At 41.7% G+C, this 72,089-nt stretch overlaps 2 protein-coding genes across 3 annotated transcripts; both read left to right on the forward strand.

Annotated features, from left to right (window-relative positions):
• Window positions 1-12,433: 12,433 nt before the first annotated feature.
• ACTC1 (actin alpha cardiac muscle 1) lies at window positions 12,434-19,531 on the forward strand. 2 transcript variants are annotated; one of them, XM_024200996.2, is made up of 7 exons: window positions 12,434-12,532; window positions 13,436-13,584; window positions 14,897-15,221; window positions 16,355-16,516; window positions 16,639-16,830; window positions 18,623-18,804; window positions 19,199-19,531. In XM_024200996.2, the coding sequence occupies exons 2-7, from the start codon at window positions 13,456-13,458 to the stop codon at window positions 19,340-19,342; spliced, it is 1,134 nt and encodes a 377-aa protein (XP_024056764.1). In that variant the 5' UTR covers window positions 12,434-12,532; window positions 13,436-13,455; the 3' UTR covers window positions 19,343-19,531. The 2 variants fall into 2 exon arrangements, with proteins under 2 accessions (XP_024056764.1, XP_024056765.1); XM_024200997.3 differs by having other exon boundaries at window positions 12,498-12,720.
• Window positions 19,532-56,033: 36,502 nt separating this feature from the next.
• Window positions 56,034-58,604, forward strand: GJD2 (gap junction protein delta 2). Its single transcript, XM_024201000.1, has 2 exons — window positions 56,034-56,104; window positions 56,814-58,604. The coding sequence occupies exons 1-2, from the start codon at window positions 56,034-56,036 to the stop codon at window positions 57,655-57,657; spliced, it is 915 nt and encodes a 304-aa protein (XP_024056768.1). The 3' UTR covers window positions 57,658-58,604.
• The last annotated feature ends 13,485 nt before the right edge of the window (window positions 58,605-72,089 follow it).

The raw sequence follows: 72,089 nt of genomic DNA on the forward strand, positions 1-72,089 counted from the left end.
CACAGACTAGACTCCTTGCTAGTCTGGGCCCAATCCTTTCCCCTGGTACATTCCTTGTTACTTCCAGCAGGCATCTTAGGTGAAAAGCAGGGGCTTTCTCATGACTGGGACCCCCTTTGTCTCTTCCACCCCCTTTTATAGCTTTGGCACAAGGCAGGAATCTTTTGTCTCTCTGGATCCCCACATCTCCTTCTAAATGGATTCCACCATTCTTCCTGGGCTGGCTTACATGAACACAGGAAGGTTTGCAAGTAAACAGAGCCATTCACAGTTCATTGATTCTGAAGCACCCTTAATGGCTTCACTTCATATGTTTACCTCAGTAATACAAGTTTATATCTTATTCTCCTAACTCCAGACATAGAAATAATACATGCAAACGAATAGGATGAACACACTCAGTAGATTAAAAACTTTGTAATGATACCTTACAAGAGACCTTTTGCATAAAGCTGTCAGAGTTCCCTCCCCACTCTGAATTCTGGGGTACAGATGTGGGGACCCTCATGAAAGACCCCCCTAAGCTTATTTCTACCAGCTTAGGTTAAAAACTTCCCCAAGGCACAGATCCTTTCCTTATCCTTGGACGGTATTGCTGACATGACCAAGTGATTTAGACAAAGATTCAGGAAAAGGACCACTTGGACTTCCTATTCCCCCAAAATATCCCCCCAAGCCCCTTTACCCCCTTTCCTGGGGAGGCTTGAGAATAATATACCAACCAATTGCCTTTAATAAAAGTACAGACCAGACCCTTTATCTTTAGGACACTAAAATCAATCAGGTTCTTAAAAGAAGAACTTTATTATAAAGAAAAAAGTAAAAGAAGCACCTCTGTAAAATCAGGATGAAAGGTAATTTTACAGCGTGATAAAAAGATTTAAAACACAGAGGATTCCCCTCTAGGCTCAACTTCAAAGTTACAAAAACAGGAATAAACCTCTCTCTTAGTATAGGGAAAATTCACAAGCTAAACAAAAGATAATCTAATGCATTTTCTTGCCTTACTTACAATTTCTGTAATTTTAGATGCTCATTTCAGGTATGTTTTTAGGAGATGTTTTTTCCTGCCTCGTCCCTCTCTCCGTCCAGTGAAGGAACAAAGAGAGCACAAACAAAACTGCTCCCCCCCCCCGCCAGATTGAAAGTATCTTCTTTCCTTATTGGTCCTTTTGGTCAGGCACCAACCAGGTTATTTGAGCTTCTTAACCCCTCATAGGTAAAATGATTCTGTACCTGTGGCCAGGAGGGTTTTTATATTACTGCATACATAAAGGTTGTTACCCTTCCTTTATATTTATGACAAAAGCATATTCCAGTTACCTTATATTTACACTCATAAGCCTATTTCCATAAAACATTATGGAGTGCAACGTCACACAGGCCATTAGGCTGATGATACAAGAGGCATAGCAAGGAAGTGGGAAAGGAGGAAGGGAGAAAGCGATATTGCCAATCCCTGCTTGTCTCAGGATCTGAGGGCTCCCTAGGAATGTAGGGATCAGGTTATATAGTGTAAAAGGCTATGTCTACACTACATCATCTACAGCTGTAGTGTGTTTGGTGAAGACGTTTTAAGCTGACGGGAGAGAGCTCTCCTGTTGGCATAATAACTCCTGCCAACATAGCGCTGTCTACACCAGTGCTTAGGTCAGTATAAATTACGTCGCTCAGGGGTGTGGATTATTCACACCCCTGAGTGACATAAGTTATACTGAGATAATTTGTAGTATAGAGATAGTATAAGGGTGGTGGAAACTAATATTGTAAATAAACTGCACCAGATGTTTTACCAGCAAAAAAGGTCTCTGAGCTGTTTGTGGACTTGAGCAGCGGTAGGAGCAAGTGGACTCTGCCACAGGTCTCCATAGTCTTTTGTGTACATGTCACTATATCCATGTTACACATAATAAAAATGTAAATGATAAAACAAGTTTTAGTCTAGTATTGACAATTCTCTATCCTGGAGAACATTTCATGGGGAAAATTTGGTTGAAATGAAGACTAATACAGGACCTTCAGGTCAACTTGGGGAAGTGATTTTGGAAATCTCTGGATTGCTATTATAAAAACATTATATTTATTAATGTTTTCAGTATTGTTGTAGTCATGTTGGTCCCAGGTATTAAAGAGACAAGGTAGGTGAGGTAATATATTTTATTGGAACAACTTCTATTGTTGAAAGAGACAAGTTTTGAGCTTACACAGAGCTCTTCTTCAGGTCTGGGAAAGGTCAGAGCATCACAACTAAATACAGGGTGGATCAGATTGTTTAGCAGAAGGAGTTAATACATGTTGCAAGAGACCATTCAAAGGGAAGTGGGCAGTTAACACCTGCAGTTATAAGACAAAGAAGAGTTCATGGGTTACTGATCGTTATAATAAACCATAAATCCAGTGTTTCTATTCAGTCCAAAATTTTTGTGTCTAACAAAGTTATGAATTTAAGCTCCCAGGCTTGTCTTTTGAAGGTGTTATGAAGGTTTCCTTTGAGGGTGAGGACTGAGAAGTGAGTGAGTTTTGTGAAGTGTTCACCCACAGGTGATATGGTATTGTATGAGGTATATCATGTGCTATGATAAGGATGTGTAGGACCTATGGATAGTGAAAGGAATATTGTGGAGGGGTATTGATCATCACCGCAGGTTTTGCATCTGTTGTTATGGCAGGATCTGGTGCCACTTTGAGTTGGTGTGTCCTGGTCTGTGGGGAGCTTGTTTCTGATGATCAGATTGGAGAGATGGGGGCTTGTTTAAAGGCCAGAAGTGAAGGTTTGGGAAATATTTATTTCAAGATGTTGTTCCCATTGAGTATGGGTTGTAATTGTTTAATGATACCCTGTATGGGGTTCCAGTGTGGGGAGGCAGGTGACAACTAGGGGTGTGCAGTTGTAGGATTTTTGTTCTGTATTGAAGCAGGTTCTCTCAAGGTATTTGGGTGGCCTGTTCCATGATGTAGTCTATTTCTCTGGTGGAGTGTCTTTATTTGAGGAAGGTGGTTTTAAATGTGTTAAGATGTGTATCCCAGACTTTCTCCTTGGAGCATATTCTGTAGTCTCTGAGTGTCTGGCTGTAGATAACAGATTTCTTGGTGTGTTTGGGGTGGTTACTAGCTCTGTGAAGGTAGGTGGGTTTCTTGTATATAGTTGTTTGTAGGGTTCCACTGCTGAAGGTGATCATGGTGTCTAGGAAGTTGATGTTGGTGTGGGAGTGTTCTAGACAGAGTTTGATGGATGGACGGTGGTTGCTGAAGTTGTGGTGGAAATCTATGAGGGAGTTTAGTGTTGGATTGAGATTCACTTACTCAGCAGATGGGTCTAACAGATCTTAATTGAGGCAAAACACTCAGAAAGTAGTGATCAGTTGCTTATAGTGGGAAGCTCATCAGGATGATCTCATCAGAGTTGCCTCTGGCAGCTTCAACCTCTCTTTGTTACACAAACTTATTTATAACTTTTTGCTATCTTTTCTTATACATATGTATTAGTCTGTCACTTCCATGTTAGTTCAAACCGGTCTTTTCTAGCTCTTTAGTTACTTTATTTTTATTTTTTCTCACAAACATGATTACTCTGCAATTTCTTACATGTGTGCAGTTCTACTTATGCTTATGCTATTAAATGTTAACAGAACAGACCCTTAAAATTCACAGACGTTTTCTATCAGAACTAAATATGCCTTTGCTTCAAACATTTAGGTTGTCTGTCCAGATGATGAAAATATTATCGATGTATCTCAGGTATATTATTGGTTTTGTGGTACATTTGTCCAGAAAGTCTTCCTCAAGGTGACTCATGAAGAGGTTGGCATATTGGGGAGCCATCCTAGTGCCCGTGGCTGTTCCTATGGTTTGGACAAAGTGTTTGTTGTTGAGTGTAAAATTGTTATGGGTGAGGATGAAATGGGAGTTTAGCAATGTGTTTGGGGGTGGATATCTAAGTGTTGTCCATTGTCTTGTAGATATTTGAGGCAGGCAGTGATGCCGTCAGTGTGAGGGACATTGGTGTAGAGGAAGATGACCTCCAGGGTGACAATGATGGTGTTCTGAAGAAGGGTGTTAATGTTGCAGAGCTTCTGGAGGAAGTTGGTTGTGTCTCAGAAGGAACTGGCCCTTTGTGTGATGAGTGGTTTAAGGATGGCTTCTATGAGTGATGATATTCCTTCAGAAAGAGTTCCATAACCAGATATGATGGGTCTGTCTGGGTTTCCTTGTTTGCATATCTTGGGAAGCATGTAGAAGGTCCCTGATGTGGGTTCATGGGGGATGAGTTTGTAGAGTTTCTCTTGGAGTGGTTTGGGAAAGGATTTGATTATATCCCTAGATTCCTGTGAACTGTGGTGTGGGAGGGACTTCTTTGAGTTCTTCATAGTAGGTGGTGTCAGAGAGTTGTCAGTTGGCCTGTAACACAAGAACCCTCCCTTGTCCTATGACTGCAGAGTTGTTAACTGCCCACTTCACTTTGAATGGTGTCTTGCAAGATGTTTTAACTCCTTATGCTAAACAAGCTGTTCTACCTTGTATTTAGCTGTAACATTCTGAGTACATTTCCCAGACCTGAAGAAGAGCTCTTTCACCAACAGAAGTTGGTCCAATAAAATATATTACCTCACCCACCTTGTCTCTCTTATATTTATTAAGTTCATATTTTTACATAAAACCCTATGGAAAAATAATTGCACATCCATCATCATCTTCATAGAAAATCCAGAGATCTTCTGAAAAAGCTTGTTTATTTTGACTGTATTCTCAGAGTAAAATCTGTGGTCTTTATGGCCTACAAAAATTGCAAAACTGTGTTCATGATTTTCATGACCCAATTGTCTTTTCTGGGAAGTGCAGATCTTTTCATAAAATCAGAGACAAGGAGTGAGAAAATGCAGAATAAGGTTACAAGCTTGAGAAATTCTCTCTGTAGCAATTTGAATTATGGTCTCCATACACTGCAGAGTCCTTTCCAAATCTACTTGTGCCAGGAATTAGTCCTTTGACTAATTAGCTATTTTTCAAATAAAGCATTTGCTAGCAAAATTCCAGAGAACCTTTATTGGAATGGTGCATGATCTGAAGCTTTAGATTTGATTAATGAACTGCTTTGCTGCTGATCCTTCACTGCAGTGTTACTGCATTCCTTTGGGACAACATTTCAATCAATAGGATGTTAGAATTTAGGTCATTCCTGGGATGCTCAGCAGCAAGCAGTAATTTCAGGGCTCAAAACTTGGACCAGATGCCTATAAGCCAGGGAATGGTAGAAAAAAAAGTGGAGCTGCAGTAAAGTCTCAAAATGACTGGCCCTGAATTTATGGCAAATATGTCTACCCTTAAATGGCTACAGTGGCACAGCGGCAGTTCTGTAGCTATGCTGCTTTATTACTTCAGGGGAGACACTTACTGCAGTGATGGGAGGTGATTCTCCCCAGGGCCGGCTCCAGGCACCAGCTGAGCAAGCTGGTGCTTGGGGCGGCAGACTGTTCGAGGCGGCATTCTGCCCAATCCTAGGGTGGCACGGACGCTTTTTTGGTTTTTTTTTGTTCTTGTTCCACTCCGGCCGCCCTGTAGGGGGCGGCGGCGCGGAGAACCAGAGCGCCCAGCAGGGCAGTCTTCTTTCTTCCCTCCCCGCCGACCGGAGCGGAGCCCTCGCGGCAGGCGGCAGGAGGCGGCGCAGCGGGAGGGGCCGCGTGGCAGCACCCCTGCTGCAGCCCGGCCGCCCCGTTTTTTTTTTTGCTTGGGGCAGCCAAAAAGCCAGAGCCGGCCCTGATTCTCCCATTGGTGTGGGTAATCAACCTCCCCAAGAGGGAGTAGCTAGGTTGATGGAAAAATTCTTCAATTGATCTAACGCTGTCTACACTGGGTTTTAGGTGAGCATAGATACGTCTCTCAGAGGTGTGGATTTTTCATGCCCAGGAGTGATGTAGCTATGCCAATTTAAGTTCTCACTATAGGCCATCCTGGAGACTAGGACAGAGGATACTCTAAGAGGGAAATTGAAAGTAAAGTGGATATAAACGTGGAATAGGAAGTCAATTGCTTTTTGTATTTGGATCCACTCCTACCATCTCTCTCTTGCTCTAATCTTTATTTATTTATAAATCTACATAACCTATGTTCTTACAAGATACCCATCTCTATGATATCATTATTTCATTGAATATGTTGGGTGATTGTTCTGCAAGATTCACCTTTCTGGGGTAATGTACACTAAGGAAGTATTGCCTGAGTGTATTTTAAAATAACATAATCACTAAATCTAATTGTCTGGCTGGAATTTAACATTAAGCACTGGTGGTTTTGCAGAAATATTCTTAATATTAAAGACCTCACTGTTTACATGATTTCAGAAGTGGATATTTTAAAATCAGATTGCTTTATGTTGCCTTCGCAGTTGTCAGGGCCGGCTCCAGGCATCAGCCCAGCAAGCAGGTGCTTGGGGTGGCCAAGGGGAAGGGGCGGCACGTTGGGCTCTTCGGCGGCAATTCAGCGGTGGGTCCCTCAGTCCCTCTCCGAGGGAAGGACCTGCCGCCGAATTGCTGCCGAAGAAGAAAGCAGCGCGGTGGAGCAAAAACCCTGGCAGTCGTTATTGTTTATTTGTATTATAGTAGCACATGGAGGCTGCCATCAAATCAGAGTCCCACTGTACTCTTTCCCCAAACAGCCTATAGTCTAAATACAAGATTAAGACTAACAGGTAGATACCACAAACAGAGGGGAGGAACAGAAGGTAAAAGTGAGACAGTTGTGCATAGGGAAATAAGCGGCAGTCCTTTGTCTGGCTAACCATTGTACTAGAGGTTTGCAAGACTGTTCTTTTCTGTTCTTTTTGGGTCAGGATATTTTAGAGCCTTGGAGGAGCAGGAGACAAGGCAGTTTTAAGCAACATTTGCACCTGTCCCTCTATCCCGGACTGCTCTATGACCCCAATGTAATTTAGATAGCCCTGGGGCCTGTCTAAGGCCTGGTCTACACTAACACCCCAATTCGATCTAAGGTACGCAACTTCAGCTACGTGAATAACGTAGCTGAAGTCGACATACCTTAGTTCGAATTTACCGCGGTTCAGACGCGGTCCACACACGGCAGGCAGGCTCCCCCGTCGACTCCGCGGTACTCCTCTCGCTGACGTGGAGTACCGCAGTCGACGGCGAGCACTTCCTGGTTCGAATTATCGCGTCCACACCAGACGCGATAAATCGAACCCGGAAGTTCGATTGCCAGCCGTCGAACTACCGCGGTAGTGTAGACAAGCCCTAAGTTATGACAGCCTTCCTAGGATGCCTTTCAGGCCAGAGCTGCCTGAAGTCTTCACAGTGCTACGTGCTGGGCCCTACCCCTGGCAGAACCCCTGTGTTGTGAGGGAGTCCTTGGAAGGCAACCTTACAACTGTCCAGAGGCGTAGCGAGCGCCCTCCGTACCCTCCGACCGGAGGGGGCCCCGCAAGGAAGGGGGCCCCTAAAAGTGGCAAAATAAATACCGCATTCCAGTTTCTGCATTGTAAGGGGCCCCGCCCGGACATATGTTTGGAGGCGGCCACCGTTCGGAGGGGGCCACGTTCTTTGTTGCTACGGCACTGCAACTGTCTTTTGCTGTTCGGGAATGGGTGGAAACCTCCCCTGTCTGGACCCTGTGCTTTTAGAGCCTGTTTAAGCCAATGTAAAGCAATGTAGCAGGGATTGGGCTCTCACCCTTTATTTGTGAATGGCATGTTGCAAATAATTCTTAAGGGCCGGAGATTCAGTACTTCCTTACACTATTGCTCACACCCATCTATATTTTCTGCCCCTGCTGCTATCAGCTTCATAACAAAAGTGTTTTGGATGCATCTCTAGTCTCCTATTGCCCATCTCATTATTCCATCATTTCAGTGCACGCTTCAGACACTTAAGGTTAATTATAGACACACAGCACTATATGAGTGTGTGAGAGAGACATGATAACAGCCTGCAACTATGTGGAGGATATAAACACGAAGGAGACAGAATTTATTTAGTATGATACATGGGGCTATAACTAGGACAAATGGGATAAAACTAAGAAAGGGGAAAGTTAGGATGAATATCAGGTGAAACTGCTTGACAGTGTAGTTATTAAACTGTGGGATAATGTTCCACAGGAAAGGGAGGAAGCTCTGTCACTAGATACTTCCAAAATTAGATTGGACAAAACATGATAAAATGTATCATAGGGAACAATTCTGCATTGGCAGGAATGATCTAATTCTCTTTTTCAGTTCTAGCTTCTATGACTAGAGTGTGTCTGCATATATCCCACATATGTGATGATGATAGTCATATGATAAATTTGTCATGTATCTTTAATATTCTTGCCTGCACTCTGCCCACAATTCAACCTCTGCAGGGATAACTTCTTCCAAAACCATACATAGCTTCAAACAGCTGCTATGGAACAAAATAAAATCTCGCAGAGATTTTTCTTTGCAAATGTACAATTTCTCATAAAAATTACATTGGCCTGAGGCTCCAGAAAGGCAATATTCAGCTCTGATCCAGTGACATGTTTGATATCCCATGATCCCTTGGGGTTAGATGTATGTGCTTTATAGCACTGGAGTGGGATGAAGGTTCCAAACCCTAGTAGATTATGAGATATTGGACTTTAAAATCATGACACTATTACGTATGTAACAGGTAGTAAATATATTTTTAGGTTTCTATAATATATTAGTTATAATTTTTCTCCCCCACAGAAGTCTGCACAGTGGATTTCATTGTAACTAAGACAACTGATTTTACAGGGGGAAGGATGCAACAATTGTACTAACAACATTTTAAAAACTTCCAAAAACACTTCTATAACAGACCTTCTGTGAAATATGTGGCATATATATAGGACACATGATGGTTTAATGTGATGAGAAGGATTCATTCGCACGTATGTAGATATATCTATAACATCTGTAGATAATCTAAAGAATAAATGGATAGTATATAAACATACTTAGAAAGGGAGGCCTGAGCCAGCAAACTCTTTTATTGGATGCAGTGTTTACAACTGTAAATAGTTCAACTGAAATCTTTAGGGCAATAAACACTATACCTGGTAGAAAGTGCTTCTAGTATCAGGGCCTTATTTTCCTACTGATCTCCTTCCTTCACCTAAAATACTAAAGTGAATAGGAGATGCTAGGTATCTGGGCTATCACAAGATCAAAATATTGTTTTTTAGAATGCAAGAGCTAATAGTCCATTCTGATTGCAATTCTAAGTCAAAGCAGTTTCCTGTTAGTTTGAATATCACATCAAATTTTGCTTGCAAAGGAAAAGCAGACTTGCTCCAAGTAGCGCCTGAGGTGCTGTGAGTCTAGAAATGAAGTGGTTGCCTTAGCGCACATATGGCACAGCTATGCTGATGAAAAGATGTGTGCTTCTCCATTAACATTTGTTAAACACTTCAATCTTAATATTCCTGGAGGACAAACTCTTTTTAGATATGTGAAAATCATCGCTATTGCAGCTCCCTGTACTATCTAATAATCCCTTCTGCTTGCTTTTCCTTTGCCGCTAATGTACTGCTTGGGCTGTGGCTGATTCTTAAGAAATGCATCCTGCAGGTAAAGAGACTAGTCAGTTCAATTTCTGGAATTCCTTCCCCCACCTCCCCCCCCCCGGATGATGATGGGTTTTGTTGTTGTTTGTTTGTTTGCTGCTGTAACATCACTTTTTGGCAGACAGCAGGATGATTTTGACCAAATAAATGAATGAATCTGGGTATTTTTTAAATGGCTATGAGGAAACAGGTGCCATGTGCCCTGTTCCTTTGACCTTGCCACGTACAGTAAGGAGAAAAAGACATTATTTAGCTTTCAAGGGCATCTAGGTTCTAGTTTCAAGCCTTATTGTGTTTTAATTAGAAAATTACAACTTGAGCAAGTAGGAGTGAAAGAAGATATACGTTTATAAAGGAAATACAAAGGAAAGGTCAGGTATAGGACCAACTGTCCCTGGTAAGTCTTGCACACAAGTGCTGGCTTTATTTGTCTCAGTTTTGAGACACACTCTTTCTTTCTCCAGCCAAATGAACATAGTATGTGACAGGGAAGGTCTGAGATTGGAGGAATTCAAAGTGGCTATCAGTAACTGGCTTCTATGTAAATACTGTAACACCTCTGAATGGAGGGACAGCTGAGATAACACTATAGGCTAATCTTTACTGCTGGTGAAAAAGGCCAATCTCCCCCGTTATTCGGTTTCTGCAGAAAAGATGGACTTTAGGAAGAAGGAAAAAGAGGGCAAGAACAACTTGCGTGTGGGAACCTGCCACTGAATCAGAAATATAATAAAAATGGAAAATGAAGTATTAAAAACCATTACTAATTTGAAACCATACCCTCCCACACACACTCTATATCCCATGTATACACACATATATATGGATACATATATAAAAAGATATATAGAAATCTCTCTAAATATCTATAATTATGTAAATATTTCTATAAATCTGTCTCTACTCTGTCTAATCTGTTTATAAATATATACTTGATTTGTGTACCTTGCCATACCAATATTTGATTTGATTTATTTTTTACACCAAATACCAATAAACTTAATGAATGTGAAGTTTGTCTGTCTCTGATTCCCAAGGCAGAAGTATGTGAAACACAGCCCTCCACTGCAATGACCTCTTTCTGTCATTGTAATTTACAGCCTTGAACCATCCTTTCATATATATCTAGGTGAGTTTTTATGCATTTTAAAAAAAATTGTAACGGTGTCTCACCAGAAACAGCGTGGGTCTTCTCAAGGGAGTTAAAGTAGATCAGCAGCCAACTGTGGCTAAAATGCTTGTTGCAATATCTGTGAAGTTGTGTTCATAAATGGGCACAATCCCAAAATGAGCTGGGGAGCGGGCTGGGACAGGTAGGTCACCCAGAGCTAAACTTCTGATTAACTATTTATGCTATTACACAATACTTGTTGAATTTATCCTCTCTGTAGAAGAGATTTAAGGTGCAAGAGCTTCTGCCACCTCCTTTGAATGCAATATAGAAATGAATAGTATGTCTCCTCAGTGATTTCCACTCATCACACCAATTTCTCAGTGCAACGAGAGCACAGAAAAACTGTAGCTTTGATTACACTCAAAGACCTTTCCTCTCACATCTTTTAAGATGTATGTGAGTGTTTGACAGAAGTCTTTTGCAGCATCTAATATGTTTCATGCACAAGATTTGTAGCTGAGTGACTGATCTGGCTAACTGAACTGCTGCTGCTGCTGCTTCCTTCCCCCACCTCTCTCCATTCCCTTGGGCTCAATTTTTCCTTCCCCAGAGTGTATAGCATAGACAGACATTAACATGTCTGGGTAGTTTACGAGCTGAGCTCCCGAAGGACACTGTACTCTGCAGTATAATAAAGTTCCTTTAGGAAACACGTTGACAATCTGTGCCTTCACATACCAGGCCAAACCCACTCAAGGGATGCCTCTCCAGTCTTTCTATTTTTAACTGAAAAAAAAAATAATCCTTTAAGATATATGGATCTTCTAGGTTCCACTGCTGGAACAAATTATCAATGTGGATGTTTCAACAGAGCAGGAAAACAACTGCCACATTACATTAATACCATGGCTGTTTTTGTTCAAGCTGTTCCCATCTCTCCCCCTGCCCCCCTCCCATACATATCACTATGCATTACTGATTCAGTGTGCACTAAAAGTACAAAAATGGGGAGTTTATATATGTTATTGTAAGCCAACAGATCCTGCTTTGCACTGCCTATTGCCTGCCAAAAGCAAAGGAGGGCACAATTTTTTCTGCGTGTATTCACCAAAGTTTAGAGAATTCAAGTGTGCATCGCTTCTTGCTGAAGCAATACAGGAAGCATATGCTGCCTTCTGTCTTACTACAGGAGCAAAATCTGAGATTGTAGCTACCAATGACAGCTTCACTCATCAGCCTGCTCACCTGCTGTCATTAAATATGGGCTTCTTGATTATCCTTCTCAATAAAAAAAAAGCAAAGAAGCCAACCACCACCAAACAAATGTATTTTGAGATTAATGATCCAACTATTATCCTCTTGAAATCTCACTCCTGGTTTGTCCCAGTTGCTTACTTCCCACACTGCAGTGACACATGCCAGACACTATGGCAGCTAGAGCTTAATTCATTGATCTTTTTACAGCTTCCAGATTATTTAAAACAGCAAGATGGGCACCCTCCTTTCATTCATCTTTTTAAAAATATTGGCCTCCAGAACAAGTATGCATGATTTTTCACATGGGTTCCCTATTTGGCCATCCCATTTGCTGTTAGAATGCTACCCCCTTGCTTGCCTTACATGGCCTGTGAGGCCCCGACTGCTCTAGCCTGCTCTGACTTTTGCCTTCCCTTACTCCATTAATGGCTTCATTGCTACTCAATGGCGTGAAGCCGACCAAATAAGGAAAAGGTGGCTGGCTTGTCCCTCAGGAGCGTCTGACTGCCACTGCCGCGCAGGAAGTATAAATTGGTGTATCTCCCTCTGAGTCAGTACCCAGCTTTTTCTCAGGAACCCCACGCAGTAGGTGCTGATCTGGTGAGTAGTACAGCTGACCAGCCTATCAGTCACGTTCCCAGCACAGCAGCTGCTCTGCTGAAGGCATCGTTGGGGAAATTAGAAGATCAGACTGACAAAGAGGAGACAATTTCTGGATTTCTAGATACAACTGTTGAGGAGGCTGCTTTGCATCTGTAACACCAGGGCTAATTTTATTTCTTTTTTGGGTAAGGGCTGGGAGGGGGGACTGAAGCCTATAAACTTTGCATTCATTCATTCATCCATCGTTTCATTCATTGCTTTTAAAATAATATTGATTGCCACAGGTTGGCTGTCTGGGGAATTATAGACACTACAAACAAGCTGTGTCTGAAATTCCCCCACTCTCCGCCCCCAGGAGAACTCTCAAAAGTTTGCTAGTCCTTCAAAGAAAGATCTTGGAAGACATTTCTTTAAAATAATTCTAATAATGCTCTGCTAGAAGTTAACGTGCATTTGAAGAACCGAGGAAAAATATTAACTGATTATATGTATCTAAAATCTCCAGAGGGGTGGAGAAGTGTGTTTGCACTATGTGGCAACGTCCCGTGTCATGTCTATGGTTAGTGCAGGCAATCGCTACGCTGCATCAGTAAAGATAAGGAACAGGCAACAGCTGGACGCCAGGGTCTGCCACGAGTTTATCCCGTGTGTGTGTGTGAGAGAGAGAAATCTAGAGGGTGATTGATAGATATTAGACAATCACTGCGCAGTTGGGAGGGAGGGAGCAGGTCCCTTGTTGTTCAGGCAGGACCTGGGCGGGCAGAGAAAGCTGCCCCCGCCGGGCTGAGCCGGGTGTGTGCTGGGGGGAGCGCTGGGCTGGGCAGGTTGGAGGGCTCTGCAGCCTGCTGCCTCCCCCAGCGGCTGCACGGGCTCTGGACACGCGGCTGGGCTGTCTTGCAGATCCCTGCCTCCCGCCCAAGATGTGTGACGACGAGGAGACCACCGCGCTCGTGTGCGACAACGGCTCCGGGCTGGTGAAGGCCGGCTTCGCCGGAGACGATGCCCCCAGAGCCGTCTTCCCTTCCATCGTCGGCCGCCCCAGGCACCAGGTAACGGGCCCCGCCGTCTCCTCCTTCAGCGCCCCTGGCCCTCCGACTCGCCCCCCGCCGCTGAGCCCCAGCTCTAGCCCCCACCTGCCTCTTATCCCCGCCGCTCTCTGCCGAGCCCCGGCTCCCTTCTCTCCGATGTTCTTCATCCCAGTGGGATTCTCCCTACCTACCTCACTGGACTCCTTTCCCACACTCCACTCATATCTCTACAATCCCCCATCATGAACTTTCTCCTCTCCCCACATTCTTCACTTCCCCCACTATCTCCCTCTCATATCCTTTTCTCTTTCATCTCCCTCCTCTCCCCTGTGGTCCTTCACTTCATTCTTCACCCCACTTAACTGCTCTTTCTCTCATCTTTCCTAGTTCCTCCCTCCTCCCATGGAACAGATCTCCTCCAGCTGGTGTAAATCCATAGCTCCATTAATTGAATTTACATCACCCCCAGACCTTTTCATAGACCTTTGCCTCCCCACCTAGCTCATCTAACCCTTCACACCACTGCCACTCCCTTTCAATTCTTCACTTTTCCTTTTCTTTGATCCATTTCCTCTGTTCCTCTGGAACGCTCTACTGTTTGCCCCAGACCCTTTCCCCTTCCTCTTATCTCCCCATAATGCTTCTTTCTGTCTCCCATTCTCTTACCTCTCCATATTGTGAGCATTAAACCAGCAAATAGAAAACTTTTAGTAAACTGTTACCCCTGCCCCCACCCAAGAGCTACAATTTCCATGCCAAAAAATATGTAAAAGCTCAACAATGGTGTTTGATATTATGGACTCGATGAAAAGATTAATACAATTCATCTTTTTGTTTACTACACGAGATAAGCCCCTCCTTCTCTCTTTTATTTGGCATGATTTCCAGAATGCAACAGTTGTAACTGCTTACTAGTTTGTGAATGATTATGGCTATTCTAATGGATGCATTTCACTGTCATGGAGATAGCTATAAAAACTTTCTCTCATCCATCTATCCATAGCTTCATTTTTCATGATATTGTATGGTTTGCTTTCCACCATAGCCTTAGGTATGTGGGAATGAGCTAGTTGAGTTTTCCTGTTTTGTGTTTGTCACTTTAATTGATTAAATGAAGTAGGATTTTTTAAAAAGAGTCAGTTATGTGTTGACTTAATTAATATTCAAAGTAAATTAATGTTGCTTTCCATATTTAACCACATTTTGGCATAGTTCATGTATTTCTCCCTGCTTTATCCCAAATAATATACTTAGCTCTTTGGCATGATAAAATCTGTGGTTAATAATGGTGTTTCCCCCCTAGAAAATATTTCTTTATACTTTCCTCCATTAGGGTGTTATGGTTGGCATGGGTCAGAAAGATTCCTATGTAGGTGATGAGGCTCAGAGCAAGAGAGGTATCCTGACGCTGAAATATCCTATTGAACATGGCATCATCACCAACTGGGATGATATGGAAAAGATCTGGCACCACACTTTCTACAATGAACTGCGTGTGGCCCCTGAGGAACACCCTACCTTGCTCACGGAGGCCCCCCTGAACCCTAAAGCTAACCGTGAAAAGATGACCCAGATAATGTTTGAGACTTTCAATGTGCCAGCCATGTATGTGGCAATCCAGGCTGTCTTGTCCCTATATGCCTCTGGTCGTACCACAGGTAAAAAGATAAGTGATTGCTATAGAAATTTTTCCTTTCAACCCCTCAACTCCAAAGGAAAACAGAAAATTGTGAGCAGTCTCTAAGGCATCCAGATTCACAGAAAAATAGATGTATTTCAAATATGGCACTGGTAAAAAATTAAAACAGTCTACTGAAAGTGCAGAAGGATTTTCCAGTGGTTAGGGTACTAGCCTAGGACTTGGAAATCTTGGTTCAATACCTTGTTCTGCCACAGACATCTTATGTGACCTTGGGCACATCACTTAGCTTCTCTGTGCCTTATTTGAGCCTCTACCTCATAGGGGTGTTCTGAGGCTGAATATATTAAAGATTGTGAAGTGATTTGAGATCTTCTGATGAAAAGTGCCATAAGAAATTGGTATTATTAATTTATCTGTATTGCTTTAAAAATGAACCTCAGTTGCCTAATGTCTATGTCTATACTAGAGACCTTACAGTGGCACAGATGTACCAATGCAGCTATACTGCTGTAAGATCTCTCAGGTAGCTGCTCTATGCCGATGGGAGAGAGCTCTCCTGTTGACATAATTAAACCACTCCCAATGAGTGGCGGTAGTTCTCCTGCTGACATAGCACTGTGCACGCTATCACTTATGCTGGCAAAACTTATGTTGCTCGGGATATGTTTTTTCACACCGCTGAGTGACATAAGTTTTGCCGACATAAGTGGTAGTGAAGACATGTCCTGCTTCTCCTCTCACTTACAGTGATTTAAACCAGAAGTGACTACTATGAACTCACTGAAGTTACACTGGTATAACTGGTTTGAGTGGAGACTCAGGCCAAATGCTTGGACTTCAGTTGAAAACAATGATCACTGAGATAGTGCTAGTAAAGTTACTGAAAGGATCTTACTCGGAGTAAATGGAGAGTGACTGTTTGTTTTCAAGTGAATGATCACTCTGAATCTTCAGTAATAGCCATGCTAGCAAAGGCAGAATGAGCCAGATCCATTGTAACCGTTGAATACAATATAGAGCTATGCTGATTTACATTACATTATATATATACCTTCTTTTCTTACTGACTTGTGTATTGAAAGGTCATGTGATTTCTGAAAAGTTAGACGCTTCCAAGTGTATCTGATCTCAGTCATTTCTCTCTTCCAGGCATTGTTCTTGACTCTGGCGATGGTGTCACCCACAACGTACCTATCTATGAAGGTTATGCTCTGCCTCATGCCATCATGCGTCTGGATCTGGCAGGCAGGGATCTGACTGATTACCTCATGAAGATCCTCACTGAGCGTGGCTACTCCTTTGTGACAACAGGTAAGTACATCTCATCCTCATCTCCTTGCTAACATCTTCTCATCTCTCTCAAGCCACTGGGGATCTTCTGCCTCTGGCAATCCCCCTCTTCAGACCTTGACTTGCTTTCTGTGTTTCTGTAGCTGAACGTGAGATTGTCCGTGACATTAAGGAGAAGTTGTGCTATGTTGCTCTGGACTTTGAGAATGAAATGGCCACTGCTGCCTCCTCTTCTTCTCTGGAGAAGAGCTATGAATTGCCTGATGGTCAGGTGATCACAATTGGTAACGAACGTTTCCGCTGCCCAGAGACTCTCTTCCAGCCATCCTTCATTGGTAAGTGCCCCCAAGGACTCCTCCTTTGGCCGTGAGACCAAGTGAACTGTAAGGCTTGGAGAGTCCCCATTCTCTATCTACCTATTCAGCTAAATTTGGCATAAAAACAAGCAAAAAAAATGGATTAGATTCTCCAGTACTGCTAAGCTATGCTTGGCACAAGACTATTGAGAAGGTGGCTTGCTGGCTGAGCACTTGGTTAGTTTCTTGGTGCAGATTAGAGTAGCTTTCAAATTGCAACTGCACTAGCTGTGCCTGTCAGTGCCTCCCTGTGGCCATTCCAGCAACTGTGACAAAGCAGCACATGGGGACACTTCAGTCACGCTTCCTCTTTCCCAGATAAGTGCCTGCACTGGGGTGCATGAGGGGGATGGTGTAGGAGCCTCTATTGTGGCTCTGTGCTACCAGAAGATCCTATTACAAAGGGGGAGGCTTCCACTGACTCAATCTGCCTTGTTTAGGCTACTTTTATTCTGGAAGAGTGACAGCCAAGCCTTTGCCAAACTGATCTTTACCAAACCTCCTCCCCTCCCTGCAAAATTCCACTACTGTAATTACATTAGGGGAGATTCTTAGCTATTGTAAATCAGGATAGCTCAATTGAAGTCAATGGAGTTCTGCTGATTTGCACTAGTTGAGGATCTGGCCCACAAGTAAATTGTTCCTATTGTGCTGATGTGGCATAATTATAGGACTCTGTCCTTGCAGAAATGTTATTGCTCAGATATAAATGTCTTAGAATTAGTAGAATGTCACTGTCATTGGAGATTTTCCATCAGGGTGAATTTTTCAGAGACAGTATTTGAAAGGTTTATGTCTTATACTTACTCAAAGACAACAGCTGCTTCCACTGAGAAGTGAAGTTTCAAAAAGAGAGGTTTGCGTCTATGTATATGCCTCATAATTAAATACTGTCATGGCTTAGATTGTAAATTCTGCTATAGAGCCAAACAAATTTGATGGCTACAACAAGTGTTTATAGCATAAACCCTGTGTATTAAATGCAGTTGTTCATCAGCTGGCATCTCGTTGCAGATCTAGTTTCATTGCTTTCAGGAAGCACCTGTTAAATTAATACATCGGAATGTAACCTATGAACATTTGCTTCTGATGTCTTTCCTCTTTACATGTATTGCTATACCCCTTGTCCGTGCCTGGATCATCTCTAGTCTTGATAACTGAACCTTTCTGGCCTGGCCTCTCCATTTTCTCTCTTCTCCAGTCTATCCAAAATACTACTGCTAATCTCTTCTTCTTCTGCTCTGCTCCTGTCTTTTATCTGATCAAATTAAAGCTCTTTGTCTCACTTTCAAGGCCCTACATAATCTCCATCTCTTCTGTCATTTCCTCCTATCCCTCCTCTCTACATATATTTCTATTGATCCTCTATTACTGCTCTTTGCTGTGCACTTCTTTTATTCTGCTCCACACACACTGAGAAGCTTCCCCCCCACTGTCTCCAGCAAGTGACCTCTCCTTTTTAAAACGTACTTGTTTTAGGATTCTCCTTTGTGTTAGTCTCCTATAGTAATTATTATTAACCAGTACTCTTATAATAAATAATCTCTCCACACCCTCCCTTTATCAAAATCATTGTCACATGTTTTGTTTTGTCTCTATTATATTGTAACACCATCCCTGTCCTGAATGAATCTTTTGCTATGTTTTATGACACGTACTTTTATGGCACTATAATAATGCTTATTAATAATAGCTATAAATGCTCACAGATCTTTTACACAAAAATTGTCCCTCCTGTATAACTTGCTGATCTATCATCTTGCCTTTCAAGGTATGGAGTCTGCTGGTATTCATGAAACTACCTACAATAGCATCATGAAGTGTGATATTGACATCCGTAAGGATCTGTATGCCAACAATGTCCTTTCAGGTGGTACAACCATGTACCCTGGTATCGCTGACCGCATGCAGAAAGAAATCACTGCATTGGCGCCTAGCACTATGAAGATCAAGGTGAGGGGTTTGGTGTCATAAGAAACAGAAATTGGGATAAAGAATGATCGCATTGGACTAAATAATTAGTTTGGATGGTGGGAACAATTCAATAGTGAGACCAAGAGCTGCAGGATTAATTGGGAATAACTTGACTGAAGTCAGTGGAATTATACTGATAAGAGGCAAGTGTTAGGAGAGGAGAATCAGGCTGTAAATTGCTATTGAGAATATTGCATATATTGTAAACTGGCTGCTGGAGATGTTACCAGTGATAAGATAGGAAAGTTCTTTCATAATTTTATGTCGTCTGTAGCAATTTGGTATATCAAATCACTACAAAGCCCATGTAAAGTAGCTGTTGGAAACTCAAACTGTTGAACTGATGAGGATTTTGTTGCTTATCCTTCCCTAGATCATTGCCCCACCTGAGCGCAAGTACTCTGTCTGGATTGGTGGCTCCATCCTGGCATCTCTGTCCACCTTCCAGCAGATGTGGATCAGCAAACAGGAGTACGATGAGGCTGGTCCATCCATTGTCCATCGCAAGTGCTTCTAAGTGCCTTTTCCTCAATTTACCTCCCACTCAGGATGATGACATTATGCTTCTTGGAGTCTTCCAGCAATCCTTCCTGAACTCTCTTCAGTCATTGTACAGTTTGTTTACACACCCGTGCAATTTATTTGTGCTTCTTCTAATATTTATTGCTTTATAAATAAACAAGATCTGGGACTTGCAACCTACAAATGATTTTGTCTTTTCCCCCCCCCCTTTTTGCTCTAAAAATTAAGCTGTATACAAACTGGGGTTTGGAAACTAACACAACACATCAATGTCTTGGGTGGGTGGGTGTCCTTTTTTAAATGATGTGATTATGGGCACTCTATCAGCCATGATATATTATTAATTCAGACTTTTTTCTTTTGGAATCTGAAACAAAAGAAGCATCTTATAACACAGCTTATAAAGAAGTAGTTTGGGGGTAAAACCAGTAAGTGGGACAAGTGGAAGCAAATAACTCACAGTCCATTCTTTGGGTTTAAATGTTGTTTTTCAATTGCTAATTGGATTAGTTATAATCCAAGTATTTTAATACCAAAGTCCTGCATACCAAACACAGTTGGAAAAGGATAATTATGTTCATATGATCAGTGTTATTTAAAACTAATTAACGTAAATCCTTAATGCCAAAAAAGCCCCTCCCCCACCCACCAGAAGCGTCTTCTGAAGGTTATACATGTTTGTGATTAAACATTAATCCAAACTGGCAATTTGACCCCCTCCCCCATCTCGTCAAACCCATCAAAAATTCTGAAACAAGGACACAAAAGCTTTATTGTGCAAGAGCCAAACAAAAATTTGAAGTCAAAAGTAGTATAACATACAACTATTATACAATGCTTAATTTGTAATGAAAGAGGTGCCAGAGCGCAAGCAACTAGGTGCCTGGACTCAAGCAATTTTTTTACTTTCATAACTGACGTGGCAAGCGCAGAGGTGCCAGGGTATGAACTGCCAAGCCTAGAGGTGCCAGGGCTCAACCCTGGCAAGCCTGGCACAAATGAAGCACTGCTGTTATACTAATGATTATTTTTACATCACCCAGCGTGCCCTAGACACTTTTAATTCTTATTTTCCATCTGACCCAGATACTGAGATGAGACACGGCCTGGCGTTCGTAGGCTTTTTTCTGTTCCTCACACTTTCTTTTCATAACTATGCTGCTGGTTGGTTCTTTTAAAAATTAATAAATGAAATGTGTAGTACAAAATGATTTGGGAAACTTTCCCTTCAATATTATCATTAATCAATAGCCTGTTATAGAATACATACAGGTGGGACTCACCTAGGCTTGATTTAAGCAAGCACTTAAGCACATGCCTAACTTTAGGCGAGTGCTTAAAGTTAGGCATATGCTTAAGCGCTGTCCTGTATCAGGTCCCTGTAGAATGATTAGGTTTTAAAGGTGTTAAAGATCATGTTTAAAATAGGTTTCATACTAACTTTATATTCTTCAACTGCTATACAATATAAGAATACTGAATAATTAAAAATAGGTGACATGCACATAGCAAGAGAGGCTTTTCCCCTGTTTCTCCCATTTACTATTCTGAAGTTTAACTAAAACTTTGGATACTTGGATGTAATTTGTGGATAAGCAGAAAAAAAGCACTTTCTGTTATACAGAGATGTATTTGCCCCTGTGAATATATGAAGATGTTTTTAGTAAACTTTATTTGTACTGTTTATAATTTATTGTACCTTGGAACAGGGTGTAAAAAGGTGGTGTTGTAATTGTCTGTCTGTCATTGTTATAGACTTAGAATGTTTTGTTAAGAACGAAGTATGACAAGGACTTTCTCAGCTCTGATCATGAGAGTTTTTGGGGAGAAGGTTAATACTGGCTTCTAGAAATACCAGAGCATGACACTGTGCATAGCATTATCAATCTTTTTTTTTTTTTTTTTTTTTTTAAATAAGCCTTTCCAGTACAGTAGAGATTTGTTAATCAGCACATCCCATAATTTACACCCAAAACCAACAGACACCCTCCTCCTTCTCAACCAGGGTTTAAAAGCATTGCACCATTCTGAGGCTCACATGTTGAAGAGTTTGGTATGCAGGTAGAGTTTGGTAGTTTATAAAATACAGTACATAATATTTACAAGTGTACTATGAAGTATCAATATGAATAATTGAAACCAAATGACAATGACGCTTGCCAATTAAATTACAAATTGTAATGCAGAATCCTTGCTTTTTGATTGTTTGCTCTCTTACTTGCTAATTTGCAAAATTCAGTCAGCCCACATTGCTTCAAACTAAGGGAAGCTCAAAATGTTAGACAAATATGCAGAGAGAATCAAAGTTAAGAGACAATAGAGCTGTGACTGGCACTGACATTTGGGTCAGGTGTGGCAGGCATAAAGCTGACAGCATGTTCAAGAGTGTGAATAGCAGTTCATAACAATGGGCCTTTGAGCATGCGAGAGACTGAAGCATGTCACTAGTTGCTTGATGGCATTAACAGGATTCCTCTGTAGAGACATTATTGGATTAATCATTTATGGCTAATGGTACATTGTTATGGGCAGCAAAAAACATGCAAAAATATGGTGAATGGAAAACATATAGGCATCAAGGGAAGGAGATTGTGCTCTTGTCTCCTCTTTCTGCCACTAGAGCAAGTGTTTCCAAATTAGGGTGACCAGACATCCCGTTTTTAACGGAACAGTCCCCTATTTAAGCCCTCCTGCAGGTGTCCCAACTTTTTTTTAAAAACGGGCAAATTGTCCTGTATTTTCTGCCTGCTCCCCATTGGTATTGGCAGGTTCTGCTGCTGGCTGGATCCCTGCTCTCCAGCCGCCCGCACACCAGTGGTGAATGGGGATGAGGGTTCAGTGGCCAATGATGGTGTGCAGGGCTCATGGTGAGGAGAAGCTGCAGGGCCAGTCTGCTCCCCCTGCCGGTCCGTCAGTGCAGCCCCCACTGCATGCTGGTTCTCGGCCAATAGGGCCCTACCCCATTTCCAGTTGGTGCTGGCTGCACGCTGTGAGCTATGGCGACCAGTGAGTACGGGCAGGCATCAAGCGGTGACCAGTTACGTGTTGCCTCTGCTGTCCACCCATCAGCCCTTTATGTACTCCCCCTGTAGCTGCCTTCTCCCTGCTTTGCTCCTTTGCCCTCCCCAGCCTCCCCACCCCCCAGTGGGCCGCCTCCCTCTCCCAGCACTGTGCAAAGAACCAGCTCCTGGTTGGAACGCTCAGCTCACCAGCAGCCTGGCCGGAAGGCTCCTTCCTTCCCCCACTGCCTCTGGCTGGGCTAGTGCCCCAGGAAAGCCCAAGACCCTCTGGCCTGGGGCGCTGGCCAGGAGGATCCAAGCCCTGCATGTGCCAAAGCCCCACGCAGCGCTACAAGGAAGCCTCTCCACCCCTCAGCTAAGCTCTGGAATGGGAGGCGGAGGTGATTTGCAGCCTGTTCCTGCCCCGAACCTGCAGGCTCCACAGCAGCACCCGGGGCAGGAACTTAGCACCGTCTTCGACTGCCTCCCCCTCACACCGCCCTGGGTCCTGCCCCAAGGGAGCATGTGGCTGCTCCATCTCTTAGGCACCTTCCCCTGCTAAGCCACCTCTCTGGCTGGGCTCCACAGGTGCTGAAGCCCCTGCAGTCAGGTTCCCTGGGCCCTGGTGCACAATGCATCCTTAGGGCTTAACCCCTTCCTCCTCGCACTGTAGCCAGGGGACAGGAGGCGGCTGGGTTACGTTGGTGGCCAGCAGCGACCTGGAGGTGTTAGCTGCCTTTTGACACTGTGCGGGCAGGAAGAGACAAGCTGCTTCCAGCCATGGAGGGGAGGAAGAGCATGTGACCCCACATGCCGCCCCCACGCATTGCCTCAGGACGACGTGGCGCCAGGTACTGGGATAAGCTAGTCCATCCTAGGGGCCCTGTCAGGCATGGAGGGCAGAGAGTGCTGGATGGAGGGAGTCTGTCAGTCACTCCCCTTGTGTGAGTGTGTGTGTCACCTCTCCCTATGTATGTGGGAGGGGGAGGGGGGTGTGTTCACCTCTCCCCATGTGAAGCATAAAGCCTTAAAGATAAGTAGGTAAATAAAAAGAATCCAACTACTCAGTATTTCTTTTTAATGGGGCTCAGCCAACTTGATGTTAATTTCGACGTTTGTACTGTATAGTTCTGATCGATTGCCATTGACCTTGCTTGAATACAAGTAATTTTACCAGGTGTCCCATATTCAGCATAGGGAAATATGGTCACTCTACTCCAAATATAATATATATATTTTAAAATGTAATTATCTGGATGTAGCCTTGATTAATATAGACCCTTCACAGCATATAGACCCTTCACATAGGTCATCAGCAGGATTTGAACCCAGGATCTTTACAACTGCAGCACAGCTTTCTGATATTTGAGCTAAAGAAATAGCTGGTTATAATAATAGGCTATTATTTTCTATGTTGGCTAACCCCTAGGGGGTGCTATGACATCCACTTTTCTAATGGCTTACACACCTATTATTTGTTACACTGCAGGAGAATGTTGGGAATCAGGATTCCTGGTTTTGGATGGGAGAGACAGGCTATAGTGATTGCAAACAGCTCAGCTGAACACATAGATTTGGTATGTCATTTCCAAAAGGCTGAGTCTGCCATATTGGAAATCTCATTTCTATTATTTGATCTTGTTCAGCCTCTTTGTTATCCCATGTGTAAGATAGGGGGACTTACACTATCCTCCCTCTTAAATAAGGTGTATGAGGCTTTGGTCAGTTAGAAAGGACTGCAAAGTATACAGAATTATTAACACACATCAGTAAGAGCTATGATTAGAACTCATAACTGCTTTCTTGCTCTTAGCCCAGCATATTTTCCCCTGGGCTAAAGAGTACTTTGGTACAGTGGCTGTTGTAGTTATCCCATTAGCAGCTCTAGCATGCTGCACTCTCCATGTAGGGAGCTCTACTGGGCCTGAGAGCATGCTCAGTGCAGTTGGCACCCAGGGAGCTCTGTAGAGTTGGAGCATGCTCAGATGGATTATTCAGAGATTTTCACAGCCAGCCTCTAACAAGCCTTACTGAGCATGTACAAATGGTGATTTTCAAAAGCTTACAATTCAGTTAAAAAAGGATGGAATTTCGCAGGGATGGAAAAAAGGCAGCTCTCTGGCAGGACCATTTTAAGTTTGTGCTCCAAAACCTGGAGGTGCCAGAGCTCTTCAAAGAAATGGTAGGACAAGTTTTTTAACTAACCCTATTCTTGAAAATGGCAGAACTGTTTTTGCTGAAGCTTAAAACAAAACAAAATGAAAAACAAACAAACTACAAAAAAAACCCCACTAACAACCAAATTCAGCCTGAGGCAGATAGCAAGCATGGAAAAAGTGAGCTTGAGTGGTTAAAGTTTGGCAAAATTATAAGCAACTGAAAACAGGGGCTTATAATGGCTAGTATTAGGGGACCTTAAGTGATTCACTATCAGATATGCCTATAATAATATATCAATACATAAAATAGTGAATGTGGTGCTGACAGACTGGGTACTAGCTCATGCCCAGGCCCCTAGGCCTCACTGAACATTGACAAATGCATAGCTGGAAACCAGTCTGGCCCACCTGTGTGTTAGCATTGTTGAAATAGATGTTAAGTTTACAAGAATGAGTTTAGATTTGAAGAAATGCTTGTAGGCTGCTATTAATCTTACTTATACTATCTGTAGCCCATGATATAAAGTTATATTGAGTATTTGCATTGTAAACTTCTGTAATTGTGTAACTCATGAAACAGGAAAGAATTAATTAACGTAATGTGCTGGTCCTGCACACAAGAAGTCCCATTGAAACCAAATGAGCCACTATGAAACATCAAAGGACAAATACTTTGTTAATTGCCCTCTTCCTCTCCCAACCCCACATCCAGGAAGCAGGGACCTGCATGTGAATTCATCCCATCAGCTTGAACTTTGGGGGGAAGGGAATAAAAATGCCTAACAAGAAGGAATGGGGTCTCACTATCCTGAATTTGGAGAAGGTAATATTTCTAAGCATAAGCAAGGGATTCCCAAGTTGTTTAGGTTGGGTTAGCCCTAAAGGACATATAGAACTTGCATATATAGCAGCTCCTATTACCTTTTGGAACCTAAGACTGTCACTCATTTGTGTGTGCATAGTTACCCGCTTTAACCTTGTAAATAACTCATCTCTTTTGCCTAGTTAATAAACCTTTCGTTAGTTTATTACAGAATTGGCTACAAGCGCTGTATTTGGTTTGAGGTGAAATTGACCTGGGGTAAGTGGTTCTTTGGGACTGGGAGTAACCTGAATATTGTTGTGATTTTTGGTGTAAAGGACCATCCGTCACAAAGGCAAGCTTGCCTAGCTGGCAAGATAGACTGGCATACCCAAGGGGACTGTCTGTGGCTACATGTTAAGGCTGTTGTAGTGCTTGAGGAGTTCACACTTGATATTTGGCTGGTAAAATCTAAGTATAGAACCAATTTGGGGTTTGTGTCCTGCTTCTCCACAGTCTGGCCTGAGGTTGGCACTCCTGGTGGTGAGCTGCTCTAGTCAGCTTGATACGGAACGTATTCTGTGATGGGCTGGACAAACTGGACCAGGGCTGGCTGGGGTTAACAGTGACAGGGTGAAACTGGCCCTACCCTGCAACACCTGCCAGCAATACAAAGCTTAAGGTGAGGAGGAAATCAAAGGGAAGGATGTAGGCTTTAAAATGGTCAGAGCTGTAACGCCCATTAATTGCAACAGGAATTTTGCCTGAGTAAGACCTACAGTTTTAGGCCGTTAGTGTATCACCAATTATTTTTGGTGTTCTCCTATAAAGGAAAATGTTAATAATAAATGTTATTCTCAGCAATACAGAATTGTTATTATTGGACATATCTGAACAAAGAGATTATGCTAACAGATAATTAACGGATGGCTTAATTGTGTGATTAAACTATATATGATGCTGTGTTATAGCAACATTGCATGAAATGTATTTAGCAGACATCACAGCAAATTGATGTAATTATTTGTAATCTTATTTTTCTTCACAAAGAAACCATTGGAAAAATCCATCATCGGGCTGAAATACACCAAACACAATGTGAGGAATGGCTCAGGGGAGGGCAATTATACTTTAAACACACTTTTCTTTGATAATTTTCTGACAAGTAACATTAATATAGAGGGAAAAACAGAGACAGGAAGAATATGTAATGGCATGGCATAAAGGTTTCATTAGCATGATGCTGGGAGGAATGCATTTGAGATGTAAATAATATATTACGGTTGTGAAGCTAACCAATACCATCTAGGTAATAAAACAATAAAGAAGGAATGTGGAACTTTGTTCTGAATTTCCAAGCTTTTTGTCAGTTTGCATCACAAAAAAATATAATGTTGTCCATGTTAATTAGTAGTACATAATTTATTATGAATATAATGGCTTTACAATCTACAGTCTCCCTTGTGCTTTAAAGGCATGTCTAGCACAGTGGAATTGGGAAAGCATGTCAAGGACCTATTTAATCTGATACTGGGGAGGAGGGGTAGAATTGAAGATGAGATCCCAGGTCATATAACCCTGTAGTAGCCACTGTGGTAGAGACTCTCTTTATTTGCACTTTGTGGCTGTGGAATCTGTCTGGGCTGTGAAGTTCCAGAGGAACATACAGTAGCGGACTCAGAATATGGCCCCATATTATTTACTAGATGGACTCAAAGGTAGGACTGGTCAAAAAACTTCAATCAAAATACATTATTTAAAAATTGGGTTTCTGTCTAAATAACAATTTTCATGGTAAGTGTCTGCTTTCCTTGAAAAATTTTGATTTTTTTTTCTGTCACAAAACTGAAAGCCAAAACTTTTAGGCTGAAGCCAGACAATTGTTCAATTTTTTGGCAGTTTTTAGGTAGTATTTTTTCACTTGCCAAAACCTGAAAAAAATTGTTTTTGTTTTTTCCATGAAAAGTCCACATTCCACATAGAGGGAGAAAAATTCTCATTTTCTCACCAGCTCTATTCAAAAGTCTCTAGTTCTGAATAGAGGGTTATAAATGCCTATGACTGTGTTTACCCAGTGAAAAGTAGCTACTATGTTTTGTAAATGTGTATTTGGAAAATATCATAATTCCTTCTTCCCTGTATCCATGATTGTGGATGCACAGCCATAGCCAGAAGATTTAAACTAAGCTCCCTACCCACCCCAGAAAATGCTGCTTCTGAACAGGCAAAGAGCTGCTGAATGACACAAAGTGAACCCTTCCTTTAAGAACAGAGCATGATGCTTTGCAGTTCTCTGAACCCCTGGTGGGCTAGAGGAGTGAGAAACTCTCTCTGGGATTTGAAACTGGGTTTCCTGCACTGATATGTAGGACAGCAAGTTGATGCCTGAGTGGATTTTTCCAGTGTTTCATAGAGTAGCTTTCTACTTTTTTAAAAAATAAAAAAGATAGTGAATGCAACTGTGACCTCACTCTATGCCATGTTCAGTTTAGTTCAATCAAAGATATTTTTTCAGTTAACCACATGCTTGTTTTAGGGCTCATCAAATGTAAAAATAGCCTAATCCTATTTTTAATTAATAAATCTCTTGAAATCAGTGAGTCGCTGAATAACAAGCAGAACCAGATGGTAAATCAAATACAATAACACACTCCTACTACCTTAAGGGTTACAATTAATGTCACTAATTTTTAATGTACAATCCATTTGTAGGGGGAAGAAGGGCATAAACTAGCTAAGGGAATAAAGGGGAACAAGAAGACTTTTTATCAATACATTAGAAGCAAGAGGAAGACCAAAGACAGGGTAGGCCCACTGCTTAGTGAAGAGGGAGAAACAGTAACAGGAAACTTGGAAATGGCAGAGATGCTTAATGACTTCTTTGTTTCGGTCTTCACCGAGAAGTCTGAAGGAATGCCTAACCTAGTGAATGCTAATGGGAAGGGGGTAGGTTTAGCAGATAAAATAAAAAAAGAACAAGTTAAAAATCACTTAGAAAAGTTAGATGCCTGCAAGTCACCAGGGCCTGATGAAATGCATCCTAGAATACTCAAGGAGCTAATAGAGGAGGTATCTGAGCCTCTAGCTATTATCTTTGGAAAATCATGGGAGACGGGAGAGATTCCAGAAGACTGGAAAAGGGCAAATATAGTGCCCATCTATAAAAAGGGAAATAAAAACAACCCAGGAAACTACAGACCAGTTAGTTTAACTTCTGTGCCAGGGAAGATAATGGAGCAAGTAATTAAGGAAATCATCTGCAAACACTTGGAAGGTGGTAAGGTGATAGGGAACAGCCAGCATGGATTTGTAAAGAACAAATCATGTCAAACCAATCTGATAGCTTTCTTCGATAGGATAACGAGTCTTGTGGATAAGGGAGAAGCTGTGGATGTGGTATACCTAGACTTTAGTAAGGCATTTGATACGGTCTCGCATGATATTCTTATCGACAAACTAGGCAAATACAATTTAGATGGGGCTACTATAAGGTGGGTGCATAACTGGCTGGATAACCGTACTCAGAGAGTTGTTATTAATGGTTCCCAATCCTGCTGGAAAGGCATAACGAGTGGGGTTCCGCAGGGGTCTGTTTTGGGACCGGCTCTGTTCAATATCTTCATTAACGACTTAGATATTGGTATAGAAAGTACGATTATTAAGTTTGCGGATGATACCAAACTGGGAGGGATTGCAACTGCTTTGGAGGACAGGGTCATAATTCAAAATGATCTGGACAAATTGGAGAAATGGTCTGAGTTAAACAGGATGAAGTTTAACAAAGACAAATGCAAAGTGCTCCACTTAGGAAGAAAAAATCAGTTTCACACATACAGAATGGGAAGAGACTGTCTAGGAAGGAGTACGGCAGAAAGGGATCTAGGGGTTATAGTGGACCACAAGCTAAATATGAGTCAACAGTGTGATGCTGTTGCAAAAAAAGCAAACGTGATTCTGGGATGTATTAACAGGTGTGTTGTGAGCAAGACACGAGAAGTCATTCTTCCGCTCTACTCTGCTCTGGTTAGGCCTCAGCTGGAGTATTGTGTCCAGTTCTGGGCACCGCATTTCAAGAAAGATGTGGAGAAATTGGAAAGGGTCCAGAGAAGAGCAACAAGAATGATTAAAGGTCTTGAGAACATGACCTATGAAGGAAGGCTGAAAGAATTGGGTTTGTTTAGTTTGGAAAAGAGAAGACTGAGAGGGGACATGATAGCAGTTTTCAGGTATCTAAAAGGGTGTCATAAGGAGGAGGGAGAAAACTTGTTCACCTTAGCCTCTGAGGATAGAACAAGAAGCAATGGGCTTAAACTGCAGCAAGGGAGGTCTAGGTTGGACATTAGGAAAAAGTTCCTAACTGTCAGGGTGGTTAAACACTGGAATAAATTGCCTAGGGAGGTTGTGGAATCTCCATCTCTGGAGATATTTAAGAGTAGGTTAGATAAATGTCTATCAGGGATGGTCTAGACAGTATTTGGTCCTGCCATGCGGGCAGGGGACTGGACTCGATGACCTCTCGAGGTCCCTTCCAGTCCTAGAATCTATGAATCTATGAATCTATGAATTAGCCAACTCCTGTGGGGCTGCTCTGCCACTTGGGGTCCTTACAGTGGGAGAGGCTGGGTGGAGATTGCAAACTGGGGGAATGTGCCTTTAGCTCCACAGAGATGTTCTGATAGTATTGATGATCTTTTCCACTGACCCTCCTCTCAGGAGCAGCCACAGCTATGGGGAGTTACTGGTGGTGTGTCTCCATTAAAGCTGTTTTCTAGAGAGTGGCATGGGGCACCAGGGCACAGAGCCAATGTGAACATTGCTCCCCCCCACAGATATATCTCTAGCCTCCCATGGATCCCCCAGCTTCCAGAGAGATCCCTGAGAAGCCATAAGGTCTAGTCCACAAAAGGGGAAAGTCTGTTGAATGATGGGGGATGAGCTCTGTGAGGAATTTGCTTTTTGTGGTGGTATTTTCCCCAACAACCTCTCTGTGGGTTTTAGTTTAGCCTCACAACATGCCTGTGAGGTAAGTAAATATTCCCATTTTACAAATGGGGAAACACAGAGGCCACTTTTTGGGGGGGGAAATGTTAACCTCTCATTTTGTGTGCTGAACTTGAGACACTTAGCTGATTTTCAAAGTGTTTAGTGCCCACAACTCCCATTGCCTTATTTGGAGTTGTGGGCACTCAGAACCTTTGAAAGCTAGGTCCTCCATGCCTCTATAGGCACCCAAAATCAGAGGCCGCTTTTCAAAGCTATCATTAGTGGCTTGCTCAAGGTCACCAGGGAAGCTTGCATCGGACCCCAGAACAGAATTCCGGCCTTCCAATTTCCTTTCTTGTGCCTTAACCAAAAGATGGTCCTTACTCCAGTGGGCACAGCAGTTTGGTGATCTAAGTGCTATATTTCAAGAAAGAAGATAAAGGAAAAAAAATAAAGCAAACAAGGGAGATCAGGAAGAAATAGAGTATAATGGATGGATGGGCCTTTCTAACTGGAACATTGATGGATGGTTTTAATATAGAGATTTCTAAAATAAGTGGTGACACTGTGCGTGCTGGTATGCCTAAAATTAGACTGCCCAGCTTTGTTTGGATTAAAGCATACATGTGTTGCACCCCTATCCACCTGCCTGCTTACTTCCAGCATGTGAGCTGGGAGGATATTGAGATGCTAAAGAAATTTTCTCTCTCAGATGTTGCTTGTGTCTCCTGTATGGATATATCTGCAACCATGAATGTAAAGCCTTCAGTTTGCTGTTGGTGAGTTAGCCAGCTGAGAATTGAGATTTAAGCAATATTATCTCTTTCTTCTCGATCTGGAGGAAGTTACAAACCAGAATTTTAGATATACAGTACCTGCAAAACTTGCATGTATACATGTTGCTTCCTCATAAACTGTATTTGCACATGCAAAATGGATAATTGTACAGACCAGCAAGTCTATATGAGCAAAGTGAGCTTTCAGGAGCCAGGGGGTGTAAAAGCAGAGTGTGAGGGTATGTCTACACTGCAAAAAAAGATTTGCAGCAGAGAATCTCAGAGCCTGGATCAACTCGGGCTTGCAGGACTCATGCTAGGGTGCTAAAAATAGCAGTGTAGACATTCGGGCTTGGGCTGGAGCCTGGGCTCTGAAACCTAGCGAAGGGGGTGGGTCTCAAAGCCCTCTACTTCTATTTTTAGCCCCACAGTGTGAGTCTTGTGAGCCTGAGTCAATTGACCCAGGCTCTGAGACTCAGTGCCATGGCTGCTTTTTTTTTGGTGCAGTGTAGACATCCTGAATTTTGAAAACTCAACCCAGGGTAGAAATTTCACAAATTCCTAATTCCCATTTTCAAAAATGACATTGCTATATGGGAGTATGCAACCATGTATACATATCTGAACATTCAAGGCTTACCAAACATCACTGTCCATTTTAAAGGTTGTGATTAAAATGCACTGGATTTACTTTTAAATTCAAAATTTCTTGTGTAGTTTAAAAAAATACAGATGTCATATGTAGTGAATTAGTTCATGAAAATGTCCTAAAAGTCTGGTTGTTTGGTGGTTGTGGGAATGCTCAGAAATCATTTTCAGCAGGCTCTTTCTCCATTGGTTCAGTGGAGAAGGAAAAGAAACTGACACAAATTACACAGCTTGACTGATGCAGAATACACTTTCATCAGTACTTGATGAGTGACATCGGAGGTCCTCCAACCAGAGACCAGAAGAAAACTAAGGGCTAAATTCCTGCAATCCTTATTTATGGAGGCAGCATAGTTCAATGTAGATAGTGAGCTGCAGTGGAAACCTGGTGTGATGAGTTCCCCCTGGGTCCGGTGACCAGATGTCCCGATTCTATAGGGACAGTCCTGATATTTGGGGCTTTGTCCTATATAGGCGCCTATTACCCCCCACCCCTGTCCCGATTTTTCACACTTGCTGTCTGGTCACCTTACCCCCAGGGTGCCACTTGGAACTGAGGTACCACTGAGCCCGCCTGTTCCACCAGCCTGGGCTCCCTTACACTGTCCTGCTGAGCCAGGCCCTCAGGCCTCCTCCAGCACACACTCAGGTAGGGACAGAAAGACACAGACATTGAAATCAGCACTGCATGGATAGGCTTCAGCTAGGGAAGTACCCAATGCTCAAGTACACACCCCCTCTGGAGTGTAAACCGAAAATTGTATCATCTTGCGCTGCACAGAGAACTGTACAGCATAAACTCATGAAATTCACTCCCTCCCTCCAGGTGGAGGAAGATCTGCACAACTTTTTGCTCCCCAGTTATGAATTCCACAAACGGTTTAGAGTAAACAAAAACAAGTTTATTAACTACAAAAGATAGATTTTAAGTGATTATAAGGGATAGCAAACAGATCAAAGTTGATTACTGAGCAAATAAAACAAACACATACTAAGCTTAAAGTACTAAAGAAACTGATACAAGTAGCAAATTCTCATCCTAAATGTTGTTTTAGGCAGATTGCAGAGATTCTGCTCTTGCTTGCAGCTTAAAGCTCCAGGTATTTCTTTCACACGCCAGACACCTTTCTAGCCGGGGCTCAGTCCTTCTCCCCCCTTTTTGTCTTTGTTTCTTAGATGTTCACAGCAGTCAGCCTGGGCAGGGAAGAACAACCCTGATTATGTCACTCCCCTACCTTAAATAGGTTTTGCATATGGCGGGAACCTTTTGTTTCCAAACTTAGTTCCCACACCAGTCAGTGGAAAAACACTGGTATTCCAAGATGGATTCCCGAACTAGGTGACTTGATCACATGACCCTGCAGCCATAACTCAAAGTTTATTTGCAGTGTTCACAGGAAGGCTTTCCAGGAAAGTGGGAGATTAGCATCTTCAAAGACCTATTGTCCTCACTAATGGTCCATTAAGTTGTTCACAGCTAGCCAGCCAGACTGATTGCATTCAGTCTGGTGGGCATTCCCCAGGTGCAAACACTTTTGTAGTACAGATGTATAGTCAATATTCCTAACTTTAGATACAAAAATGATACATGCATTAAAATAGGATAATCATGTTCAGCAAATCATAACCTTTCCAATGATACCTCACATGACCTATCTTGCATAAAATACATTGATTGACACAATCATATTTTAATATTACTATGAACAATATGGGAAGCAGTGTCATGCCTGGATTTTCTTCATAGGAGTGCCATTGTCTCCCTGTGTGACCTTGAGCAAGTTACTCTGGCCAAAATTTTCCAACACATCCTCTAATTTTGGGTATCTCCAGTGTTGGATGGTTAACTTCAGACACTCTTGAAATAGGGCTTTTATGGAACTTAAATGGTGTAAATGACTTGTTCTGGCTCCCTGCACATGGGAAAATTTCTCCCGGCATGAGGCAGAGTCCTGCATCAATATTTGTATACAGTAATGTAACTGAAGACTCTATCAATGCTATATGGGATCATGTTCTTGCTTTGCAGTGGGGAATGATTTCATTCAGTATGCTTCTTTCCTGTTTAAAGAACGTATGTAGGTCTTTTTTCTGTGGATTGTATACTACCGTATAAGATGGCCAGAGTTGGCACAAACACTGGGCAAAATTTGCTAAAGTGACTAAGTGACTTAGGAACTTACTTGTGAAGTTCTAGCCCTACTGAAATTAATAGCAGTGTTCCCATTGACTTCAACTGGGACATGATCTCATCCTAACTTCCATTTTCAACAGTGATGTAGCACTTAAAAGCCTAAGTGACCTATTGACTTTAAATGGACTTAGGTTCCTAAGTCCATCTGGGTGCTCTTGAAAATTTATCCCTGCATGGTTAAGAGGAAAGAATTGTAGCTTTTGGATTCACTGATAAGATGGATAGGTCGAGACAGAGTTTCTCTTCAGGACATCACAATGGGGCAGAGTTAAGGTGTTTGTGTGCCTTAACTGCGCATAATCATACTGTCAAGTGTTGGATTTCTTTAAGTTTAACCTTTAACTCTGATTTTCCTGGATTCCTAATGCTTGGTGGTGTTTGCTTTTTAGTTATTCTTAGATTATTGATATGTAATCTTAGCTCCATCTTAACACAGATCTTTGGGAGTATATTTTACTAGTATTGCTGATATCTATGGATAACAGCAGTAGTGCGGTTAAAAAAAGTAAATTTGGGTGAAAATAGTTCCTGAAATTGTGATATATGGTCGGATTCCTTTGACAGTCAGTAAATTGGTGGGAAATATCCCAAAATATATTAAATGATTTCTTCAAAAACTGACTAACAAGAAAGGTAAAGTCACGAGGAGCATCATCTAGCACACACTACATTTACTAAATCATACACTCCTTATAGGACATGCTCTTCCTGATGTGTTTCTTGTAGCAGACCTGATACACCACTGGGTTATTACCAATTTACACTAGCTTAACCCCACTGATTTCAGTGAAGTTAAAATGGAGTAATGCAGTGGTGGTTCAGACCTTGTATATTTAGGCATAAACAATTTGTGCAAGATGAAAAAGCTGAGGGAATCTGCTATTACTTCACTAGCCCAGAGGCTCCTAACTGTAGGGTCTGGCTTCCCTGCGGAGTTAGTCAGGGCTAGGGCTAGCTGAAGTGTTGCCTTTCACCGGCCTCTCTCCACACAGATAAATCTCTAACCCAGGCTTGAGGGTGCTTTAAGCCTGAGTTAGCAGACTTGGCTGTGGGCACAGGCTTGATCTTAGATTTCACTTCAGCCTGGGCTGGCAATCTGTCTACTTTGCAGTGAGAACACAGGCTAATCAAGCCTGGGTACTATTAGTCCTCTGTACTATCCCACAATTTCACCTGGGATGTACTTCCTTCCACACTGCATTTTAACCCTAGGCTTGCATGCTCCATTTCTGCTGAACTTCCATAGCATTTGAACAGAGGTGCTATGCAAGAAATCCTCTTCCTGTGCTCCCATTTGGCCAGGAGCTGTGGAGTTATGTCAGGAAGATCCATAATTTGGGGAAATATACCCAGAATGACATTTGTATGGTTAGTGGACAGGAAAGAAGCGGAGAGGCGGAGCAGTCAGACAGATGTGTTACGAATCATTCTGTGGTTTGCAGACTGAATTCCGTAATCACATTCTCATTAAAAGTTCTTGCTGCCAATTGCTGTTTCCTTTTACCTTCAGAGCTGATGTGTTAATCATGAATAACTTCCCTTGGAAGCTATTTACATAAAGTATTGTTCTTGTGGCCTTGCCACAGACAGAAGTTACATGCTAGGCAAAAGAGCAAGAAAGCGCATCCTGCAAATGAATTCATAGAGAAGTCCAGTTTAATGCACCACTAAGAACTATGGGATGTCCAACTATAAGTCCATCCAGCACATGGCCTTGTACAGCACCAGTGTGGGTGCAGTTACAGAGATCTGGCATGGGTAGAGCTTTGCATGGGGAGGGTCCATCTGTACTAGTCAAGCCATGGTGAACTCTGCACTGAAGACATAGAAGTGTGAAACACTTGATGGAGGTCTGCAGAGAGCTGGCTGGTCATATGATGTTGGTTCTCTTCCTTGTTTTCAGCTACCAAACTGTAGTAAAAAAAGATCTAAAAATATAATGAGTATTTTCCTAATATTACTTTTTCATATACATGATTTCTGTGATTATCACATGGTGGTATTTTGATTGCAAATGGATGTCCTACAAGACAATGTTTCTGTTCAGATGTGGTCCATACTATGACAAAATTCAAGAGTTCCTGCACTTGGATATTTACAAAATCTGTTATGCCTCTTTTCATACATAGTCTACTAGATACTTGACTGCCATCTGGCTGGAATTAGTACATTTTAAAAAAGTTTTCAGTATACTGCAGCTAATGTTTAGGATATAGCTTCTCAATTACCAACTTTTCCCAGGGTATTTAGGTGTCCTGCTATAAAATCTACATTTTACAACATTTTTTTCCTATATAGCACCCAGGGCACAACTGTGGCAATAAAAGGATTTATTTGGTAATAAGGTTATTTTAAGTCTTTGTGACTTGCTTGATTGAATGTTATTTCTCTCTGACAACCATGTGTTTTATTGGCCATTAGTGCACACATGATTCAGAATCAATTTGGTTTGGTGTCCAGACTTTTGCAGCCCTGTCTACATATAATATATGGGTAAATTTTTCAGTTTGACTTGCAAAGTGACTTATGTGCTGTTGAAAATATTACCCTGTGATCGTGTGGGGCAACAAGGCCTAGAGCTTAAAAGTTGTCTTAGAGTGGCAGCTTTGTTCCTGGCCATAGTACCTGTAGCACTGGGTTTTCCATGCTATCTGCAGTGCTAAAGAAACTCAATCACATTTCCAAATATTTGCCCCAAAAGTACTCTTACCTTTGTCCTAGCAATGGGTCTCTGACATGCTAAAGAATTTTAGAGGCCATAATTATACAGATGTGATTTGCTGTAAATAACAAATCTGGAGAAAGATTGTAGCTGAAATGAGAAGAATAAATAGTTCATGCCAGATACATCACCGAGATGTCCAATCTCATTCAAAATCTATCAAGATTCAGTAGCCTACTTCAGAGGACGGCACATGTCTACTTTTTATGTATTTTGCTTAAGGGCTTGAATTCTGCTCTGCAGTTTGGGATTATGAGGAAAGAAAAGAAGAACTGAAATATTGTAGGTGATAGTGTGAAATGCAATCCTTTTATTGTAACGCGTTGTCTAAGTGCCACAGAATCATGCTCAGATGATGCAGTCTGATTTAATAATTTATTTCTATATGTGTAAAAAGTGCCCAAAGTAATGTACAAAGCAAGTTCTTAATATATTGTGTCACACTCATTATTTTAAGAGAATGCAGAGATAGGTTTACATTCTTTTCTCTTCTGATCTAACATAACCTCACCCATTGACAATAATTGTGTGGACAAATTTGTCCCTTTCTTTTCTATGGAACGGAGTCCATACATTCTGCTCATTGTACCAATACCTTAGAGAAATAGGGACTTATTTTCAAAGCTTATTTTTGTATAGAGACAAGATGTAAAATGATCAGGAAAAGTACCCTGGAGGTTCTTCACTTTGTCAAAAGATATACCAAAGGTTTCTCCACTGGCCCTGTCCACCTATACTAATGTAAAACAATGAAACAAAAATAATGTAACTTTGAGTGCCAAATAAGACTATTTCTTGTAAGTTTCCTATACAAATAGCTACACACAGAGGGTCAATGTACAAACTCCAAATAGGGCTGTGTGGCTACAGAGAGACAGTAGGTGCTATTAAAAGCTTGACATTTATCTCTCACAGTAGTTAAATTTACCATGGTATTTGCGGTATTCCCCAGCCTAAGTATAGGGAATGCCACAAATTCCGTGGAATAGATAATTACTGCAGTGCAAAAAATGTTAGGGTGCTAATGGTGCTCACTGTACCTATGGTTGCACTGGGATTTAGAAATAGATTGTTTGTTAACAAACTTGCAGTTATAAAGCACCTTTTATCTAAATGGATCGGAAAGAGAATTACAAAGTTGACAGGCTGATTGTACAAACTACCTCCAAAGGAATCACTATGGCCACCCTCAGCAAGTGTTTGTTGGTGCAGAGAAAGGCTACACAGATACTTAGGACAAAAGTGCGGAATACCGTGTGCAAATGAAACTGCAACAGGAATTAGAAAGGAAGGTCAGGTTTTGTGGTTAAGGCACTTGAATGGGACTCAGGAGGTTGGGGTTCTGCTCCCAGCTTGACCATAGACTGTCTGTATGATCTGGCACCTCAGATTGCCATCTGTAAAATGGGGTACTAATGCTTCCTTCCGCCAACTCTGTCTTGTCTATTTAGGATATAAACTCTTCTGCACAGTGACTGTGTCTTTCTACTTGTCTGTAGAGCGCCTAGCACAACAGAGGCCCCAGCTGAGATCAGGGCCCCACGTGTAGTTGAAATAATATGGAATTCAGATAGGCAAAATGGAATTTAGCCAGGAAACCAGGATTAGCAACCCTGCTCTTGCAAAATATGCCATATGATTTGCACTCTCTCCTAGCACTATGTTGGATACTTGTTCAGTACTGACTCAGCGGGTATAATACCACTTTCTGAATTAAACCACCTCTTCTTGCAGAACCTGAGTTTTCCCTAGATGCCTCCCATTCGAGTACTGAGCCTGAAGCTTCTGAGAATTGATGAGAATTAAGCTTGATTTGGGGTAATGGCAGAAGATATTTTATTTGGATTTGTAGTCATATCAAAACATTACAGACATTCAGATCCAGGCTAGATACATCTTGTGATCTATTAAAAAGGTAATGGACACAAATCATTTCATTTCAAACTTGTTAATCCTTGTAACATTTTAATTAGTGGCTTTAAGAACATGTGAATCCTTGAATGCTCAGGCTTTTCTTATCCTCACTGTTTTTAACTGGATTCTCTTCTGTGGGAAGCATAAGGAACTTATTTAAAAGACCTAGAGGTCTGGTAAACATCTTGCAGGCGAGACCTGGCATAATCAATCATATTGTCATTTCTAAGACACAAGAGCCAATCTTCTTGTCCCTGAAATGAATGGTATTCGTCACATACACAAAGGAGAACATTAATAAAAAGTATATATTATAGAATAGTTTTTATTATTCTGATAGTGTTAGAAGAAAGTAGAATTGTGGACTCTTGAACTTGCCATTTCATTTCTATGTCCTTTATCTAAAATTACCTTTTAAAAATGTGTGTATTATTGATATGAAATGAGAAAACTACATTTATGTTTTAAAAGCCTATTGATGTAATGCTATGGGTGCACAGGAGAGCAGACAGAAGTTAGGAAATGTACCACTTTAACTTTGTCTTTTCTACGTGTGGAATATGATACAGTTTTTACTTACACCATCACATACGTTTTTGAAATACAACTTTTCACAACCGTTGTACCTGGGCACCTGAATAGGAATCTCCGGAGCCAGTTGCAAAGGCCATCTTTGCAGCATAGTAATCCAGCCCCAGGCAACCAATATCAGGTTGCTCTTCCTTTCCCCAAATCCTGAGAGCTTCAGAGCACCCAGAATGACTTAGCTTTTCCTGCCTCTCCAGAATAGCGCATCCAAAGTGTCTCTCAACTTGCCACTTTTCCCACAGAGACCAAAAAAATGGGAGCTTCCCACCTACCTCCCACCCCAAAATCTCACGTCTCCCTCCTTAGGGCATGGCCTACCCCACCTCATTTCCCCCCTCCTTCCAAGGTTGCCCCCAATATAGAAGAAAGCTATTCTCCTATTCATAAATCTTTCCCTCTGTGACACTGACAGACCAGTCAACCTGAGTATGACCCATAAGAAATTAGCAAGAGGCATTGAAATGTAATCAAGGCAAAGAGCTGTACTAGACCAGTAGTTCTCAACCAGGGGTACAGGTATCCCTAGAGGTACTCAACTCAGTGTTTCTCACTTTGGGGGTTGCAGCCCCCTGGGGGAGGGGGATGTCTCAGGATGGGTTTAGAGGGGTTGCAAGTGCAGGGCTGGCATTAGGGGGTGGCAAGCAGGGCAATTGCCCAGGTCCCCACACCACAGGAGGGTCTTGCAAAGCTAAGTTACATACTTCAAGCCTGCTGCCTGGGGCTCGGGCTTCAGCCAAGGCTCACAAGCAAAAAACAGGCTCAAGTATCGCACTGAAATGTAAGTATAATGTTTATATTCCAATTGATTTATTTTATAATTATGTAGTAAAAATAAGTAAGCAACTTTTCAGTAATAGCATGCTGTGACACTTCTGTATTTGTATGTCTGATTTTGTAAGCAGGTAATTTAAGTAAGGTGAAACTTGGGGTAGGCAAGACAAATCAGACTCCTGAAAGGGGTAGAGTAGTCTGGAAAGGTTGAGAACTATTGTACTAGGCCAGCAATCATTAACCCATTAATTTGAGGTAATGGAATCAAGAGTAGATGCTAAGTGCCTCTGTCTATGTTTACCTATATCTTGTTAGAAGTTTAACAATGTAACCAGATTAGCTTTTAGATGCTAATTCCCTTTCATGTCTTAATTGCCTTATATTATGCATGTGGATGATTCAGTTAACCTTAAGATCAAAGATGTAAGATACTGCAGGACACTAATAATATTATCTGCATTGTCTTCAGCTTAACTCTCTATGCTATGATAAAGTACTGGCTAATTGCCTTATGTGAATGAATGCAACTTGTTTACCTGTGTATGCATAGGGAATAGATTAGCTTCAAAGCAATGGTCCACAGACAGTTTGCACAGCCTATTGTTCCTCAGGGGAAGGTCTTGCTATGACAAGAGGCTTGCTAGAGAGCTATAAAGTAAAGCCCCAGGCCTGATCCTGCCATTTCAGTTCTGTTTTAACTTTAACAGGGAAGGTCTAAGCCAGAAGACTGAGGTCTCCAGGTTTATCCTGGATCACCATGAAATTCTCATGAAAGAACTTGAACAGACTCTACACCTGGACTGCCGATTGTACTATAACCTTTTAAATTGATTCCAGAAAGACTTTTACAAATCAGCAGCCTCAACATCTCTGCTATGAAACTGACCAAAGGACTTTACATATATTTGTATGTATATTGATCTTCTTCATTTGCAACTCTTTATTTTTCCTTTTATTGTTAAACCTTTAGTTTTAGTCACAAAGGATTGGCACCAGCCTGATTATTGGGTAAGATCTGAGACTCTCATTGACCTGGCGATAAGTGTCCAGTCCTTTGGGAATGGTGAACCTCGCATATGGTGAATCAGGTTTTCAATAACCCCTCACTATATTAGACGTGGCTGTTTAGATGGGAGTCAAGGGCTGGAATACTTAAAGGGGATTGTGTTTGGCTTTCTGTTAACCAGTGTGGTGTTACAGAAGCTGTTTTGTTACTCGCTTGGTGAATCCAATTTTAGAATAAACCACCAGTTTGGGGAATTGTCTGCCCTATTTCTTGCAGTCTGCCCTGAGTATGGCATTCTCCATGTGACCCATCCAGGCACCTGGTCATGTCCTCTCATGCAGGAGGACTGTCTGATATAATTTCTATCTAGTCCCCCACCACAGTGGCTGGGGAAAGGGTAAGCATGACAAGGGGAAGAACCTGTTCACCAGAGAGACAAATCCACCTCCAGCCCCTTTCAAGAGGCTGTCTTCATAATTCCAGGAGGGATGGCCTCAAATCTTCTCTAAGCTCACCTGCTGCATTGTCTTGCATAGTGAAACATGCTGTGCTAAATACATTTTCCAGTAAAAGTGAACTCCATCTGCATAGCCTGGATGACTCAGCTACCTGTCTAGTTGGTGTTGTTTGAATTAATTGATCTATCGTAGAACTACTGTTTTCTCTCATGCCTTGTTTGTCTACGTGACAGTCACATTTGATTTCAGACTTTCACTTTGCCATATGTATTGCCTTCATGCCCGTAGGTCATTTTGCACTGACAGTTCAGGTAGCATGGCACTGGACTCTGATAACTGGTTGGTATAATTAAATTAAATATCCTTCACAAATGTTTATTAAAGCTCTGTAGAAACCTACTTCCCAACTTTTCTCTCTCCCTGGATTATTTTCCTGTAATCCTCGACTCATCTCTGACAAAAGCACTGGCTCAATATGTTTTACATGATTTAAATGTAATAACAAAACAAGCCTTATGGACTGAATTGTTCATTTTTATCTTATTGGCATACATTTATATGGGGATAGTGTGACGTTGCATCCCATAATGCTTTATAGAAATATGCTTATGAATGTAAATATGATATAACTGGAATATGTTTTATGCTAGATATGCCATGTAACATACCTTTGCAAAGGCTATGTTCTACTGAATGTATTCATCCTATTCGTATGCATGTATCATTTTTATATCTAAAGTTATGAGCATTGGCTCTATGCTTGTATTTAAAGTGTTTGCTGTAGAAAGCATCTAAGGCAGATTTGATCAACATAGTGTGAAGGGGTTATTCATGTAAATGGAAGTACTTGGCAAGACACCACCAACTTCCTGAGGAAACTACAATGCATTGGTGATCTTCCAGAAAACACCATCCTGGCCACCATGGATGCAGAAGCTCTTTACACCAATATTCCACGTGAGGATGGACTACAAGCTGTCAGGAACAGTATCCCATGTGCCATGGCACATCTGGTGGCTGAACTTTGTGACTTTGTCCTCACCCACAACCATTTCAGATTTGGGGACAACTTATACCTTCAAGTCAGTGGCACTGCTGTGGGTACCCGCATGGCCCCACAGTATGCCAACATTTTTATGGCTGACTTAGAACAACACTTCCTCAGCTCTCGTCCCCTAGCAACTCTCCTCTACTTGCGCTACATTGATGATATCTTCATCATATGGACCCATGGGAAGGAGGCCCTTGAAGAATTCCACCTGGATTTCAACAATTTCCCCCCTACCATCAACCTCAGCCTTGACCAGTCCACACAAGAGGTCCACTTCCTGGACACTACAGTGCAAATAAGTGATGGTCACATAAACGCCACCCTATACCGGAAATCTACTGATCGCTATACTTACCTACATGCCTCCAGCTTCCATCCAGGACACATCACACGATCCATTGTCTAAGATACAACCTCATTTGCTCCAATCCCTCAGACAGAGACAAACACCTACAAGATCTTTATCAAGCATTCTTAAAACTACGATACCTGGGGAAGTGAGGAAATAGATTGACAGAGTGAGACGGGTACCCAGAAGTCACCTACTACAGGACAGGCCCAACAAGGAAAATAACAGAACACCACTGGCCATCACATACAGCCCCCAGCTAAAACCTCTCCAGCGCATCATCAACGATCTACAACCTATCCTGGAAAACGATCCCTTACTCTCACAGACCTTGGGAGGCAGGCCAATCCTCGCTTACAGACAGCCCCTCAAACTGAAGCAAATACTAGCAACTACACATTGACACCACAGAAACACTAACCCAGGAACCAATCCCTGTAACAAACCCCGTTGCCTACTCTGTCCCTATATCTACTCTAGCAACACCATCAGGGGCTCAATCACCTGCACATCTGTGATATATGCCATCATGTGCCCCGATGCCCCTCTGCCATGTACATTGGCCAAACAGGACAGTCTCTACGTTAAAGAGTAAATGGACATAAATCAGACATCAGGAATGGTAACATACAAAAGCCAGTAGGAGAGCACTTCAATCTCCCTGGCCATTCTATAACAGCTTTAAAAGTAGACATCCTTCAACAAAAAAACTTCAAAAACAGACTTCAAAGAGAAACTGCAGAGCTACAATTCATTTGCAAACTTAACACCATTAATTTGCACTTGAATAGGGACTGGGAGTGGCTGGCTCACCACAAAAGCAATTTTCCCTCTCTTGGTATTGACCCCTCCTCATCAATTATTGGGAGTGGACCACATCCACCCTGACTGAATTGGCCTTGTCAACACTGGTTCTCCACTTGTAAGGTAACTCCCTTCTCTTCATATGCCAGTATATTTATGCCTGTATCTGTAATTTTCACTCCATGCATCTGAAGAAGTGGGTGTTTTACCCATGAAAGCTTATGCCCAAATAAATCTGTTAGTCTTTAAGGTGCCACCAGACTCCTCCTCATTTTTAAGGGAACTGTGTTGTTGGTTTCTGGGTAACCAGTAAGGTATTATAGAAGCTGTTTGGGCTGGCTTGGTAAATCTAAGCATTGGAATTACCACCAGCTTTGGGGATTGTCTGCCCCATTCTTTGCAGTTTACCCTAATTGAGTAACTTCATTGTAGCTCCCTGTGACCGCAGTCACAACTACTAAGACTGCAAGTTTAAGAGCCTTGGTGCCCTGTAGTTAGACAAGTACCCTGCCATGAGGGACTTGGGTTTGATTCTCAGGCCTGAACTCTAAGGCCTTGTCTACATTGTTACAGGAGTACTCAATTTCTGTATATATTTAAATAGATAAGGTGCCAGTAGATGGCACTGAAGAACATGTGACATAGCTCCTGGGTTTTGTAGGACCAATAAAACTTGTTTTTGTGTACTGCAAATGGCTTCCTCAGGCAATTCTTAACATGAGCACTCAACACACACTAGACATTTTCCCCTAAAATTTTCCACTATTATTACCACAATCCTACTCCACCAGTGCTAACAATGGTGGGAAATTTTAAGGAAAAATATCTAATGTAGACACATGCTAAAACTGGCAGGGAATGGAAGAACACAGCGGACACAACATACTTGGTGTTTATCAGGTGGAGAGGGAGTGCAGCTTTTTACTCTGCAATGACCCCCTATGAAAGGACAAGTAGTTGCAGTGTTGTGCTGGAAAGGGAATTCCAACATGCTTTCCTTTACTAAATGAGTCAACCCCAGTGAAAGGGCTGTGAAGGTAGGAAGTAGGAATGTTCCACTGAAGGAAAAAAATTCTCTGCATGTCTTTTTCTCTCATTAAAGAGACTCCAAAAACAGAAAATGAATCTATACCTTAAGGTAGCTTCTAAAGCAAAGCATTAGTGAATGGATGAATATGAAATAATAAAGTCTGGTCACAATCTATAAATGACTCGCTCATGCTCTCTGTGTACTAAGTACTGTCTTTCTCAGTGTTCCAATAAGAGCAGTGCAATATATTATCTTGGAAACTCACCGACCTCACTGTTCTTCAGCATTGTAAGGGCCAGATCCCTGGGACCAGTTAAACTGCACTATGCATAAGACCTGGAAGCAGGAGGGAGAAGGTGGTTCTAAGCCACATTTCCATGCCTCTGATACTTGGTCTGATAAGAGACTAAGCGGGCATCAACAAAAGTGGTCCACCAGGGACTGTTGCACAACTCTGGAATCCCTGTCACCAGGGCATTCCAGTTCTGCCCTTGACAATGTCCCTGATCTACTCAGAACTACCCTTGAACTGGACAGGGTAGAGCCAGTACTGCCTTCTTCACAATCTGACTTCCACTGGTTAGATTAGAAGAGAAGCTTTGTGTGAAATTTCCTAGGGTGGACGTGGCTTTAATGTAAGCAAGTTATGGAACAGCTGTTTATCAGGTACAGTGTGTTTTTTCTGTGAATCATCCACAGTTCAGTTACATTCCTCACAGGAAGGTAGTCACCAGTTTGTTACAGAGAAGTGCGAAAGGGCTCACAACCAGCTACAAAGAGGAGTTTCTAAATCTAAATTTTAAAATAAGCACTCAGCTAAAAAATGAGGACAAATTTGCATAGGACATGTGTAAATCAATGCAGCCCTTGAGCAATTGTGACCTATGCGTGAAATTACGTGGGCTTCTCTGCTATCGAGAAAAATTAAGTGTAACTTCCGATACCATGGCAACATCATGCATAATGCTGCTTTTCTTAAAGAAAAACACTCAGAAATATACCCTGAACATTTCTGTGTGCTTTGCAATGTTTCATTAGGAAATAAGTGCTCCAATGAACTGATGTGTAGTACTCTTAAATCTTTCTCTCTTGCCTCTTTCTCTCCATCTCAAATATTCTTTCAAGAAATATCTGTGACTTCTATTAGATTTTGGCAGAAGTGGATTAGCTTCAGGGTATTTCATAAAGTAAAGATTATCACAAAATCCAGACATGGACACTTCAGTCCTTGTTGGATAGAGAGAGTGGAGTATCATAACTGATTTCCATTAGTTAATTATTAAGAGTATTTCCTAAGTCTCAACAATACACTCATAAATATCTTAACTTTGCTTTAGGTCCTGTATACATCTGAATAAAACTGACATTTTGGCTTTTAGAACAGTGTAGTTATTAGTGGAATAAAAGCTTGGGGCTCCCCACTGCCATCCTGGGAATTCTCTATTAAAAAATTCTCACTGTTGGTACAACAAGATGATCTAAGGGATGAGCATTGGGATGTGAAAGTTTTCAGCTCTTGGGGCCTAACTCTCAACCCATTGAGTTCAATGGGCTTTAGATCCGGCCCTAGGACACTTGGTTGAATGGGAGAAGTTGATATGGAATGAAAGTAGTTAACATCAGTGGACAGCATGAATTAAATCAGCTGTCTTTGTTCAGTTTCATTCATATCACACAAATAGTGTGTGTCCAACACCACAAAAATCACCATCACTCTCAGCACAAACAGCCTGCCTTGTTAATGGTCTGAACAGAAAGGATGAGAAGTAAGCAATGGAACAAGTTAAGCTACCTTCTAAGGCCCTAGCTGTGGTCCCACCAGGTCAGGGATAAGGCATGTGTTTGTAGGATTGTACTGCTTCTACCTATGCTGTACCTTTTCTGTGGATTAAAGGAGACTTCATTCTTCACAGATGTCACTCTGGCATCTTTCATGAACCTTAAATTCACTTTAAGAATGAGGGGAAAAATTCCTTAAACTGGGAAGTATATCAAGACAATGGGACAAACTCTTCTTTTATGTAGGTGCCAGATCAATAGTCTACTGAAGTCAATAAAAAGACTCCTATTGATTTCAATGAACTTTGGAATAGGCCCTAAATTTGGAGTAACTTCCTTAATATTTACACCAGTGTAACAGGGTGCAGAATTTATCCCTGTACCTTTAAAATATCTCCATTCCCAATATGAGCCACTGTCTGACCGTGGGTACATGTGTAGTTTAAACTGACTGGCTGTTTTTAAACTGAATTGTTTATGAATTTTTTTACCTTTTAATGAAGGGTAGGGCCTGATCTCCCTGTGCTGTGGGAAGACCCAAGGGTGGGGCTAAAGAGGAAGAAATCTGTGCTGTTCTCTTTGCTAAGTTTCCTCCCAAGTTGTTTCACTGGGAACGCAAGGGAAGGCTTTTCCCCTCCAGCTTCCAGGGGAACAGGCCAGGGCTCTGGCTCCCAGAGAATCCATGGCAGGTTAGGACTATCTTCACTGCTCTGTATCTCTGTCACCCTCCCCAGTCTTTGGTGGCATGACTCCAATGGTGTCTCCCTATCAGGGATTCTCTAGCCAGAGGCTGGGTTCAGAACCCACCTCAGGGCCGGCTCCAGGCACCAGCCTGGCAAGCAGGTGCTTGGGGCGGCCACTCTGGAGAGGGGCGGCACGTCCAGCTATTCGGCAGCAATTTGGGGAATGGTCCTTCACTCCTGCTCGGAGCGAAGGACCTCCCACCGAATTGCCGCCGCAGATCGCAATCGCGATCGCGGCTTTTTTTTTTTTTTTGGCTGCTTGGGGCGGGCCAAACCCTGGGGCCGGCCCTGACCCCCCGAACAGGCAGTCCTCACTGGACAGGCTGGGGTTCATGCAAAATTCACACACAGCCCTAGATGATGCACCTGCACAATACCCCTGCCCTGCCCACATCCTAGCTGCTCCTCTCCTGGCTTGTCATCTTCCTGCCTCTTTCCCCCTGCAAGGATCCACAGATCCACTGAGAGCCTTCTGTAGGGCTGATAGAAGGCTGACCCCTTCACCCCCTTCCTCACGTGTGTCTGTGTGTAAGAGTTCTGTATGGAGCGTTCCTGCTGCATGCAGGCCTGGGGAGGGATGACTGGGGGCGTGGTAACTAAATGGAGAAAAATAAAAATTATAGCATTTCTTTTGCCCTTCTATCCTAACTAGAGTCCCACCCCATAAATTCCTACAGAATTTAATAGCAGTTAAACCATTAGGGTTCTATATATCCTATAGAATGTAATAATATCCGTCCTATATACTTTTTTCCAACCTTCCCGTAGAATTCTATAGTAGGGATGGCATTCTATATTAAATACTAGGGCATGTTTCAAAAAACAATAGCTATTACGTTTTGTAGGATGATTCCGTAATGTAAACAAATGCTCATTAGGATTACATGTATATGAAATAAATTACTTTTCTCCCCTACACTTTCTAGCTGCAGAATTCCTGAACAACAGAAAGATTTAAAAAGTAAAAACAGGATTCCTTACTGAGCTCCTGATTTTCACTCCCATTCACAAAAGTAGTTTACTTTCAAATCAATCACTGCACTACCCTAGTTATTTCAATGGACAGCTTCAATGGACTGCTTTAATGTAATGTGAATTCTCTACTGAGACTGGTGAGATGAGGGGGGAGATAAAAGGGGGGCACCAGGAATACTGAAGACATATGGTGGTGTAACAATCAAAACAAAGGAAATTAATTCTGCCATATATCACGGCGCTGAATCGAAAGCAGCTGGGAGCATATAGGGATTCAGCATTTGAATGGAGACGAAAGAAGACAAGGCAAAGCAAAGCACTAGGTCCAAAAGAAATGTTTCATGTGAATGAATTTATATTGAAATATTGCAGAATGGCTTCTCACAAACAATTGTACTTTTTTCCTACCGGTGCAAGAAGCCCAGGAGAGAAGTCAAAAGCTACACAGAGCTTAAGAACACAGGGCTGAGTGTTCTCATCATTTGGCCTTATCTGCTCCTATCCTGGGTGTTCTGTAGCATTCATTAATTTTATCTGCCTAGTATTTTGCCATTGGAGATTTTAAAAAGCACAGCTGTAGATTAGATTCTCAGAGAGATTTGAAATCCTGGTCTCACTGAAGTCAATGAGAATTATGCCAATGACTTCTCTGGAGCCCGGATTTCACCCTCTGGGTTTTTTTAAAAAAAAAGTCAAGTCCATTTTGATTACTAATCATAACTTCTTTGATTCACAAGAAAAAGGAAAATAGAAATATATGATTTGCCATATTGGGTCAGACCAATGACCCAATCAAGTCTCAAGTCTGGTATCCTGGCTCTGGCCCCAGACAAGCCTTAAACATCAGAGGAAGGAGACTTCCTCACCCATAATGCATCTAGTCAGTGTTGCATTTGTTTCTGTGTGTGTTTCTTTAAGACAACAGTCTCTATGGAGTGAGTCAGTTTTTCCTCAATGAAAACTTGCTTTCAATTCATGTTGAATTTGTCATTACCATAGTAGGTGCACATTACTTGGCATCTTTAGAACATAAGGTGTAGTTATTATTTAACATATTAATTTGTATATAGTCCTTTATATTATTCCATGTCCAAGGCATTTCTGAAAGGTTTTCTTACTTTAATGAATAAGGAATCTTAGTGTGGGCCATAATTAGAACCCTAGTTAGATTTGCTCATAAGACAAATACAATTTACTCCTGTGGGTCCAGATAATAAAAACAGACACAAATCCATTGCAGTCAATGGCTCTGTGCCAATTTCCTCCATTTGAGGATTTAGCACATGGACTTCTGACCAATTTCAAAATTTAAGGTGAGAAAGTTTAGCTTGCTTCAAGATTTGGGGAAATGATTCATCACCCTTTTATTTGATGAATTGTGCCTCTTTCTAACTGCAAATTGTCTGCAAACAGATCACAGTTCACTCTCATTAGATGAAGTGCCCAGATATTACAGTAATTGGAGCCACATACCATAGATGTATTTGTAATTGAAAATTATTTGCCAGATAATTTCTGATAATAATTCTGGATTGTTCATGAGCCGTTCATTGTGAGCACTTGCTATTAAGATTTGAGCTATTTTGACTGTGTACACAGGGCACGGAATATTCTTTAACTAAAAGAGTGTAACTCAGATTCAGGGTTCCAGTAAAAACACTCACATTTAGTTATTTGAAATACACTTTTCAGGAATATTCACTTAAAATCCGCACCTTCCATTAAGTATTCCTGCTACTAAACTCATTTTCTGGAATATTTATATGAGGTGTGAAAACTGGAAAACTAAATTCCTTAAAAATGTAAATGAATATTTATGTAAACTTCTTTGCATTCTTCACCCAGTGCTCTACTTGTTTCTTTCACCAAATTACACTTGATGTCTGGCAATTTCCAGCTCCAGATGCACACCTCTAACTCACGGTGGCACGTTGACATAGCCCAAGGTTTATGGGGTACTGTTGGTGATAGTATCTGTCTGTCTAGGCATGTATAAGGCCTTCACCACTGGGGTATGTTAGCACCTTATAGATTTCATGTGATTAACTCTGACAGGTGAAAAAATACCAGGTGTATACCATTCACATCTCAAAAACCACCACCACAGTTGGCAGTGCTTGGCACTCTTGAGGCCAGTGGCTCACAAGGTATGGAGAAGGAACTGCCTTCTTATTGAGGGTGAGGTGGCAAGGTAATGTAGAAAAGCTTACATTGCCATTGACTATACTCTGCCTGTACTCTGGATAGAGGTCACCATCAGTCCTTGAAGTTCTCCTTTTGGGAAGTCTGTCACTTTAAAATTACAGGGGTGGGAGAAGAGGTGCACCCAGTGTGGTTTTGAAGATAAGCCTCTTGGCTTTTAAAGGGACTTAGACTGAATGAAGACACAAAAGAGCTTTTTTCTTAATATTCACATGTAATGCTGATTGCTGTTAGGAATAAGTGCATACGATGAGGGGAGAATCTACACCCAAATGTTCATTTCATGAGAGAAAAAATGTAGATGGAAGCAGATGACCTAGATGATTTTATGAATAAAAGATATAATCTGATGCAATCATTTCATTAATACACACATGGCACCAAATGAAAAAACAGCAGAGCAGATGGCTAGGAGAGGTCTTAGATGGGCGTTTTCAGTTTAGCAGCTAACTACTTAGCCTTTGTGGATTATACCAAATACTAGCAGAAAAGAAGTGCTTGTAAAAACAATCTTTCAAAGAAAGTTCTACTGTTTCATAAAAGTAATACCAAAAAAAATCTCACCAGCTAGTCCAGTTATGAAGTCCAATTACAAAGCATAATGAAGGCAACAAACAGGTATGTTTGATAAGGTTTTCTCTTTTCCACACTCTATTTAAAGGTCTCTCGCTGCATATAGTTAAGCTTCAGAGACCCCAGAGATATGCATTAACAGTAGCAAGGAAAATCATGATTTCATGTAAAAGTGAAATATAAGAAGTCACCATGGCTTCTTTGAATCTTAGTGAAGCATTCATTTATTTGCTGTAATATCACATTGCTGCTGTAAATAAATTAAATAAAAATAAAAATAGTCCATGGACAGTATTTTTTTTAAATAAATGTTTCAAGATTTATTGGCCTAGGCTCACTGGTGTGTCCAGTTGCCATTGGACAGAGTAGCGGGGCAGGATGACTTGTACAAGTAGCTGGTTGCAGCACCTGAACTCAGGAGTGCTGCCAGCTTTTCCGCTGCCCTAGGCGGCGGAAGGTCCCACCCCGAAATGCCGCCCCCCCACAGAGGCGGCGGAAGGTCCCGCCGCCAAAATACTGCCGCGGTTGCCGCCCCCCAAATCGCAGCACCCTAGGCGACCGCCTAGGTCACCTAATGGGTTGCGCTGGCCCTGCCTGAACTCTGGGGCTTTCCCCAGCATAGATTATAGCAGTTTGGGAGATGCTCTAATGTATGGCCCCAAGAAGTCAGCTGTCTGCTGGAAATGCCCAGAAGTCACTGCTCTCCATTCATGCCATCTTTCCTAGCCCACCCTGGCATGTCACCTACATTGGGAGCTGCAGGGGGTGTGGTGCAGGGGGTGTGGTGTAGGAGCCACTATCTCCCAGTGTGGTCATCCTTTTTCAGGAGGAATCCCCAGCTGGAGAACTCTGGCTGCTTCCTGGACCCTTTGCAGTACCAGTACAGTGCAAAGGGGCTGGATTTCTCTGAGAGGGAATCTGGCCTATAGCTTCTTAGAGACAGATTAACCTCAGTTTGGCATCTAAACTGAGGAAACATACAATCTCGCTCTCCAAACCTAATCCAAAATCCATCCAATCTATATTCTTATTATTTATTTTAGCATTCATATTGTAGGAGTATGAGCTCCAAACATATGCAGACTTTGACTTACTGTTATTTTTGTAGGGGTTGCTTGAGCTACCATCAGAAACAGAGTAGAGTTTGTACTGAATTTAGCTTTCTTCTATAAAAAACATATAACTGTTCCTAAGGAAGTATGTTGCTTTTATACTCTTTGTATACAGTTAACAAAATATTACACAGGGCACATCTGATCCTATTGGAAACCAATATTGTTGCTTCATTAAGAAACTGTTTTTGTAAGCCATGGGATAAAGCTTTGTTAATCCTAGCTGCTTGTGAATGAAATGTAGAATGATTTACTAACAGGAGTGCCACAGCCAGCATAACATATATCCCTAGTATTCTGGGCAGTCTGCTAGGCTGCAGATCCTGGCTCCACAACAGGCTGATGTATTCAGTGGATTGGTATAAAACCTAAGACAAAGACTGTAGAAACTGTGGAATTTTCCCCTGCTTGCAACTTTTCCTCCCCAACATCGGTCTCCAGCGATCATTATTAATTTAACTAATTACTTTGTGAAACAAATGAGTTATCAAATAAGTCTATATTTGGATATTTCTGATATGTATGTGGTCAATTGTGGGAATGTAAACATTTGCTTTTATCATACACCTTTCACTGTTGCATCTACGCTCTGCTCACTCCACCATTTATTATTTTTATTTGTATTGTGGTAGTGCCTAAAAGCTACAACTGGGGTCCGGGCTTCAGAGCGCCAGGTGGTATATGAATACAAGACACCCTCAGACATACCAAGCTACTGTGAACTTCAAACAGCTTACACTTAGGTTTTCATGGCATTATTTTTTTTAAAAAACATTCTGTCTTTCCAACAAGTGTGGAATTACTTTTCCTAAACTAGCCTGGTCTAGGGTGCCAGGTGGACAATATTCATTCTCAGGGCTAAGGTCCAATGTCTTGAAAGTGAAAATGGAGTTTGTATAGCATTGGAAAAGGGACATTCCCTGCTTTATAATAGGACACAGCACCTGCCACAGTAGGCCCCAAGTTATTGGACCTTTGTTATTATTGATATTAAATGCTATTTCAGATAACTTTTAGAGGTTTATAGCATTTATTAATTAGACTTTTTCTCCTTCCAAGATGCATACAGTTGGACATACTGCATTAAGTAAAGCTAATTAAGACAGCAAGCAATATGTTGACCATTCATTTGAATTCCAAATGGCTGATCAATTTGATCATGTTGTGCTCTCTTTTTATTTACTATTGGTGCCCATTCATGCAAATAGGTTTCTGTCCACATGAAAGTTTGGAGAATAGCTGTTCTTTATATGAATATCCATATTTGCCTTTGCACAAGGATTTCTCTTCTTTCTTTGACAATCTGGACCGTGGACTGACTTTCGCTCTGCTGTTTGGTCTTGCTATACAGGATTACCGATCACTGGCATTCTATATTATTTATGTATTAACTTCACACATTGGAATTTCCTCTGTGGATGTGGACTGGCTTCTCTGCTTTCTTTCATATATCTTCAGTTTCATCTCCAGACAGACACCATTGGGCCCTTATGAGGCAGTTAGCTGTTGGTGTAGTTAATTAACTAGTTGTTAGGCTTGTTTTAAAAGGCAAAGCCAGAGTTGATTTTTCTATAGCTCTGTTGCTGTATCTAATAGCACCTTTTCATAAATATGTTTAGAAGTTACACAGTACTTCATGTACGGCATGCATCCGAAGACGTGCATATTCACCCACGAAAGCTCATGCTCCAATATGTCTGTTAGTCTATAAGGTGCCACAGGACTCTTTGCTGCTTTTACAGATCCAGACTAACACGGCTACCCCTTTGATACTTGACAGTACTTCAAGTGAAGGTAGTGCAAGGTGTGGGCATCAGTCTGTAGAAAACATACAGCTGTAGGGAAGAAAAGCCCATGATTCATCACTATGCCTACCAATTCCAAACAGCAGAGAGAAACCCAGTTGGTCCAGATTATGGAATGCTTCATCACAGAAATCCAGTGTTCATCTAGAGGAAATCTATCTATTTCTGGGCAAACAAGGGTATTCACTATGCCTCATTTTTTATTGTTCTTCTAGTTTAAAAAAAGCTTTTGCTTGTCCACTCAGGGAACAGAAACAATATCGTGACCTAGGTGATCATTTGCACACCTAAATAACAGACAGCAAACTATGAATAGCTGAAGATTTACAAACTACTTTTGGATTTCATCCCAATTAATCATCAAATATTTAAAGTAATTTTTACAGAAATAAGAAATGGTTCCTAAAAACAAAGGACCCAATTATTTCCAGTGAATAGTGTGACTTGCTCTATGACTAATGCAGTCTGGCTTTTATTGATGTAGATATATGATCAATAGTACCATAAAACTGTCTGAAATACTTAACTAGCTTTTCTGTGAAATTTGTGGGTTAAAAATAATTCAAAACAGGGTGGGGTGGTGTCAAGGTTTACTTAGCAGGTAGGGGAAAATAATAAACATTATTGGATTCATCACTTGAGTGTAAGGCAGTCAAAGCAAACTCTTGCTAATGAAAACTTTGTACAATAGCCTCCTGTAGTATCTCTGGTTCTGAGTGCATACACAAAATTTAAAATGTAAATAGTTAACAAGATAAAATATTCTATGGTAATTTATATGGATTAATTCTAGTATAAGCATTTGTCTGGGAAACGATACATAACTTTTACATGATTTGCATATAGTTTGGTGTCACCACTGATAAATATGTATATGCAGACTCACGCACACAGAACCTTAATTTTGGAAAATGCTGGATATGTAAATTTCAGTTCTTGCTGTCCATGAATATTTATATAAATGATGTAAAACCAGTGAGAACTAAAACCTACATATTAATTCCAGTGTCTTCCAAGACTGAGCCATAAGAATATATAAAACTATAGCTACATAACGCTGCCATTGTGTAAGATACAGAAAATATTTCCAAACTTTGAGACAATACCAAATCGTTCCAATTCCTAAAGTACATTTCTACCTGGAAGCCAGAATTACCCCCACCCCCATTGAATTGTTTCATAGATCAGAAAACAAAATTTAAAATTAATACCCAGAATAGACACTATTTTCTGGTCTAAACTGACTCAGTTTGAAAAGTGAATATGCCTTCTTTGGGGATGACCTAACACAATTTCCTTGTGGCTACATCACTCATTAGCTCCGCTGTTAACTCTGACTGGTGGAATGGCAATGAATATTCACTCCCCGTACTTGGGGTATTTCCTCTGCATACAGGCACAGCACATGCAAACACACATCTATTAAATCACTGACGTGTGAGCGGAGACGGGCACACAGGGGGAAATGGATACAACAAAGCTGCAGGTTACATTTATTAAAATAGGCTCGGCAGACCAGAGAGGAAATGTGCTGGAAATGGGAAGGAGTAAGGGGAAATCACAGGGGAGGGGAGAACTCCCTGCGAGGGAAGCTTTCCACTGGAGGGGAGGGGGGGAAAGGGGGAAGGGAGATATCTTGGTGGCATCTAATTGTGTGCTCTGCTTCTAAGGGCGAATTAACTCCAGTCCATTACCTGTGTGCTTAGTGGAGCCGTTTTAATCCCTGTGTGATTGGGTAAGACCCCTGTTCTGCCTGCCCCCAGCATTTCGGGCTGCTTAGGGCTGGCTGCACGCGGCGGGCTTCCCCCGGGAGCCCAGATCATCAAGAATCCTTGGGTCGCAAAATTAATCTCTCGCCAGCGCCATGTAGTTCTTTTTAGTGCCATTGATTTCTTTCTTTTGCCCACCCGGAGAAAATCCTAGCGCCGCGGCTGGCTGCTCTCCCCCGACCGGGCTGTGACGCAAGCAGAGACTACTTAAAGGCCGATTAGAGGCGGCAAGACATTACAGCCACCCTCCCTCCCTGCCCATGCACAGCCCAGGCACCGGGGGTCCAGGCCGAGCCCAGCCGCGGGACGTGCCCGGCGAGGCGGAAGGGCTGCGGGGCTGTGCTCGAGCAGCCCGGGCCATCCAGCCCCCCCGCGGGCCAAGCCGCCTGCCCAGAGGTTGCTTTGCTCCGCTGGGCTGGGCTAAAAGCCGAAAGCGGCAGCGCGGCCAAAGTCTTTGTCTCCGGATGAACAGCGATGGGGGAATGGACCATCCTAGAGAGACTCCTGGAAGCTGCCGTGCAGCAGCACTCGACTATGATAGGGAGGTAAGAACAAAGGGGCTTTGCCTCGGATCCACGGGCAGGCAAGGGGACCTAGCTTAAGCCTCTCCTGCAAGTGCTGGTGGAGAGCAGTTGCCATGTGCCCGTGCCGGTGCAATGTCCTAACCAGGCGTGTGCCAGGGGTTAAAAATGCTCCAAACTAGAGCAAACTTCAGCCATCAAGTGCCTCCCGCTCCTCTAGCTCCCTGTGGAGCAAATCAAGAAGTTGTCCCCGCATAGGACTCTTCTGGGAAATAAAGTGCCGTCGCGAGGTCGACCCCCCTCCACACACACATCAGTTTCTCTAAAGCCGTTTGAACGCCTCTCCCCTTTGTGTTGGTTTCGGGTGATGTTTACAACATTCTAAATTGTGAGCGTGAAGCTTTTTTTAAAAGCCAGGTAAAACTGGGGTCTTGAGGATTACAGTGAGTGTGCGTGCGTGTATCTATTCATTGCTCTTTAATATCATGTAGCCTGACTCACACAGGACAAGATTCGTGCTTGCACTGTCCTTTAGACTAAACAAAAACCAGGGCCAACGTTTCTTTGCCACTTGCATTGTGATCTCTGTTTATGTGCATGATCAGCACCGGACAGCTCCCCGCAGCCCTGGCGTTTAGATCCAGCCATGCTGCTGCCTGCTGTATTTTCGGGCGTTTCGCTCTCACTCTAGGTGTGCAGGGTCAGCGTGCACTGATGAACTTTTCTGTTGTAGGATCCTGCTGACCGTGGTGGTGATCTTCAGGATACTCATTGTGGCCATTGTAGGAGAAACGGTTTACGATGATGAACAAACTATGTTTGTGTGCAACACGCTGCAGCCAGGTTGCAACCAGGCTTGTTACGACCAGGCATTCCCTATCTCTCATATCAGGTACTGGGTGTTCCAGATCATCATGGTATGCACTCCCAGCCTCTGCTTTATAACGTACTCTGTTCACCAGTCTGCTAAGCAGAGGGAGAGGAGGTACTCCACCGTCTTCCTCGCCTTGGACAGAGATCAGGACTCAATGAAACGTGAGGACAGTAAGAAGATCAAGAATACCATTGTCAATGGAGTGCTGCAGAACACCGAGAACTCCACCAAGGAAGCAGAGCCAGACTGTTTGGAGGTGAAGGAAATCCCCAACCCAGCCATCAGAACTACAAAGTCGAAGATGAGGCGGCAAGAAGGCATCTCCAGATTTTACATCATCCAGGTGGTTTTTCGAAATGCCCTAGAGATTGGGTTCTTAGTGGGACAATATTTCCTGTATGGATTCAATGTCCCTTCCATGTATGAATGTGATAGATACCCCTGCATTAAGGAAGTGGAGTGCTATGTGTCTAGACCCACTGAGAAGACTGTCTTCTTGGTATTCATGTTTGCAGTGAGTGGGATTTGTGTGGTGCTCAATTTGGCAGAACTGAACCACTTGGGCTGGAGAAAGATTAAAATGGCAGTGAGAGGAGTACAAGCAAAAAGGAAATCCATATATGAAATCAGAAACAAGGACCTGCCAAGAATGAGCGTGCCTAACTTTGGCAGGACTCAGTCAAGTGACTCAGCTTATGTGTGAGGCTGTTACAGAACTGAAACACTGTGCCAGGTGGAACTGACCCAGACAACATTAGGGAAAGGTACATTGCTTAGGCAAGCATTTTATCAAACCACCAAGAAAGCCACTAAGGTATTGGAACTGCACTTACTGAACTAGATACAAAATGCAGTGCTAAGTAAAAAACTGAAGGAAAAGCTGTAAAACCATGCTTGCTCTGGCCTTACAGTACAGTTACTGTTTTCTAATTATCCAATATTATCTTTTGACTGGAGCAGCTTTTTGGTCATTATTAGGATGAGATTATAGGCGGGACCGTCTGACTAATTGTTGTAATTGCATGTAGAATGATCATAGCTAAAAAATTGAAAGGATGCTGTGTTCTGGGGTGTGTACAGGGGAATTCTGTAATATACAACTGCAAGCACATTTTAAAAGAAGGTTAATTGCACTGTTAAGCACTTGACCATAAGCTCAACCAGGCGGTCTGTGCACTTTCATCATCAAGGATGTCTGATGTTATTTTGTCTGTTGGAGTCACAGAGCTTATTGCGGGTGTATATTATTAGCTATTTTCTAACATCGTTTTGTACAACAATTACACAAAACAATCATGCTGAATATAATTTTGCCATTTTTGTTTGCCTGTCTGTTCACACCGGAGACCTTAATCATCTTATGCTAGTTGGGATCTACCAAATTTGTCATTATGTTTTAAAAACAAATTACCCTGATGTGCATAAATCAGATAGAACTAATTAATGTTCAGCCAAGTTACCTATGATCATCTGACAAATATACCAAAGGAACAGAGTTTGTTGCTTTTAACTGTGAATATGTCACCTTCTCTCTGCTCTTATTCATATAAGTGCCATACTTGAAACATCTAACTCTGTACTTAGTCAAAGGGTTGTCCAGGGGTACCAACTGGAGTAATGTGGTTTTATACTCTCCTTTATTTATTTTATGCTATTGGTTTAGTCATGGCAATGGTGTAAAAAGCAGCTGGTAATTCTATTGATAAATAAAGTACTTGCCTTTTTTTGTAAACCAGAGAACATTGCTCTTCTTTTTTTATCATATAAATTTCTAGAAACACATGAGGTAAAAAATATAAACTTCACTGGAATTATTTTTCAGGTGCTCAAAGCGTCCCATTCATGGTTTTAACACTAACTGATACAAAGATGGGAAATTTAAGCTGTCAGGTATGGCTGAATTGCTCATTAAGCTAGCTCTCTGTGCTTTTAAAGCCAGATCCAAAGCCCACTGAAGTCAGTGGGATTCTTTCCATTGACATCAGTGGGCACTGGATCAGATCCTTAGCTGGTTGCCAAGGTCACTCTGTGAATTGTCCTATTTGGTCTACTGGCCTATGTCTAAAACAATTGCATGTCTTCACCATGGAGTCCAAAGGATAGCCTCAGCAAAATGCCAGAGCTCTGTAGGCCCTCAGTTGGTTCAAGAACTGCACTTGTTCTGTCTCAGCAACTTAATGTCAAGCCATTAGGTTGGTCACAAACAAATATTTGTTAATGGTAGTTTCAATGTAGTATGAAGAGAAACTTGCCTTAACTTATCTGTCAAGGACCTGATCCATCCAGGTCCTTTAAAAAGGGTGTGTGAATCAGGGATTGGGTATTGCAAGTGGTCTTTGGAGTAGATTTCACTGTATTTTTGCCATATGTCTGTGCTTGCCTCTCTGCTCACACTAGATACCCTAATCATCTTGCTTGTAGTTGTGATTTATCAGCATTATAAATTTTTAAATTATATCATGCTTTTTGCATTCTAAATAATACCACCTTCCTCTGTGGAATTTTTACTTCACGCTATGAAACATTACAAGCTTTTTGTCCGATATGCAATTTTGTTTTAAAGATGCCTTTACCATTTTCCTCACCTCAGAAAGACAGCTTTTAAAATTTGATTATGAAAACTCAAAGTTGCATTTCTTGGCTGTTTTGTTGCTATTTGGATGCATACTTATATTATTTCATTGCATATTAACTATAAAAACATGAAGACTATTTTTAGAAGGGCAATTTAACAGCTAAAACTCCATCTGCAATCTAACAAGCTTCTAAAGATTATTGACACATACAAATACACTTTGGGCAAATCTGATTTTCATTTCATAAACAACTGGCTTGTTCTGTGAAGTCTCCTTTGAGTAGATTTTTGAAGGGAAAATGCTGTATGACAATAATGACAAGCATGATTTTAATGTGAAAGAAATGGGAGGTTGGGCACAAAAAGGCTTGAACTAAAGTACATTAAAGTTGACAGAAAGTCTCCTATTGTCTTCAGTGGGCATTGGATCAGATTCAAAATGATTACTGTTGTAAAGAAACGCTAGTGTTAGGTATCTGTATAGTTTCCTAGCATCATTTATATCAATACCAGTAAAATTACATGTCTTGAAGTCTGTCAGATTATACACCATGATGCCTTAATTCAAGGTGTAGGAAAGGGATATGTTTATAATAAGAGCAATGCAAGTGACTCAATTTACGCCAGTCATTTTATATAGGAACTGCATATTTTGTTAACTAAATCAGATTGATGTATACCCATGTGTTTAAAGAGGGAAACGTGCCAGTAGACTGGAGTAGTATGGAGTGTGAGCATATGCAGCAGTACATGTCTGCATACACATGAATTAATATTTTTATTCATACAACCCACAATCTTCATAACTTTTGTAATTGTAAAATTGTAAAAAAGTACTATTTTATTTTAGAAACAAAATGGTGGCAAAGGGCAGCACCTTTAAATCGGCCTTTGCTATCACTTTTCTCTTTTCTTACTTTCCACTCACTTTTATGGTTGGCGAAAAGTAATACAAAATACAAGTGACTACAAAGCAGTTTGAAACATTGCTGTTCAATGAGGGCTTGATCTTGCCACACCGAAATCAGTGGGAGAAGTATCAGATGTTAAGTACAGTATGTGGTATGTACATCAGTAACCTTCCCCCTATGTCATGTTTTGTGCTGATGGCCAATATTATATTTAATCATAAATGTGTATGTGACTAAACAGTTACGGAAAAATCTTATAGAATTAATAGTGATGTAACAAAGAGATTCTATAGAATCTTAATAGAGCTCTATAGAAATTGATTTTAAAATAATAATTAATAAAACCTAGCTCTGATATAGCACTTTTTCAAACCTCTTAGAATTTAATAAGATAACAACCCCCCACAAAAATCCTATACAAGATGCATATAATTTTCAATTCAATTCTATAGGGGGGTTCAAAATACCTGTATATAATTTTCTGTTACATTTTACAGGACTTTTTCTGTTATAGAATCAAAACTCTTTCACAGGGGAAGTTGAACAGACTGTTCCTGTAATCAGTTCATTCACAAAAGGGTGGCTTTTTTAGCCTTCGACCTTGAAGAAATGTATGGCTTTTCACACTACTTGAGAGAAATCTGCAGACTTCACAACTCCAGGGCACAAGCACATCAAGGAAGCAGTGTGATTGATTTTAGTTCATTTTACACTAGAAGAAGCAGAAGTTGGAGGCAGACTCTGAAAACTAGAGAGGACAGAGGATTTGCCCCATCTAATAGTTGGCAGGGTGGGATAGTGAAGTTGTGATTTAGAATCATGAGGAAGATGTTAATGATATGCTAATGATAAGTGGAAGGCCTTTATTTAGCATCCTGCTATAGAAATGGAGTAGAAGAGATGAATGTGTATGAAACAGAGGTAAGGGGCATGATTCTCCTCTCATTTGCACCAGTTTGACACTACTATATTTCTGCCAACTTCATTGGAGTTATTCCTGATTTAACAGTGCCATAAGAATCCAGTCCCGCAATCACTGAAGTCAATAACAAACTTCTTATTGGTTTCAATGGGAGCAAGATCAATCCCTAATTGAGGAGAATTAGACCCATTCTTCAATTATGTTAGTAATGGACATCACATCATCCCTGTACTACCTTTCTATCACCTAGCATTGTCAGTAATGTCTCCTCATGTTATGTTTTGTGATATGATCTTTCAGACATATCTGGCCAGTTTTACCTATGAGCCTGGATTTAGACTAGACTATAAATCCAATCCCTTTAATGACAGAATACTGGGGATGACATATCCATAAGCGAAATATTCAGATATTCCTTGTGTTGAAATGTGTCACTGGAATGGGTTATTTGCCCATGAAATGAGTGTGATCAGATGATGAGGACCTCCAGAACTATATGCAATTTTGCAAATGGGAGCAATCCATATATCGCCAAACACTTCCACCAGGATGCTCCTTTGTTGCAGGTATTTGTTCTGGTTCTGAATCTCTGTGTTTAATTTTTTATCTATAAAAATATTTAATGTTTATACAGTGTTAGGTAATATATCAAAAATATGTAAGTGTTATTATTTACCAGTTTTATCATTCACATTACTTTCTTTCCTAATGAAGAAGATGAAGTATTAAATATGTTAAAAGGAATAGGTAACATTCCAGAAAACATTAACTAACATAGCTAAAATCTTTATGTCCTTATTTTTCAAAACTCTATAGCTAATTTATATGTGCACACAATGAGTGTGAAATCAGGTATTTGCATATTGAATTGGCCAGCTAGCTGCATAACCTGCCACTTTCATGTGCAAAACCCTGATTTACATGCACAATAATATTACATGCACTCAAATGTGAGCATAAATAAGTCCCATGTGTGCAAACTTTTGCACATACACAAGTGCAATAACACACCTTTGAACATCAGGTCATTTGACTTGTAACTGGTTAAATATCATGGTAGGATTGGAAGGGAAGGTCATCTAGCCCATTTCTATAGAGTAGCACAGTCCTTTTATTCTGTTTGTACAGCACCTAGCGTAGGGGGTCCTGGTCCACGACTAGGGGTCTTAGGTGCTATAGTAATACAAATAATAATGACAATAATTGAAGGATGTAGGAAGGGAGTGTATTATAGCCAAATACATGTAATCAAGGTTGTTAGACCATTATGGAACAAATTTTCAGATGCAGGTGCAAGATGTGTGACTACAGAAATATTCATACACAGCCAGAGAGGCCACTGAAAACTGCATTTGTGCAAGCAAATTGGGTAACTGTGCACCTTCTCCTATAATAATTTACACAATTGCCTGATTGCACGGTTGGGCATGCAAACATGGGTATCTGACATGCCCATATTTTTGGAGGTGCTATGTTTGCAACTCTGCCTATCCTCCCTTTGAAATTATGGCCTTATAAGTATAAATGATTCATATTAACTGCTGCAGTAAATTTGTGGATATTGATTATCTTCATAGACAAGTTACAGCCAAAGACAGCGCTACAATTGTTCATTACATCAGCCTACATCACCTTTTGGTACTGATGACCAAGGGAAATTATAGATCCAAATCTTCAGCAAGATCAATATGCATAGCTTCAGTGAGTCAATAGATCCTCATTGATTTACACCTGCTGAGAATCAAGCTCATGTACAATGAATCCTCCCATAGTAAAGCCTATTTTTCATCCCCCTGCTTCCCTGTGGTGGGGATGTGGAGAAGGAGGGAGGGAAGTTTACTATAGCATGGGTAATAATTTATACATTCAAAAGCAATTAAACAATTTGGGACTTTCAGTCAATGTCACTAAAAGCAGAATTTTGCTGTATCTGATTTCGCTATAAATAGGTTTCGCAGTACATAATTAAGCAGAGAACTGATATTTAAACCATTTGATGCAGTGTCTGGTGTATTTATGTTGATATATTTTTAAAAATATGCCCTTAAAGAAATATCAGAGGACTGATAGTTGAACTTGAATCAGTACACATTTTGGATAAAAGTGTGATGAATAATCCAAGATTTTGATGTTTTGTTATTTATTAAAAGGCTTCATTTGGGAATACAGAAGAAATACATTCATTGTTGCATAAATTAAAGCACAATCAAGTGATGGTGTTTTTTAAAGAGATGATTTCCCTTTAGATCACATGTTTAATGTGTTATATCTATAAGGGGTTTTTGAGGAATCTGAACATGAGCCAGAGATTTCATAAAAATGTATTATGATGAGAGGTTATAAAGAGAAATAGATTAAGGAAGGTTCCAAAATAGCAAAACAGGGTGGTGTGGGGAGAACCAAAAAGGGATTTATGGGTATTAAGGAAAAATTGAATTACTTTTTTCACAATGTTCCTGACATTGCTTCAGACATCAAATTATCCATTTTAGAAATAAAATCATGTTTTGAAACACATTAATGAAGAACTGAACAAGGATCCACTTATTATCTATTATGTAAGGAAAACAATTTTAGAAACAACTTGGTAAATGCTTTTCATGTTCCTAAATGGTGCATTGCAGTGTCTAAACTCATCATGAATGCTAACAACCCCATGGTTGTTACTAGATATCAGTGAAATTCATGGTGCCTGAGGTTTTTTGGCCCTCTCAGATTGCATCAAATTCCTCAATATGGCCCTATAATGCAAAACCATACCTCCATCATCCTACTTCTCCACACATCATGCAATACCCATGGGCACAGATATGTTATAGATACGTAAATTGATGCTGCTGAGGTCAGATTTAAGGTTTTGCATTACATGGTGATTGTGAGGAATGTGGTGTGTGTATTGTGTTACTGTACATGTTGCAGGTGTACAGGACTTATTTGTAAAGGGGCAGAGCCTGTCAGTGAAAGTGATGAATGTGATGGGTTGGGGGTTCAGGTATATTAAAGGAATATACCTTACCTGAACATTTTCTTACTTTCCCCTTAAGAAGTAGTAACGGTTTTTAGCAAAGATTTTTCTGTGTGAAAATGTATATATGTTTTCCCCAGAAAGAGGTGATAAAAAACTCCACATCTGACATTACTCCATGCTCCCAAGAATGTAGAGTTGGGGTGTGTATAGTTCATAATGCTTTTAAATCTCCTTCTGAATTTCTCACATGGAAGTGGGAATATTTATAAGAAAATCAATTTTCTCTCTTTTCTCTTCCATTTCTTCTCTTTGGTTTCCCAAAAGTTGAATACATCAGATTTCTATCTAAAGGAACTATTGGAATTTCTCCTTTTGAGAAGGCAGCAGAAACAAATACTAAGTGAAATCTTCCGGGTAGGATACAAATGGGGTTTCAATTTTTTGACACCAGTTTCACAGCAGCCTTGGTCTTTTTCTGCTTGGTGCAAATCTTCTTGATGTAACCTTCTATTTAATATTCCAGCTATTATTTGGATTATGTCTCCTACATCCAGGGATGCATATCATCTCAGTTTTTTCCGATATTAATCAAAATCACCTGAAACTCTGTATATGTTTTAAAGTATTTTACTTCTTATGATTATCAGCAAGTGTCATCAATTTCTTCACCAATTTCTTCACGTTTGGTGTAAAATAGGGGCTAAATGATAATGTATCTTGCTATTAGGCCCATGTTTAGAATTTTTTAATGTTTAATTTATCACTTCTGTAGTTGGACTTAATTCTCCAACTGTAACTAGCCTTAGAGTTTTGGTCGACAAGAGGATGATTTGAAAAAAGACTGGATAAAAACCCTTCTAAAAAACACGGGAATTTAGCTAGTTATGCTCATACTTCTAAAATCTTCCTATGAAGTCAGCTACATGGTATGTCTCTCAGATCTTTCTTTATTTTAAAAAAGGAAATCCATAGAATGTATGGAATATCAAAGAGATCACAATGCTTAATGTGACAGATCAAAAGGAAGTGAATTATGGAGTGAAGTGGATTTGTACATAGAGTATTAAGAAATTCATTGAATCCATACAAGTAATAATAATTATGCAACTTCATATGTATAACAATACATCATGTTCATTCTTAGCAGGCAAAAGGGCAATATATGTTACTACTGAGATACTATATCTAATATAAGCAATTTTTAATTATGTATTTTAAAGCCATTTAAAATTAGCAGATTTAAAATTTTGAAAGTATTTGTGAAATTTCCCCTAATTTTCCCCTTTAATTTAAGCTACCAAATATTGAGGCTGCTGCACCTCTGAATATAGAAGTTGCTTTGCTCTTAATGCTTTAAACTATTGAACTTTGCCTTACTAGAGACCATGAGAGAATGTGCTTTAATTTCACAATACATTTCAATAAGAACATGGAGAGATAAAACATTATTAGTGGGATTTGTGGATTTGGCAGCAAGACTTCTATTAACATTAATGGGCATCATGAAGCTAAGTCTCAGTGTATTGATCTCAATATATTTATTCCTTGATGTTTACCCAGCAACATGACCTTTCTACTGCAAATTTTAATACAATATTTCAGGATCCCTTTAAACTGACTAAACTTTGAGGCCCTCCTGCTCTTTCTCATGAAAATGCATGTCAGAGAGAGGCTAACCAGTCAGCACAAGCATATGATTAACTAAATATAGCCTATTTTATTGAAAACATATCAATTTTGACACAATGAAACTGTCACACTATAGGTGTAGTACTTTACACTGTGCAGTTATTACACATTTTTAGTGAGATTTTGTACCAACCAACCACTAGCTATACAACACTAACTTTTTTCCAGCTTTGAAAATCTTACAAAACTAGAATTTAATCTCCATTTTGTACCAATGACCTTCTGGTTTCAATAAGAGAAATAACCACACTGACAACATGGCCAGGAAATCTGGTCATGTTCAGGACCTTTCCCCTGTTATCTCCTCAACAAATATATAGGAGTATCTAAAATTCTGAAAAAGGAAATATGGTTAGGTCATTGAGTTCAGTCAAAACTGACTGACTAACTCTGGTAGCTGGAGGACTTTTTGATCAGATATTTGGTTTGTGCTTACTACATGTGCTGCTGTAATGTTATACTCAGAATTAATCAAAAGCTGAAATGACCAAGCCAGTAGTTATTCCGACCTAAACTAGTTGATTTTCACATGCAGTGCTTCTCATGCTGCTCTTTAGAGTATATAAAATTTGCACTTTTTAGCAGGGGACATATATTTTTACAGATTGCAATATTCATTTTGTGGGCCTGAGAACTTTGGCCCAGTTTCTCAGCAAGTGTAAATTGAGGTAGCTCACTGATACTGACAAGTCCACCAACTTAAGTATGCCAAAGATCAGTCCCATTTGAGAGTAGGACAAACAAGTATTTGAAAGCCAAATCCTCCAGGTCCCGTAAGGGCCTTGGTGCAGTTCTGCTGCATAGGCTAGAGGTGTAGGGATTCTAAGTGGACCCATTGTGGACTACATTGTGGACCCATTTATCCTGGCATGAAAAGGGGGTTGGTGGAGGAGTGAGATGAGTACATAGAGCCACTGCTCAAAAACCTCCATATACCATAGGGAGGGGGAAGGTGCCCCTCTGTAGCCTATGGATGGAAGATTCTCCCATCCACCAACTACTATGGAACCGCTCTGTGGAAAGCCAGTTTATTTGAGCTTTCTGAAGGGAAGAGGATTTGCCTGTCTTTGAAGAGGAAATCACAGGATATGTGTTGCAGTTGGTTTGTTGGGAGGTTAACCTTTTCTGATCTGATGTTAGCTTTCTTCACTGGGAGTAAAGCTCCTATGAAACTCACTTTATTCAACTTCAAGTATTAAATTGCACTAGTATTTTCCCGTGCACCTTGGAGAAACAATTGAATTCAGTGTGTACTGCTTGCAACTGCACTTGATCTCCAGGGCTTGAAGTCCTGTGATGGGATCATCATTTTTAAGCCAATGTCTTTTTGGGTTATTGCAGTACAACCTACCAACTGTTGCCTTGATTCATAATTGCATTTTTCCACTTGTACGCCAGTGTAACTTCATTGAAAGTAGTGGAGTCACCCTGTTGTAAAAGTGGAGTAATATGGTGGAGGATCAGGCCCCATAATTATGCACTGAACATCTGGTCCAATCAACCTCATTCTACATCACAGACCTTATGAAGCACCAGTGCCTCCTGTCTGGAGAGAACTGTGCATCTCTTCAGAAACTCAGCATATCTGCCAGGACCACAGTATTTTCCTTTGATCACTATGTTGATTTCCAATTGAATAGTGAACTAAATTCAAAGTCTCAGTCCTTATCTTTAAGGCACTGTATGCCCTGGCCAACAATGCCATACTAAATGATCTCCAAACTCTGGAATGAGGACAACTTAATTTCTCAGGCAAATGGAACTACCCACTGGGTAAAGCTTATCTGTGCAGGAGACAGAGCTTTTCTGGGACCTTGTCCAAGATGGTGGAACAAATTCCTACAGTAATTCACTCAGACACCACGATGATGGGGGCATTATGTGAACCTGACTAGAACAGAATGGAATAGAAATAGTATGGAGCATGCTCAGCAGTTTGCAGGAGACTCCTTCAGTGTCTTTCAATTTCAGGTCCTACATATGTTTGAGGCAGTTAAGTAGTTAAAACCTAGTGATAAAACACATGAATGATAAAACACCACCTGCCCCAGTATCCTGTCACCAGTCTGTTGCAAGTGGACCCAATTGCAGGGTCCCACAAGCTACCAAGCCACCTGGGTCTGGGCAGAGTCTAGTCACTGTTTCTCTCTTTGGCAAGTCCTGCTTACATGTAGTGGTGGTCTGTCCTCCTTCCCAGAAAAGCGCTCCCACTTAAATATAGTGCATCTCCTTTTTACCTGCACCCAGGCTGAGAAGATGAAGTTCTACCAGCCATGCTGGTGCTCCTGTGTAGAAAATCCACTGTTCCATGGGATTGGGCTAACAGCTGGGATACAAGCAAAGCTGATGTTCCTAGATTGGTCTATGATGGCTTCTCAGTGAAAGTCCTTCAATGAGGCATCAAACACCTTTTCTGGGCAGGATAGCTATCTGGAATACATCATAATAGTCTTGTTTTGGGTTAGCGAACAGGGGACGGCAAACAGAAGGGTTTGGGGTGGGGGGAGAAGGAGATCCCCCTGCTGAATGAACAAGGTGTGAGTACTAACCTTGGGGTGAGTGAGGTTGCTTGGCTATTTGTGTTTTTCTTTCTCTTTCAGGTTATTTCAGTTACTGGGTCAGCTGGGATTGTGTGTCTGGGGACAGTTTGATCAGTCTCAATCATCCATGTGATCACCCTCCCCTTGTGTAATTAATGAGGGGGTAGGGCTGACCTAGGAGAGAAGGCCTTAAAAGCCAGAGGCTAAGTGACCAAGGGGAGCTAGCGAACAGGGGACTGCAAACAGAAGTTGAGAGGGGGAGAAGGAGTTCCCCCCTGCTGAATGAACAAGGTGCAAGTACTAACCTTGGGGTGAGTGAGTTTGCTTGGCTGTTTGTGTTTTTCTTTCTCTTTCAGGTTATTTCAGTTACTGGGTCAGTTGGGATTGTGTGTCTCGGGACTGTTTGAGCCATTGTTCCCTGGATCATTTTTGATCATCTTTGATCAGTCTCAATCAGCCTTGTGATCACTCTCCCACTCTGTGATTAATGAGGGGGTAGAGCTGACCTAGGATAAAAGGCCTTAAAATCCAGAGGCTAAGCGATTGAGGGGAGCTAGTGACCAAGGGACCGCAAACAGGGGAGTTTGAGAGAGGGAGACGTAATATAATTGCTATGGTTAGGAAGGACCACATTATCAGTGCCAACGCTGCTCCTGTCTCCTCCACCTGCGCCTGTATCCAGACAGACAACCTAACCATGGATGCCTCTACCCAGATCCTGGTGTGGATTTGCAGAGACTGTGGTCTGCATTTCCCACTCACAGAAAGCCAAGCTGGGGAAGACAATCCAGTGTGAAAGGTGCCTGCTGGTGGAATCTCTCAGGAAGCAGGTGGGAGAACTACAGGAGGAGGTGGCTAGGCTGAGGAGCATCCGTGCCCATGAGGAATTCCTTGAGAGTATTCATATGGAGACATCCAAGGCTGAGATAGCAATCCAACTACAGAGAATTGCTGTCACACCACCAGGGGAGGAGGATATGGCTTTGTCACAGGGAGGACACTGGCTGCTAGTTATCTCTAGCAGCAGGCAGTGCTCCACCCCTATTCCTAACCCACCCACCATGGTGATGGAAAACCAATATGCTGCCCTGGCAACGAGCAATGAGGAATAACCCCCAGAGGGGGAGGAGGAGAACCCATGTACCCCCAAGGCTGGGAGGATCACAACCACCACTCCCAGGAGGAAATGTAGGGTAGTGGTGATTAATGACTCTCTTCTGAGGGGGACAGAGGCACCTATCTGTTGCTCTGACATGGCATCCCTGGAGGTATGCTGCCTGCCAGGGGCCCGTATCTGAGATGTTATGGAGGGATTTTCAAGGATCATCCGGCCCTCTGACTACTATCCCATGCTACTCATCCAGGTGGGCACTAATGATACTGCAAGGTATGACCTTCAGCAGATCAGAAGTGACTACAGGGCTCTGGGGGTAAGAGTGAAGGAGTTGGGAGCACAGATGGTGGTCTCTTTGATCCTTCCGGTCCACAGTAGAGGCCCAGGAAGGGACAGATGCATCCTGGAGGTGAATGCCTGTATGTGAAGATGTTGTCACTAGGAGGGCTTCACCTTCCTTGACCACAGGAAGCTGTTCCAGAAAGAAGGACTGCTAAGCAGAGATGGGGTCCACTTATTGAGGAAGGGGAAGAACATATTTGGATACAGACTAGCTAACCTAGTGAGGAGGGCTTTAAACTAGGTTCAAAGGGGGCAGGTGACCAAAGCCCACAGGTAAGTCAAAAACATAAAGACCTGGGAGAAGGGTCAGAATTTGGGGGGGACCATGGGCTGTTATAGCAGGGATAAAGGAGAGACAAGACAGAACTGAGGGGGGAATCAAAAGAGAAGAGCAACAAAAATGACCAAAGATCTAGAAAACATGACCTATGAGGGAAGATTGAAAAAATTGGGTTGTTTAGTCTGGAGAAGAAAAGTCTGAGAGGAGACATGATAACAGTTTTCAAATACATAAAAGGTTGTTACAAGGAGGAGGGAGAAGAATTGTTCTTAACCTCTGAGGATAGGACAAGAAGCAATGGGCTTAAATTGCAGCAAGGGACATTAGGAAAAACTTCCTAACAGTCAGAGTGGTTAAGCACTGGAATAAATTGCCTAGGGATGTGGAATCTCCATCATTGGAGATTTTTAAGAGCAGGTTAGACAAACACCTGTCAGGAATGGTCTATATCAGTGTTTCCCAAACTTGGGAAGCCGCTTGTATAGGGAAAGCCCCTGGCGGGCCAGGCCGGTTTGTTTACCTGTCCCGTCCGCAGGTTCAGCCGATCACAGCTCCCACTGGCCGCGGTTCACTGCTCCAGGCCAATGGGAGCTGCTGGAAGCAGCAGCCAGTACGTCCCTCAGCCCACGCTGCTTTCAGCAGCTCCCATTGGCCTGGAGCAGCAAACCTCGGCCAGTGGGAGCCGCAATCGGCTGGACCTGCGGACGGGGCAGGTAAACAAACTGGCCCGGCCCGCCAGGGTCTTTCCCTACACAAGCGGCGTCCCAAGTTTGGGAAACACTGATCTAGATAATACTTAATCCTGCCCTTAGTGCTGGGGACTGGACTAGATGACCTCTCAAAGTTCCTTCCAGTCCTATGATTCTATTAAAGTTATACGTGTATTAATCACATAGCACAAAATGGAGGTCCTAATACACAGGGCCAGCTCTAGGTTTTTTGCAGTCCCAAGCAAAAAATGTGCTGCCCAAAGCTCAGATGGGGTTGGGGTTCGCAGGCGGCGCTGGAAGTGGAGGGAGTGATGTCACCTTCTCCCAGCGCCTGCAGGGGCTTTACGACCTCCCCCGCCCAGCCGCGCAGAGAAGCCCCGATGTAAGGGGTGGCACAAGGCAGCGCAGCAGCCAGTGCGCAGATGAGGTGGCGCAGCCCCGGCTCCCCGGCAGGACTCGCCCTCTCCTCCCCAGGTAGTGGCTGGGCCCTGGCAGCTCAGCATCCCGGGGCTGGGGCTTCCCCTTCCCGCTGTGGCTGGGGGCGCGGCGCCCTCGCAGCGTCGAAGTGGTGCAGCTCCGAGAGCGCAACTGCCCCGAAGAAAAAGGATGGCCGAAATGCCGCCCCTGGAAATGTGCCGCCCCAAGCACATGCTTACTTTGTTGGTACCTAGAGCCGGTCCTGCTAATACAAAATGGAGGTTACAATCCAAAACTGAGTTAATAATTTGGTTCAGACGTTACCCACTCTGTCACAGCTGCAAAATCCTTCATCCAAAAATACTTAGTCACTGCAGAACTGATAGTCATTAAGGGCTAAATTCAGTCTTAAGAAATCTGAGTGCAGCTCCCATTGGAGTCAATGAGAGATGCTTGTACTAAGCAGAAGGCAGAATGTAGTCTTAAGTACAATAGGTAAGTCATAATTAAAGCCTTCTGATAAGAGAGAGAAAATATTAAAAGGAAGCCTTTTCTAGCAAGTTCCTGTTTTTTTCATTTTTAAATATAAAGAGGGAAATTATATAAAATAGCAGCTTCCTTGTATGTGTCTTGCTGTTAATGAGCACAGTATGCATTTATCTTTTAC

Source organism: Terrapene carolina, unplaced genomic scaffold (assembly GCF_002925995.2).
Source record: "Terrapene carolina triunguis isolate 2854851 unplaced genomic scaffold, T_m_triunguis-2.0 Scaffold96, whole genome shotgun sequence".
Taxonomy (NCBI): Eukaryota; Metazoa; Chordata; order Testudines; family Emydidae; genus Terrapene; species Terrapene triunguis.

What these genes read in the sequence shown, in the direction of transcription:
- ACTC1 (XM_024200996.2), top strand. Translation starts at nt 13,456, where the DNA reads ATGTGTGACGACGAGGAGACCACCGCGCTCGTGTGCGACAACGGCTCC. An exon ending in TCGGCCGCCCCAGGCACCAG is followed by an intron (nt 13,585 to 14,896) that starts GTAACGGGCCCC and finishes TTCCTCCATTAG; the next exon opens with GGTGTTATGGTTGGCATGGG. An exon ending in TGCCTCTGGTCGTACCACAG is followed by an intron (nt 15,222 to 16,354) that starts GTAAAAAGATAA and finishes TCTCTCTTCCAG; the next exon opens with GCATTGTTCTTGACTCTGGC.
- GJD2 (XM_024201000.1), top strand. Translation starts at nt 56,034, where the DNA reads ATGGGGGAATGGACCATCCTAGAGAGACTCCTGGAAGCTGCCGTGCAG. An exon ending in CACTCGACTATGATAGGGAG is followed by an intron (nt 56,105 to 56,813) that starts GTAAGAACAAAG and finishes TTTCTGTTGTAG; the next exon opens with GATCCTGCTGACCGTGGTGG.